Raw genomic sequence first — 72,089 nt, 5'->3', positions numbered from 1 at the left:
CTATTAAAGCTCCATCAATCCATGAGGGAGACTATGTTAATAGGAAGTCTGTGCATAGCATCAATGTGCAGGTAATAGCTATATTTTGGCTCCTTAATATTGGTGTTACAAATAATAAACTTATTGTTCTTCACAGGTAATATGTGATGCAACTCACCTCATCACTAATGTTGAGGCAAAATGGCCAACATGATGCCAGAATATTTAGAGAGTCATCTCTGTGCAACAAATTTCAACAGGGTACGTTTTGTTAGACAAATGCTTTTAGTCTTTATTACATTTACAAAGCACCTCAAACATTACAGGACACTTCTATGGTTATTTGCTGGGAGACAGAGGATACCCTTGCCTCCCCTATATGATGACACCCTACCCTGATCCTGAGCCCGGACCACAGACACGCTTCAACCGGTCTCACAGCAGAACACGGGCCAAGGTGGAGATGACAATAGGCATTCTGAAGGCAAGGTTTCAGTGTCTGCGTGGGCTCAGGGTCACTCCAAATAGGGCATGTGACATCACAGTTGCTTGTGTGGTACTTCACAACATTGCCACAATAAGAGGAGAGAGGCATCCCCCCTGTCCTGATGAAGATGACCTAGAACAACACCCATTGAATCTAGCAGACCACAGAGATGGCAGAATGCTTAGAGACATGATTTGTCAAAATCACTTTATTTAATGTGTTCTATTTCTTTATATCCTGAAATAAAAGAGACATGACAGATTTGTATTTATTACTTTATACACACACACAAAAAATAACAGATTAATGTTCACATATGATTCTCACCTTAAGGCGATGCTCCAGTAGTTCTATTTCAAGGTTGGCCTTTTTTTATGGCCAGCCTTTTCTCCTCTAGCTGAAGCTGCATAAGATCCATGTCCATGTCCGTTTTTTTTAATTGGCCTTAATAGATGGACCTTATACAGCTCCTTTGCAGACAACTAGGAAGGCAAAGTAATTAAGATGGTTGAAGGAGAAAATCTGCCACATAGTAACATTATGTAAATAAGGACAACCAGGGACAAGTTCTTACACTGCTAAGATTATGTGTAGAGGTAGATGGACCCTCATCTGCATGTACATCCCCAGCTAGATTCTGTCACATGACAAATTACACATTTGTCACTCCATCTAAAAAGCTATGCATTGTCCAGTATATGCATCATACCTCTGTGGGTCTCCTAGCACTTTCTAATTCCGTCACAGCAGATATGGTTTCTTCATCATCATCCTAGAGTGGAAATATGCAAGGTTACTTTGTCTGGCAGACAAACTGAACGATATAAAAGCAACTGGTTCTTAAAATGCATCACTAACAATTGTGACAGACTGTGTGGTTTCAGGAGGATCCAATAATACAATGCGTCCATCAGCAACTGCAAGAAAAAAATATACCCAATGTGTAAATTACTAAAGTATGACAGACACTGAATAAAGGCATTAGGAACATGCAAGAATAAAAAATACAGATTACTGTATACATCATTTAGCCTTCTTCCTAATGACAAGAGGTAATGATCATTTTGTCCAAACGTATGACTAAATAATCATAAGTACTAATATGGTATACCTACATTGTACCAAGTCACTTGAGTTGTTGTGGGAGGTAGCAAAGTCTGACGAAGTGCCCTCTGGAATCCCATCGACAACAGGGCGACCTTTATTAATCGAAAGAGCCAACTCCTCAGATGGGGTGAGAGGAGGTGGAGGTGGACCCCCGCCAGTTAGACGGGCCTCAGCCTTCTTTCTATTAGCTATATAGGAAGAATACTGTAAAAGTAACTTAAGACATTGATCTTACAACAGTTAAAATAAAATATTACCTTTTTGGAGAATGTTTTTGTGTTTCATTTTGACTTGGGAAAGAGTTCTTTTGGCTCCAGAAGGATTACACCTTATAAAACAAGAGGCCTAAATATTTCTTGTCAATATACATTGCACTGTATTCTTAAGAAACTGATGTAGAGAAAAGTAAATGCTTGTCGAGTCATGCCACATGCTCAAAAAGACAATTGTTCAACTTTGCAAATTAACAAAATGCAAGCATATTTACAATGTTATAAAAACAATCTTACGCATTGACTCTGTCAGTTATTTTTTGCCAAGCCAATTGTCTCTCCCTCGCATATGCAGCTGTATTACTTTTTTTCATTATAATGGGCTTGAACTCCTCATAAGCAAACATTAAAACTTCTAACTCCGCTTCGGAGAAGTACGCGGCATGTAACTTTTCACCCTTAGTTTCCATGGTGACTGCTGAATTCGGCATTCCATTGAAAATGCCTTGATATGTTCTCCGTGCGCGCGCATTAACTCAAGGTTATTAGCAGTAGGTTGATTAAACTAACTCGACACAGGTGTTTTGGAACCGACATACCCAGAGTAGGCAGGTTTTGGGTTAATCAACCCACAGTTCAGGGTTAATCTGATGGTAAATTAACCCAGCTTTCTGGAATACACCCCTGGAAAGGCGCTATATAAATAAAACGTATTATTATTATTATTATTAATGTTTCTGTTGGTTAGATTCATATGTAATCCATATTCATGAGCTTTAGCTCTTAGCAATAAAACCTGATAGCACATACATCTGGGAAACCTCTATTTGTGTGCATTTAACTCTGCAAGATGTATTTTTTGATTGCTTGCACATTTGCAATACTGAGATGTCTAAGATGTCTGTAAGATTTTAATGATTTAGGATGTATATAAAACTGCCTTTTCTCAGACGTTTCTCAGATCTTTTTACATCGCAGATGTTTTCAAGATCTTAATATTTTTTGCAGACATCTTATAAACGTACCAGTGCTATCTGCAGTGGCATCAGTTTCACCACATCAGTTCACCACATGGAACGATTAGAACATAGAAGTGTAACAGAGTGTGTGGAAGTATGCATGTACAAATGTAAAGTCTTGTTTGAGATTGCAATTTTTCCCTACCATGGCAATGGATACGACACCGGATCGATTCAGACTGGTTACATTAACAATAATATACCAGTAATATCACCAGGGTCCCGTTTCAATAAGGAGGTGCAACAAACTGTAGTTAAACCTTGAACTCAGAGTTGATTTACTTAGAAATTAAACTTTGAGTTTGTGGTTTGAGTTAGTTCAATTTACTCTGGGTAGGCTTACCCTGGGTTAAGCGTGGCACCACGACTTTAAAAAGCCATCATCAATGGAGCTCCGATATCACGATTCACCATGGCAACGGCACCAAAAAAGGTCAACACCTGGGATCGTAAAACGTCAATGGCCCAAGTTATCACCTTTTTGGATTGACCAGGGAACATTCCGATACCCTCCCCTGAGCTTCAAAGGCATTCTTGGGGGTGGGTACTGAATGTGTCCTAAGGTGACAAAAGCCATGTTACGCCACCCAGATAGCAAAAAATATCCGCAAGACTTCTTTTTGCCGCCAGCCCTAAGCTGTCGGCTATAGGTGCGTCTCACTGGCGGGGATGAAACGTTTGCCGCCGAATACGCCACTCCCATTTCTAACGAGATGCCGCCAGCATGCAGCCGGCGGCCCGACTGCTTCATTTTCTCCGGTGGTTGCCTCCGTATAATGGACTGCGGCAGGCTGGCGTCAAGCCGCTTTAAAATTTTGTCAAAATCGGCCGTGCAGGAGTTGTGTAATTACAGCATTTTAACTACTTTCCCATTTGAAGCGGTTATAAAATCATAATAGCCTAGATGTGAGTGAATTATATCAAATAGGCTATTGTTTTACTCCAAAGCGGGTAGGGTTTATAACAGATTCTTGATTCCATTAAAGGTTTAGAAAATGACATGTAAATTACTTTGAAACTCCGAACCGATCATACAGTATTATATGTAAAATATATCAAATTATTTTATGCACATAAGTGAACATTTTTACATTTCTTTGATTTATGCACTTGACTGGAAATGTCGTTTATGTGTTTCATTTTTTTCCAACCTCGATTTCGAATTTATTTGACCTTTTACAGGTGTAAGGGATCAATTTGCAATTGCGACCTGTACAAATTAATGTTTAAGAAAGTGTTAAAGCACAAACAATGAAGTACCTCCACCTGTCGACAGGGGCAGCAGGGGGAAGAAAAAATTGTAAACCGGAAGTTACCGGTTACATTTCTCTGTCTGTGTTGTTTTTATTAACAATGTAGAACATTGACAAAAAAGGCATTCATAATTTAAAATTCACAAACAACCTTAGCTTACATACATATATTACCACACAATATTCATATCATTCCTATCAGTAAGTACAATGAAGACAGTGTAAAAAAATAACGGAACAAACTTCCGTTGCCAACATGCGCGCGCACGCAAGCATCAGCTCCTGGAAGATCACTCGTCACATGTTGTTTCAAGAGGATCAAGATTGATATTTCAGATAAAAGTCATCGACTACGATCGTTTAAGTAAGTACATGTTTCATTTTGTTGTAACGCAATATGTTTACTTTTTTACATTGTTTTTGTTTATCGTTTTAAAATCTCTAGTCATTGAAGGATTTTTATTGTGATTTTTATTGTGGTTTAAACGTGCTTTTACATTTAATATGCTATATGATTTCATTATTGATCACTAACTGTGCATAATATGTAAAAAATATAACCGATGTGTGAGTTGAGTTAAGGGCTAATTTGGAGTGAACTTTCTGTACCAGAATAATATGTGTGTGTGTAAAAATCAGATTACGCAGAGCTCGTCGGAATTTGGTGAAGTGTGAGGTTTCGTGTGATGTTCCATAGATGGTCGGGAAAAGCAGTGTGAGCTGGTTGGCTGATGCACCACAAAGAGAGAGCGGATTGGACGTGTGCCCAGGCTTCCCCAACCCCCAGCTAATAAAAGACACCAGAAGGATTATAAATACCATGTAAAATTGTTCTTCTGGGTCGGTCCTTTGTAAGATATCAGTTCTCTTGTAAGACTGAGTCTAAAAGGCAACCCACCCAGCTGTATTTTGAATCTTCTGATCAATAAACTCCTCTCTCCAATTCTGAACGCGCAGAACATTGAAGAAATGTTCATCATCATCTTTGTTCAGTCGAGCTAAATTAGCCTTGTTTACAAAGTTGCCACTATTACTATTAACTTCTGAAATAGCTATTTAGTTTCTTCCAGGTGTTGAGTTTTTTTCTGTTTATATGAGTATGTTTTCAGTTAGTTTCCTTTTTTTACACCCTGAGTTCAAGCATGTCCTACATGTAGCCAAAGCTTTACATCCAGAAAGAAGTTTGGTGTTTTCTTACAAAAGTAATGACGTATATAGGTTGTTTAAATTATTTAGTTTTTCTAAACAAGTATGCTTCTAGTCCGCTAAAGTTGCTAGCAAGTGTTCGCTAACACATGCTGTTTTGCCTTTGTTACAGTACACACTGTATAGGTTGTTTAAATTATTTTGTTTGCCTAAACAAGTATGCTTCTAATCCGCTAAAGTTGCTAGCAAGTGTTAGCTAACACATGCTGTTTTGCCTTTGTTACAGCACACACTGAGGTTAAGCAATATTGTTAGTAGGACTACGTTTGCTGTATGCTGCTAATCCTGCAGCTAAAGTGGCATTAACAATGTGGTTTTGTTCACGTTTTCGTACAGATAACTTGACCAGAGCATAACTTGTTATCTTCACCCAAGAGACCTACTGTTGGACAATAGTTTTGGTTTTAAAGGTAAATGCATGTTTAGTTGATGTCTAGTTACTGGGCCAAAAGGAGAAGAATATTGAAAGGAGCTGAGAGGGACAAACAGGAAATTGCATCTGCAAACGGTGCTTTACTTGCTGTAATTCTCGACTTTGACCAAGTAAATCCACCTGTTAATGAGCATCAACATGCAATGGCTACAACAAGCCACAGACAAATGGTTACCCCTGAAGCACAGGAAATAACTGTTGATGAGGCATTCGAACCTGGTGAAACACTTTGAGGCAGGATAAAGAGCTCCAGGAGGTAAGTATGCCAATTTCTCCGTAGGGTAATCTAAAAAGTAAAATTAAGAGTGTACACTGCATATACAGTCTCAATCCGCGACCTGTCACATATTTATATATGACTTCAGAGAAATGTACTTTGTAACACTTTTTGAATTGTCAGCTTCGGTTTTTGGCAATCAAATGTGGGAGGGACCTTAAGACAACCGTGTGGCGAATGCTTCAGAGTATCTTCTCTAATCACCTATCCATTACTACAACCTGGACCGGTGTAGGGAATAAAGTATGTTTTACAGACCTGTTGCTGAAGACCATTGTTCAAAGTAAGTTGGATTTTTTTTTTATTTAAATAGATGTGTATTGCCTTATGCTATTCAAATGGAATGACAAATTTGTATTTTCTACAGGAGCCATCCGGAAGAACCCGGCATGCCACTGATGAGGCTGTCCAGGTTAATGTTACGCGTTACCTGAAAGGAGCATCTGACCGTGAAGGTGGTAAAAGGCGGCGCACAGCTGAGAGGGACCCACAGCCGACCCCTTAAACCTAGGCTGACTTCTGACACCCCAGCATTACTGACTACTGGAACCCTTTCTTTATCCTGCACTCAACATCAAGACCCTTGAGGAGGCAGAAGTGTCACACTACACTCACCCAATCCACACTTCACTGTTGAAATTACTTATCTTTTTTTATTCCCTGTGACCCTGCCTTGAGGGCAGCTCCTTGGATAGATCTACTTTTATTCTGTCAGTGTGCTTATATTGTCCATATTTATTGTTGGTCACTAGACTTTAACCTCGCACTGTTGGACTTATTTGTACTACCACCATGACATGTACCTACTATCCTTTTGTTAGAAATCACTTGTAAATGTGATGTTATACCTCAAATTATTTGGTATCCTGCACATTCTTTGGTACCAAATATCCTCATTACTTGATACAATGTTTACTGGTAGCCTAATTCTTTTCACCCCAGAGCTGACCTCTTTAAATTATTAACAGTTATTGTAAGTGTTCTAATTTGCCTGTAATGTAATGGGCTATCCGCGGAACTAAGGCGGTAGAACGCCGGCTGCTGCTTTCAAATAGCGGCTGCCGCCGGCTGGGCGCCGTCAGACGCGTTTGCGATTACGCCTTTCTGACGCTTCTTGTGCCGCCGGAGCACCGCTGGTGGTCCGCCAACTCATTGCTATCTGGGCAGGAACAGCTAAGATTCAAATTCTACCAAAGAATGGCTCTTTTTCCCCTCTCGCCACCTGAGAAAGGCTTAAAGTGTAAAAAAAATTATTTCTACCGTGTATGTTTGTTCCCATGGTATGCTACCCTAACCATAATAATAGTTGTTTCGCCGTAGCTAGGCTCATAACTGTGTTTTCTACAAACTAACCCTATCATGTTGTGGTGTAAGGAGTGTGGGGAAACTCCGGGTTTGTTATGCATGTCCATTCTAAGAGAGTAACTCTTTGTTCGGTTTTGGTTGGCCAACCCCTTGTGGTTGGCAGGCCAGTTTTTGTTCAGTTAAAGAAGTTAGACAGTTCGCTGATGTCTGATCTTTATTGTGTTAAATAGTACAAACACAACAATTGGCGACGAGGATTTAAGGATTTACAGATATGTTGTCGACACGATGGCTGGATAGATTGGGATAATTGAGTCTTTTGACAGTGCCACAGTGTAGCGACAATGAGTCTTGGGGAAAGATCAACTCAAATGGATTGAATATTCATTGATTTATGAATATAATTTGCTTGTCGTTCATAATAAATCTAAATTTTCCCTATAAGGAAAAATGTTTAATTAAGTACAAGTAACCTCTATAGAATTGCTTTAAGTTATCTGACTACTTCGTTTGTCCTGTAAACTATAGTTATAGACTTCCCACTCAATTCTCAATACGAACGTCTAAGTAGCCTTAATTTTCTGATCAGGACAAATTAATTCTTCCTAGGTTCGTACAGTTTATATTACTGAAATAGTAATATAATAAAGCGTAGGTAACGTTAATATCTTATTTTAATTGACTTCGAGTATGTGGTGCAAATAACAGATTCAGTTCAAATGTACTTTTTGGGATTTAATGAACACAACTAGAGGGTATAACACTACGATTTCACACAGAGTAAATATGCATCTAGAGATAGTCGGGATCACCTCTACGCATTGGGCTCTGGAACCACACTCCTCGAGAGAGGATGGACACTTCATCACTCTGGAGTTGCCCATGGTGAGAGGCGGCGGGCTGGTGTGGGTCTGCTTATAGCCCCCCAGCTCTCCCGCCATGTGTTGGAGTTTACCCCGGTGAACGAGAGGGTCGTTTCCCTGCGCCTACGGGTCGGGGTTAGGTCTCTCACTGTTGTTTGTGCCTACGGGCCGAATGGCAGTGCAGAGTACCCGACCTTCTTGGAGTCTCTGGGAGGGGTGCTGGAATGTGCTCCGACTGGGGACTCCGTCGTCCTACTGGGGGACTTCAACGCCCATGTCGGCAACGACAGTGACACCTGGAGGGGCGTGATTGGGAGGAACGGCCCCCCTGATCTGAACCCGAGCGTTGTTCAGTTATTGGACTTCTGTGCTAGTCACAGTTTGTCTATAACGAACACCATGTTCAAGCATAAGGGTGTCCATCAGTGCACGTGGCACCAGGACACCCTAGGCCGCAGGTCGATGATCGACTTTGTGGTCGTTTCATCTGACCTGCGACCATATGTTTTGGACACTCGGGTTAAGAGAGGGGCGGAGCTGTCAACTGATCACCACCTGGTGGTGAGTTGGATCCGATGGCAAGAGAGGAAGCTGGACAGACTCGGCAGACCCAAACGTACTGTAAGGGTCTGCTGGGAACGCCTGGCCGAGTCTCCTGTCAGAGAGATCTTTAACTCCCACCTCCGGCAGAGCTTCAACCAGATCCAGAGGGAGGCTGGAGACATTGAGTCCGAGTGGACCATGTTCTCCGCCTCCATTGTCGAAGCGGCCACTCGGAGCTGTGGCCGTAAGGTCTCCGGTGCCTGTCGAGGCGGGAATCCCCGAACCCGGTGGTGGACACCGGAAGTAAGGGAAACCGTCAAGCTGAAGAAGGAGTCTTTTCGGGCCTGGTTGGCTTGTGGGACTCCTTAGGCAGCTGACAGGTACCGGCAGGCCAAGCGGACAGCTGCCCGGGTGGTTGTGGAGGCAAAAACTCGGGCCTGGGAGGGGTTTGGTGACGCCATGGAGAAGGACTATCGACTGGCCTCGAAGAGATTCTGGCAAACCGTCCGGCGCCTCAGGAGAGGGAAACAGTGCCCTACCAACGCTGTTTACAGTCGAGGTGGGAGGCTGTTGACCTCAACTGAGGATGTCGGTGGAAGGAGTACTTCGAGGATCTCCTCAATCCAACCGTCACGTCCTCCATTGAGGAAGCAGAGGCTGAGGGCTCAGAGGTGGACTCGTCCATCAACCAAGCCGAAGTCACTGAGGTAGTCAAGAAACTCCTCAGTGGCAAGGCACTGGGGGTGGATGAGATTCGCCCTGAGTACCTCAAGTCTCTGGATGTTGTGGGGCTGTCTTGGCTGGAGGTCGGGGACAGTGCCTCTGGGATGGCAGACCGGGGTGGTGGTCCCTCTTTTTAAGAAGGGGGACCGGAGGGTGTGTTCCAACTACAGGGGGATCACACTTCTCAGCCTTCCCGGGAAAGTCTATGCCAGGGTACTGGAGAGAAGAATACGGCCGATAGTAGAACCTCGGATTCAGGAGGAACAGTGTGGTTTTCGTCCAGGCCGTGGAACGCTGGACCAGCTCTACACCCTCTACAGGGTGCTGGAGGGTTCATGGGAGTTTGCTCAACCAATCCACATGTGTTTTGTGGTGGCACGCTGGTGGGACTATGTCTCCCGGCTGGCCTGGGAACGCCTCGGTGTCCCCCCGGATGAGCTAGAGGAAGTGTCTAGGGTGAGGGATGTCTGGGCATCTCTGCTTAGACTGCTGCCCCCGCGACCCGGCCCCGGATAAGCGGTAGAAAATGGATGGATGGACAAAAAAAACATACCTGCGGTCATAAACAATATGGCAATGAGTGCTGCGTGACATCAGGTTACCATCTAAAAAAATAGCATCACGTCAATACAATGTTAATGGCCTGCCGAACAGCTAGCTCACCGTGTGCGGTAGCAGCTATCGAACTGCATTTAACATATATAAAAAACAATATCACAGCTCGTAGTTCATTAAGACTCCTGCAAGATTCACTCATCATCATAGACACTCTTACACGGTCATATGTCAACAAATAAGTGATTAAAACAACTTGTATATCCGTTTTATTATCGGAGAAACCTGACGTGAACTCACCTCAGTCAAATCCAGCATTGCTCTGACTGAGGTTAGCCTTATGCGGCGCAAGTTCCGGTCTGATGACGTCACACGCGCTGCGCTAACCCAAAACGAAACTCCCAGTAGTACAAAAAGAAATATTTTTTGGTGGAATTCATAAGTATACAAATAAACCTGCTACATTCACCCCCCCTGAATTCCACCAAAATAACACCCCTGAATTCTTTAATAGCACCAATGATGCATTAATGTAAACACACTCGTACCCGGACCAAATAACAATGAGATCTAATCCCAGTTCAGTAAAAACTATCCGTAAATCAGATCAAGAGAAAAAAAAAAGGTTGATAAGGCCCTCATCCTCTCAGGAACATAAAGGTGTAGCCTACACCCCTAAACATCTGGTCCCTTGGCTCGAAAAACCCCACAGTACGGTTTCACATTCAAGGATGGGAAAAAAAATAAAACCCAGTTGAAAAGAAAAAAAAACGTAATGATGTGCACTCTAAATCAAACTTTCTGAGGCAAAGAGAGGCCCCATATAACAGGTCTCTGAACCATACTCTCAATAAGCCTATTGACAGACCTAACCACCCTCCCGGTTCTAGTTACAACCCTGCCTTGAACTCTGTTATTAACTACAGCAGTCTGAGTCACAGTAGAGTCAGCAGGTGAGCAGGCTTGAGTGGGGGTAGAGTCAGCCGGACTCGTATCAACGTCGGTAGGTTCATTTGACTGAACAGGGTCTGGGTCAGACAGGGTCGTGTGATGGAAATTTTCATGACGTGGGTTTCTTCATGCTAATCTCTGTAAAAATTGATTCAAGACTGTCTATCTTGTTGTTCTTAAATTCCTGAGAAAAATGTTTTGCTACGTGGCAGACCACTCAGCTCCTTTGCCCTTGAGCAAAGACCAAGAGGTTCTGGTGAAGATAAGAGATGGCGACACATTTTCGTTACCAAAGATACGTTCTTGCTCAAGGGAGGGGAGAAAAGGGGTGTCATGTTTGGATCGTATAAAAGCCCTGTAAGTGAGAAGGAGGGCGCCTTCTCTCTGCACCATGCTTGTGATGCAGACTGAATGTCAATAAAATATAAAATACCTTGCAAGGTAACTCATGCTCTCTGTGTGTTGCATTTGTCTAAAGTGTTTAAAAACTCACTTTGATTAAGGAATAAGAAAATTCCACAACAGTCGCTTCAGGTTGACTGACCATGTCTTCATGAGCATGAGGTTCGTCCTCAAGTTCTGAAATAGAAGCTTCCTTGGCTGCTGAAGCCTCAGCAGCTCGATCAGTGTCTGACAGAACCCATGAGGATGTCCGTGCCAAGGAAGACTCTTGCTCCAGATTGCTCAGGTTATCCGCATCTCCACAGACACTTGAGCCTTCAACTTCCAACGATCTGACCAGTGACCGATCCTCCAGGGTGTCTTGGATAGGAAGGAAGCTCACGTCAAGCAAAAGGTTCCTGTGCACAACCTTGCTCTGGCCAGAGGTATCGCTGATCATGTAGATGTGAGTCTTGGGGTTCCGCTCCACTACCGTATACACTGCAGGTTCCCACTTGTCGGCTAACTTCTTTTTACCTCTCTCTTTCTTGTTCGCGATTAGCACTCGGGCTCCAACGTGTAAGGAAACCCCTCTGACCTTTTTATTGTACTGATGAGCCTGCTGTTCCTGCTCTTTAGTGGCATGCTGCTGGGCGATGTTGGCTGCCTCAGACAGGTAAGATAGCAGGGTCCTTGAGTAGCTGCTGAAGTCTGTTACAGTGAGGTCGTGTAGAACAGACTAAAAGACAACATCAACTGGGAACCTTGGAACGCGGCCAAACATCAAGTGGAAAGGTGCATAGCCGGTTGTTTCATGAGCAGTCGCGTTTTATGCAAATGTTAGCGTCTGGATCTGCTGTGGCCATTCTCGCTTGGCTCTCAGAGGAAGACTCCGTATCATGTTGCCCAGTGTGCGGTTAAAGCGCTCTGTGCCCCCGTTGCCCATTGGGTGATAAGGCGTTGTATGAGACTTTGCCACCCCCGACAGCTGCAGCAACTCAGACACCAGCTCACTCTCAAAATTAGGGCCCAGGTCAGAGTGGATGCGCTCAGGGAACCCGTAGACACAAAAGACACAATCCCATAACTTTTTGGCCACTTGCTTGGCAGTCTGGTTCCTGCAAGGAAAGGCAAAAGCCATTTTCGTAAAGTGGTCAGTGGCCACCAGCACATCAACAGAGTTCTTGTTCTTATCCTCTGCTGACCAAAAATCAATACAGACCAGTTCCATGGCAGCGGAAGTTTTAATACTTTTCAAGGGGGCTCGTGCTGAGGGCTCCGGAGATTTTGCAAGTACACACCTCTCACAGCATCGCACATGCTCTCTCGTGTCTCTCTCCATACTGGGCCAGAAAAAGCGCTGACTCGCCAGATGGAGCGTCCTCGCCTGTCCTTGATGTCCTGCCAAGTCATGAACTCCCTTCAAGGCCTCACCCCTCAAACTGGCTGGCAGTAGCAACTGTAATCTTCTCATCCTACTCACAGGGTCCTTCGTTTCTCGGTACAAGACACCATTCCGAATGACTAGCCTCTCCCAGTGTTTCAGTAATGCCAACGAACTGGGGCCCATAATGTGCCTTTCTCGTCTAGATGGGCGACGTCTGCGGGCCAAAACGGGAGTACCGAAGATACTGTGTGATCCTGAAGCTGCTTATCTTCCAATTCGTGCAGAGTAAGTGAGGGCAGGGTACACTGGCCTGCAGGTTGCAGCTGTTGGACATGTTGGCCAAGACAAAGAGCCCTGTTCTCCACACCACTCCTCCAAGAGCTGTGAGAGGCTAGAGCAGCTTTGACTGCAGCTGCACTGTAGGAGCCTGCAGTGTAATGTGGCGGCTCGGACTGTTGAACCGCTTGAAGGTGTTGGACACTCAGTCTGAATGTCTGTTGCACCTCCTCAGCCTCCGCACCTTCAGCCTCCTGCACTAGGCTACCATATGGCTCTTGGATCAGACGCCTGCTAACTAAAGTGGTAAAGGGATCTCGACTGAGTGCGTCTGCTACAACATTTTTTGGGCCTGGGATGTATTTCAGGTCGAAGTTGTATGAAGACAGTTTGGCTACCCACCTCTGTTCGTATGCATCGAGTTTGGCTTGGTCATGATGTGGGTCAGCGGGTTGTTGTCTGTCCACACAGTAAAGTCATGCCCTTTCAGCCAGTGACTGAACTTCTCAGAGACGCTCCACTTCAGTGCCATAAACTCAAGACGATGAGCGGGATATCGCTGCTGTGACTTGCTGAGGGTCTTACTGGCAAAAGCAATGGGGCGAGCCTTGTCCTCCCCAGCTGGCAATTGTGACAACACAGCTCCAAGCCCGTCCAGGGATGCATCAACAGACAGGATGAATGGTCTTGAGAAATCAGGATGGGCCAATACAGCACAGTTGAGCAGATCTGTCTTGAGTTTCCGGAAAGCATTCTCGCATTCAGTAGTCCAATCCGCTGCAGTCAGTTTCCTGTACATACCCGCACCTCCACCATTCCGACCAATCCGGCCTCTCCTCATCTGGCCTGCCGTCAAAGCAAACAGGGGCTTGGCAATGGCTGAGCAGCCAGGAATGAAAGACTGGTAGAAGAACACCATGCCAAGAAATGACTTCAGCCTCTTTACAGATGGGGTGCGACCATCCTCCTCCATCAGAGCCTCCTTTTGCATCTTGCAGATGACATCAACTTTGTTGGGATCCACCGCAACCCCACTTTGGTCAATGACGTGACCAAGGAACCTCACGGACCTCATCATAAGGTGGCATTTCTTGGGGCTCAGCTTGAGGTTGTTGTCTCTGAGCTTACCGAAGACCACTTGGAGCCTGTTTAGTGCTTCCTCTTCAGTGGGCGCAAAGACAAGTAGGTCATCTAAGTAGCAGAGCAGTCTGGAGAAGTTAAGGCTGCCGAAGATGCTTAGCATCATACGCATAAACGATGCTGGGCTGTTACAAAGTCCTTGCGGCATCCTCTTGTACTCATACAAACCAACAGGTGTCGTGAAGGCTGTATACTTCTTGTGGTCTTCACACATCGGAACATTATAAAAGCCAGAGGTCAGATCCATTGTACTGAAAACAGCATTACCTCCCAGTGCTGCTAGACAGTCGGCCTGATGAGGCAGTGGGTGAGCATCTTTCAAAGTCCGTGCAATCAGCCACCTGAAGTCCGTGCAGATTCTGAGCCCACCGTCTCTCTTCCACACCATGACGAGAGGGGATGCATACTCACTGATGGACTTGCGGATGATCCCCCTCTCCTCCATGTCTGAGAGCACGCGTCGTAGCTGGTGGTAATGTGCAGGAGGGACTCTCCTATATGGCATGCGAAATGGGCGATCGTCTGTCAGGCGAATGCTGTGCACAAACTCTCTCGCCTCGCCACAATCAAGTGAGTGTCTGGAGAAGATGTCTTCATACTCTTGAACTAGTTCGACAAGACGTTTCTTCGCCCAAAAGCTGGCTTGGCATGAATCAATGTCCAAATCGCTCAACCACAGGTTGGACAGGCGTTCTGTGAGGTCAGCATCCGTGACAGCAGAAGCAATAACACTCTCTGGCTTCAGGCCCTTCATTTCACACAGACCTTGTTGAACGTTGAAGTCCTCCACAGCATGACACGGAAACACATCACCGATGATGACATTACGTCTCGATGTGACTGGCTTTGGCGAAAGATTCGTCATCTTCAAGGGCACCCACCTGTCAGCCCACATCGCAGTGATGACACGACCCACAAGGACATCCCGTGGACCTGACCTGAAACCACACGGCTCCACAATGACTTTGCTGCCTGGAGACATCGGCACCTTGCTGGACAGCCTACCCCACACTAGGTGTTCGTGTTACGGTTCCAGTGTGACAGCTTCAAAGGGCCGATCTTGTCTGGGACATCCTCGCTCTTCCATCTTGTGGTGCAGGACAGCATATCAAGGAACAGGTCACAGTCTGACGGTACTTTCTTGCCTCCAGCTGATAGGAGTCTCCAGTAGTTTTCATCGCTCTTCATGGTACGTGTGAGGTGCTTGAGGACGTTTGAACCGATGATGAGCTCATCACGCTGGCCCGGCACAAGCAGAACAGAACAGGTACTCAAGAGATTTCCGCACACTGCAGGTCAATCCTCACTCCGACTGAGCCTCGGACAAAACATACACAAGGAAAAAAAACCTGACCTGCATAACAGGTCAAAAGCACAATAAATCAATTTCTTAGCTCTTAATATCACATATAAAATGTTCCATAGTCTCTGTGTCATTAAGTTACTGTTACGGTGTTCTTTCACTCCACAATGGCGGCGGAGCGATCTGTTCTACTACTCCGTTTCACATAACAGCACATTTTCCATTTACAAAGCATATGTTCACTTTTATAACATTCACAGTTCTCATAAACCCAAAATCTGAACTGATAAACAACTTTTTACAAAACATTTTCTTGTAAACGGCTACGTTTTAACATTAGCTCTCTGCTAAAGAAAAAAAATACGTGCAACAACAAAGTGCAAAATAGACAACTCAAACTCACCAAAACCGGTGTATCTTATTTCTCATAAAATCCCCGTCAATCCCTGATCAGGTAAATTATGTCTTTTCAACTTTAAAATCAACCTTTTCACTCTTTTATCTAGTTATTTAACAGTTCGTTCTCTCCGATCTCTCTTCTGATCTCTCCCTCAGGGTTTCTCGCAGCAGCCTCGCTGACGCACTGCTTTAGCGTCACTAGCCCCTTAAAGGGGCAGTGACATTAATTTTCTATTGACACATTTTTAATCTCAAACTTTAAATTATTGTATTAACATTTTTAACTCTGACGAATAAACTTACATTAAATGAATCACTTAACTTTCAAACTTATTTATACAGCTTTTAACTATTTATTCTTATTGATGTCATTTTTAACATGGTTACATCCTCCCCTCTTTACCTAATGCACGTCCCTGTGCATTCTGAATTTATACTGTCATAACTCTAGGGTTTTTTGGAAAGCTAGGCTCTTTAAGGGAATCTGTAAGCACATCACTCAAGGTTTGAAACAAGGACTGAACTACAGTAACCAACGGGTTCCCTAGCGCAGGGTAAGTCAGTCTTTTAACTGCTTTTCTATCTCTGACAGGTCTTCTAGAACAGTCACTTTCTGTCTGGATGCCAGTTTGGTCCATAACACTTGTGTTCTCCTCGCTCTCCTGAGCAGGTTGAATAGAAGGATGGACATTATCCAGGTCTTCCTCAGGTAGGTTTCCAATTTCTTGTCCAGCGGTTGAGCTGTTCTCTTCAGGATCAGGTAAGTCATTGGTTTTAGGGTTACAGGTCTCTTTTAGGGAATCTTCAAGAGCTTTGGCTACATTTGAAAGACCTTGCTTAACAGCGATCAACTCCTTGGAAGGTTCTGGTTCGACCCTTTCTGGTAAGTATTCTAAAGGTTCAGGGGTCGGGTCAAACTCTAGTGTTTCCACTCGTAGGTTCCTGTGTTCATTACAGTGATATTCCTCAGAGTCAGATTGAGATTCATCACCATCAGTTCCTTCTGAACTGTCATTCTAAGGGTGCAATTGAGTTCTTGGTCGTCTTACTGCTTTTTCAGGATTAGCTTCACTTTCGACTGAGGTTGCAGGAAGGAAACCGCATGGCAGCAAGAGATCACGATGAAGAGTTCTTTGTGGGCCATCTCTTGTCTCAGGCCTCACAACATACACTGGGACATATCCAGACATGCGAACATATTGTGAGTGTGAACCTGGTTGGTGATTGACTGGTAGGCCAAAGGCTAGGTCGACTGGCAACCTTGGCTGACGCCCGAACATCAGCTCGTAAGGGGTAAAACCAGTTGTCTCGTTTTTAGTACAATTATAAGCATGCACTAATGGTTTGACATAATCCCGCCAGTGACTCTTTTTCTGATTCTCGAGGGTTCCCAACATGTTGAGCAGGGTCCTGTTGAAGCGTTCTACAGGGTTCCCTCTCGGGTGGTAAGGGGTGGTTCTTATCTTTTGAGTGCCAATGAGCTCACACAGTTCCTTTATTGTTCGGGACTCAAAGTCGGACCTTGGTCACTGTGGAGTCTTTCAGGGATGCCATAATGGACAAGAAAGTGGTCCCACAGGCTCTTGGCCACTGTCCTGGCTTTCTGATTCGGGGTGGGGACAGCCACTGCATATTTCGTAAAATGGTCAGTAATGACCAGAATATCCTTGGTGTTACTGGAGTCTGGTTCTACACTGAGAAAGTCCATGCACACAAGTTCGAGTGGCCTTGTAGCGATGATGTTGACGAGTGGTGCGGCTTTCTCAGGCATAGCCTTACGTCGTATGCAGCGATTGCAAGTCTTGACTTTAGTTCCCACCTCGGCTGACATTTTAGGCCAATAGAAACGCTTCCGGACGAGATCTAGAGTACGCTCTATGCCCATGTGGCCCATATCGTCATGGAGACTTTTGAGAACTAAGGGTCTCAGGACTTCGGGGAGTACAAGTTGGTATTGAGTTTGAGCACCCTCTTGTCGCTTGCGATACAAGACACCATTTAAGACAGTAAGTTTGATCCACTCTATTAATAAGAGACCAAGCTCAGGAAGTTCCTTCCTCAAGGACGGTGGGGGTTTCTCTCCTAACTCCACTTGCCTGAGTAATTCACGGATGCAGGGATCAGCGTTTTGCTCGTCTCTTAATTCAGCTGGTGCTAATGAGGGGATGACAGGTAAACCACCTAACTGATCCTCTTCTTCAAAGCTTTGTGGGAGAGCCTTTGGATGACAGGCAAGTGACACAACCAAGGTGGTGCTGGGTGATGTTTCCCCAGAGTGATTGTTGATTACTTGGCGAACGAAGTGCTTCTCACAAATAGCTTTGATGGTGGTTTCATCCAGGTGTGCATAATCAGCTTCTGACAAGTGTCTTTTGGTGAATTGTTGTATCCTCTCAAAATCTTTTTGTGATGATATGTCATCAGGTAATTTGCCATGGGGGCGCCTAGACAGCCCGTCTGCGTCTTGGTTTTGTTTACCGGCTCTGTATTGTAGCTGGAAATCAAATGTCGACAAGGCGGCTAACCACCTGTAGCTTGTGGCATCGAGCTTAGCAGAGGTAAGAATATATGTTAATGGCTTGCTATCGGTGACAGCAAGGAACGTATTCCCATATAGGTAGTCCTGGAATTTCTCTGTCACTGCCCATTTAAGGGCAAGGAATTCTAATTTGTGCGCAGGATACCTGGACTCACATTTCGACAGACCTCGACTCGCATAAGCAATGGTTTGACATAATCCCGCCAGTGACTCTTTTTCTGATTCTCGAGGGTTCCTAACATGTTGAGCAGGGTCCTGTTGAAGCGTTCTACAGGGTTCCCTCTCGGGTGGTAAGGGGTGGTTCTTATCTTTTGAGTGCCAATGAGCTCACACAGTTCCTTTATTGTTCGGGACTCAAAGTCGGGACCTTGGTCACTGTGGAGTCTTTCAGGGATGCCATAATGGACAAGAAAGTGGTCCCACAGGCTCTTGGCCACTGTCCTGGCTTTCTGATTCGGGGTGGGGACAGCCACTGCATATTTCGTAAAATGGTCAGTAATGACCAGAATATCCTTGGTGTTACTGGAGTCTGGTTCTACACTGAGAAAGTCCATGCACACAAATTCGAGTGGCCTTGTAGCGATGATGTTGACGAGTGGTGCGGCTTTCTCAGGCATAGCCTTACGTCGTATGCAGCGATTGCAAGTCCTCTCAAAATCTTTTTGTGATGATATGTCATCAGGTAATTTGCCGTGGGGGCGCCTAGACAGCCCGTCTGCGTCTTGGTTTTGTTTACCGGCTCTGTATTGTAGCTAGAAATCAAATGTCGACAAGGCGGCTAACCACCTGTAGCTTGTGGCATCGAGCTTAGCAGAGGTAAGAATATATGTTAATGGCTTGCTATCGGTGACAGCAAGGAACGTATTCCGATATAGGTAGTGCTGGAATTTCTCTGTCACTGCCCATTTAAGGGCAAGGAATTCTAATTTGTGCGCAGGATACCTGGACTCACATTTCGACAGACCTCGACTCGCATAAGCAACCACTCGCTTCCGCCCTTGTTGTTCCTGGTAAAGGGCAGCACCGAGTCCCGAGGTGCTCGCATCTGTGTGTAAAATGTAGGGGAGCTTGGGGTCAGCGAACCCGAGGATAGGTGCTGTGGTTAGTTTCTCAATTATGGTGTCGAACGCTGCCTGGCAAGCAGACGTCCATCTATCCTTTGGATTATGGTATTTATCAGGGTTCTCCGCGGTTTTAGTGTGCTTTCTCAGCGGAGGGTAGCCAGAAGTGAGCTCGTTGAGCGGCTTAACGATCTTTGAGTAGTCTTTTACAAACCGGCGGTAATAACCACAGAAACCCAGGAAGGTTCTTAGCTCTTTCAGGTTGTTGGGTTTTGGCCAGGTTTTTAATGCTGCTACTTTATCTGGATCGGTTTCGATGCCCTTCTCGGATACGATGTGGCCGAGGTACTTTACAGAGGTTTGAAAGAACTTGCATTTCCCTGGTGACAATTTCAAACCAAACTCTTTCAATTGATTGAGCACGCGCATCAGCCTTTCCTCGTGTTCCTCCAGCGTCGAGGAGAAAATTATGAGGTCATCAAGGAAAACTAGGACTTGCTTCAAATTCAACTCTCCCATACAGCGCTCCATAAGCCTTGGCGGTAGGCTTACCAAACTATCTGTCACTAGGATGCCTCCAGGCAGGGAAGATGATTTTGGTGACGTTACCATCACCCACTTTCCGACATCAACTGTCCTGCGGTTCACACATCCTTCAAAGACCTTTGTCTGTCCAGCCGCAATAGTCTCAAAGTCTCTACTATGAAGTCTCACCTCTCCTAAACTGGAATCAGCAGAATGTCTTTTCCTGATTTCAAGGGTCTTTAAGACAACTTTATAGCCGTAGGGAAGAGACTCATATTTCTGAGGAGCAATGTCAGCATACCTTTCATAGAGAACATCCAAAGTGTTTGTGCCTATAAGCACTGATGACAAGGTGGAGCGCATGTCAGGTACAACTAAAGCTAGCGTGGGCACCTCAATGTCTGCTCCAATTAAGCTCTTTGGGAATCTGATGGTGGTCTCAACATAGCCAAGGTAAGGGACACTTTGGCCGTTGGCTCCTTCCACTTCAAGCAAATTATTCAAGGAATTCATAGGTAAGTGAGACAAGTTCTTTAAATAGAAAGAGTTGGGTATTGTTGTTACTTGAGAGCCTGAATCTAACAAGCATTGGCAGACTTTGTTGTCTATGGTCAATTGTGCAGTGCACTTAGCTCCAATTAGCCCTTTTGGCAGGGTCGCCGTCTGTTTTGGTGTGTGACAGTACACACAAGCACGATGTAGTTTATTTTTGGGACACTTTGTCTGTGTTCCAGTTCCCGTTCGTCCCACAACCGGAACTGGGCCTAGTTTAAATCATCAGGCTTTGAAGCACCATTTTCAATATCCCATGTTAGCTGTTTTTCTCTCAGCTGCTTCCTCTTCTCAGCTACGAGAGATGGGTTCGGCTCACTTTCACACTGAGGCTTAATGTGTCCGTCCTCCCCACATCTAAAGCAATACCAGTGCTTTGGTCTGTTGCTTGTATTATTGTTTGCATCTCGACTGTGGTGCGGTTTTTGAGGCGTTGGAGTGGTAACTATTTGGGGAGTTACTGGTCTGGAGGCTGATTTAGCCTTCCTACTGTCTTTCTGTGTGATACGTGTAAGCTGGGACTATAAATCAGCTATTTGTTCCTTTAGGTCTCGGATTTCGGATCTGTGACCAAGGGCTGGCTGAGGTGGGCTGCAGTCTTCTTCACTTTGCACGTGAATGCCTTGATAATAAGAAGACACTCTTGGTTTTGCAATATTGAGATGCTGTTTCATGCGGGATGCTTTAGAAGTACGTTTGTCTTCTGCTACACGGAGTGACAGGAGAAGTTCAGCGAAGGTAGGTGGGTTCTGTTTCTTTTGTTCTAGCTGGAGTTCGGCTATTAAAAAAAAAAGTTGTCCCAGCAGCCTCTGACAAACTGTCTTAAAAGATGCCGGTCAAGATCACTGGCAGTTACACCTCCCCTCCTGAGGGTGGTGTTCAGCATCGCCTGCAGCCGTTGTAGATAAGCTGAGGGTTTCTCACCGTTATCTTGCATTGTGTTAAGGTACTTTGCAAAAAGGTCATCTCCGTCCTCGACAGTGCCGAAAGCGGAGTCCAAGAAGTACTCGAGGAGGGGGGATTCAGGTGTCAGGTGTTTCACAATATCGATGGCAGGTGATAGGAGACTTTCAAGAAGCTTTCGTGACTTGTAAAGGTTGGACTGCGTTGTATCTTTAAGGAGAAGTTCCACATTGGAACGCCATGTCTCATAATCTACTTCATTACTGGGTCGGGGGAAACGCCCAGAGAAGGGTCTGAGTCTCAAAGAAGTGTGCACTTGTAAAGCAGAATCTTCATTCCTCACTATGTGCTCAACTATTACTTTTTGTATGTCAGGTGGGTTGATGTCAGAAAGTTTCAGAGCAGGCTGTGTCTTTTCTTTAGATGGTGGTGGAGGCCAATGGTGTTGAACATGCTGCCCCAGGGCTGTACTGGGCAGGGGGCTTACCTGTGCAGCATTTTCAGGGCTATATTGCTCTGGAGCATCAGGTGAGTTCTGCTCTATATCTTCATCTTGGGTTTCTGATTGGTCTAGATCGACACTCTCGCTGATGGCGGAGAGCTCTTCTCTGAGGACAGCTGCAAAGTCTTTGCCAGTCAGTTTTGCAATGTCCTTTAACTCTGAAAGGTAGGTCTGCGTGGCTGTTTTTCTAGCTACAGGTGTGTAAACACTGGCTAATGCTCTAATATGATAAGTGACGTTAGCCTGGGTCTTACTGTCAAGTCTGCGTGGCAATAACGGTAAGAAAGACTGCATAGCTGTACCATACTCATACTCTACTATGGCCTGTTTGTCTGATGCTGGATCAGCGGAATCTACTTGGATTACCCTTTGAACAGAACCGTATTGTTTCAGGAAATCATATAGCTCTTCGTCGGCTTATGTACCGGCTATACCGCTAACTATGACCGAGTTAGGGACTTCCACACTACTCGTCTGAATAACATCCATAATGAATGACTGATAGCAATACTATACGGTCTCTGGTTTCTAATTTTAAATGCTCTATGCCACTCCTGGCTGGCTCGCCAAATTATAACACCGGTATCGCACCGATCACTTTGCTACTGGACCAGTTCTAGGCTCTAAGGAGTGGGGGAGACAGAATTACTACGCCAGAGACCGTTACTTTAAGTACAAAAGGCCTGCTATTTACTGAGTGCAAAAACACATGAAATAACAGAACATGAAACAAAACAAAAGCAATAAAAAGAAATATATACACACAATCAAATCAAAATAAATGATAACACTTCACAATTCACAGTCAGATCAAAATGAATCGTAATTATTTCAGTTCACAGTCAAACATATAAACTCAATATGAAAATAAAATAAATCGTTCAACTCAGCTCGAGTCCAATGGGGGTTTAGTTATTCAGTTCAATGAAGTGACTCAATTCGGTTCAATCAAACGATAGTTCAATCCAGTTCTAAACGACAGTTCAATCGTAGTTCGATTCAGTCGAAATCAATTTAAAATACTCCTACCGCTCTGGCAGCGAGTCACCGTACTCAAGAGATTTCCTCACTGATGCGATGGAGAAGGTGCATTGCAATTCTGGGTCTGGCTCGCCATCTTGAATCCTGTCTGCACGTGTGCTATCCCACACACTGCAGGTCAATCCTCACTCCGACTGAGCCTCGGACAAAACATACACAAGGAAAAAAAACCTGACCTGCATAACAGGTCAAAAGCACAATAAATAAATTTCTTGGCTCTTCATATCACATATAAAATGTTCCATAGTCTCTGTGTCATTAAGTTACTGTTACGGTGTTCTTTCACTCCACAATGGCGGCGGAGCGATCTGTTCTACTGCTCCGTTTCACATAACAGCACATTTTCCATTTACAAAGCATATGTTCACTTTTATAACATTCACAGTTCTCATAAACCCAAAATCTGAACTGATAGACAACTTATTACAAAACATTTTCTTGTAAACGGCTACGTTTTAACATTAGCTCTCTGCTAAAGAAAAAAAATACGTGCAACAACAAAGTGCAAAATAGACAACTCAAACTCACCAAAACCGGTGTAGCTTATTTCTCATAAAATCCCCGTCAATCCCTGATCAGGTAAATTATGTCTTTTCAACTTTAAAATCAACCTTTTCACTCTTTTATCTAGTTATTTAACAGTTCGTTCTCTCCGATCTCTCTTCTGATCTCTCCCTCAGGGTTTCTCGCAGCAGCCTCGCTGATGCACTGCTTTAGCGTCACTAGCCCCTTAATGGGGCAGTGACATTAATTTTCTATTGACACATTTTTAATCTCAAACGTTAAATTATTGTATTAACATTTTTAACTCTGACGAATAAACTTACATTAAAAGAATCACTTAACTTTCAAACTTATTTATACAGCTTTTAACTATTTATTCTTATTGATGTAATTTTTAACATGGTTACACGTACATTATATGTGGAAAATTTAACCAGTGTGTGAGTTGAATTTAGGGCTGATACTGAGGGTATTTTCCACAGGAAATACTATGTATGTGTGTAGAGATTAGATTACACACGGAGCCCCATGGAATGTGATTGTGGGGGCCTCCGTGTAATGTTTTACAGATGGTTGGAAAAACAATGCAGTGAGCTGGTTGGCTGAGACAGGACAAAGGAGAGAAAGCTGATTGGACCCCAGCTGAAGAAGAGACACGTCGTGAAATATTATAAAAGGCTTTAAAAATTGTTTTTCTGGGTCGGTTGTTCCTCTGTGTGAGACGTTATGTCTGAGGCAACCCACCCAGCAGCCTTTCAACAAAACCTGCATGCATATCATATCAGAATGCACGCCGCGGGAACTGTGCTACTCTGCTGATGGTCGGTTTGGACGTACCTCAGTTCTGTTCACCAAGGGTTGCATAGCCAAGCGTGATTGTTTCAAACCTAAGAGTTATAATATCCGTGGAAACAATGTCACATTCACATTCTCGTGCTGTGACTTTCATTACTGTAACTCCAGTCATTGTGTCACGAACAGCCACATACTCGTAATAGCTGCAATTATTTTGAGTATTTCTGTGGTGTGTAGGAGTTGACTTGTTTGTTGATGAAAGAAGCAATGACAGACAACCTCGCTTTTGGCTGCAAGTCACAAGAAAAACAAAAAAACCTCCTGGTCTTCTGCTACTTTAATTTTAAGTTGTGATGTATGCATTTGTAATTATTGGACAGACTTTAGACTAATTAAATGTTTCTTTATGATAAGTGAGCTCAAATCCGTTGTTTGAGGGTGTAATTTTTGTAATGTTTCTATTTATAATGAAGAAACTGTTTGCAGCAGATGTCTTTTACAGCTCGCATGTTTACAGTCAGCTCTTAACTTACTCGAACAACCAACTGCGGTCCGTCAACCTCTACTGACCTCTAGTGGTAAGTGGTAGGAACCTACATACATTATATATCATGACAATTTTCTGCTATGAACTAAAGTCATTCTATCTTTTAAAACGGGGCTTATTTTTATTTTAAAGTGTAAATTAACAATTTATAAAAATACTTTTGAATTTATTTTCTAAACCAGAACTTCAGTAAGTCTGCTTTTTGGAAACTGATAACTATAAATTGCCTGTAAAATACTCCAAATGGGTAGGTTGGTAGCACTGGCTTTTCTTGGCTGTTACGAAGTAATTCTATATATAGAACATGTGTTCTTTAAAACGTTATATATATATATATATATATATATATATATATTTACGTGGCCAACCTGAACATATAATTTTTGACATTTGTCACGATGACCACGATGAGTAATTTTGATCACACCAAACTTTATATAGTGATAATGATCCATATATCAACAGTAGTGTGGTACTTTGTGAGGTACTTTAGTTGACTTAAGTGGTTAAATTGTGATATCTAGTGGTGAACATGTTACGTGGGTCTACTGCTGAATAAAACTGAACTTGCGTCTCTGAAGACACATTTGTGTTCTGGTGTTCGGTTTTCAGGTGTTCATTCCTTGAAGCATGGATATGGATGTAAGATTTTTGTGTTGAAACGGGTGCAGTGCTATTATGTGACTGTTTTCTTAATGTCCAATGTTATGCATTTAACGTATTGTGGTGTTGTAAAATAAAAGGAATGCAGTCCTTTATGCAGGTATGTGTCAATGCATCCAAATGAAGTTTAAATAGACATTGTAAATCACTTTGTGCTTTATGTATTTAAGTGTTTCTTTCCCTGTCGTCCTCAGTGGTTTTGTTCAGCTCCTTCCCTTCTGTCTTGGACACAACCTCCTTGCTCTCTCATAGTCTCGTGCTGCCTTCACATGCTCTCAAAAATTTGATAATTCCTACTTTAACCCGGAAAGTATTTATGGCCCAGCAGTGAAACCCTTTTTAGTTCCTTAACTTTTTCGTCTTGTCTCGTTTGTTTGGTTAATCGGTCATGCCCACCACCACCTGAATAATGTTTCAGTCTTGTTTTAGTACAGCACTACTGTTGTGTCTAAATGTATGGATAAATGTATTGATGTCTGAATTCTCCCTTAAACCAACTTGGCCATTAATGCTCTCTGTAAGTATACAATTGACCCCAACCTCCATAGCATTATTTTGCAAAACATGTGAGAATTTTAATGTAACTAAAAAATAAAAGTGTTCTACTTTGTCCATTTACTATTATTATCTTGACATGCTGGTACAGAAAAGGCCAACCTATAGCTGTAGATTTTCCCTGCTGTTAAACAAATAACCTCGCTGACTTGTGATGGAAAAAAACACTGCTTGCGCTCCTCCCATTAGGACTAGCAGATGTCCAATAGTGTGTCAAGAATATACAGCCAAAAGAGCCTTTGCATGACGGAATCTACTACACGGAGATATATCATGAAACAATCAACGCAATCCAACTACATGAGAAGAACCAAATATACTCGTCACTGTTTTTATTACTTATTTTAAGGGCTTATACCATGCTGGCACAGGTAAGTAATATGCAACATATTCCCATAAATAACAAAACATATTACAGATACATATATTTTTATAGGAAACTAATTTAGATTTGAGTGACAATTGCAGCATTGAAGGCATTGACATCTATTTTGAAGGCATTGAAATCTTATTGACTTTTAATTCTTTATAATACAGTCATTCACTGCAAGTGTTTTAGTTAAGGTTTTGAATACAAAAATCTAATTGTATCATTACGTTTTTATATCAGTATACAATTTAAATGAATTTAAAACATCTAAATATTAATCCTAAAAAAGTGTGTGTGGATTATACATTTGGCTAATCTGGCCAGAAACTCATTCGCGCCATTCCCAGACATCAAAGATCAATGTCTGTAGCACCAATAATGTATATTGACAAATAAAACCAACATGCAGAAACATAAAAAAAAGAACTACTGGAACACATTGAGTGAATGAAGAAGTTTCTCTACACTTCTAAACCACACCTACTGTATGGTTTGCTCACTGAAAGACACATTTGTGTTTGTATACATCGCAAAAAAATGACTTTCTTTCTTAGTCTTTTTTTTCTTGTTTCCCAGTAAAAAAGTCTTGAAAGAAAAAGGTAAACCCTAATTCAAGATAATTTGTTTTAAAACAAGCAAATAAATCTGCCAATGGGGTAAAACTAATTATCTTGAATTAGGGTTTACCTTTTTCTTAGTCACTTAATACAAGATAATTTTTCTTACTCCATTGGCAGATATATTTGTTTGTTTTAAGCACAAATTCACTGAAATTTCATATTTTTGGATAAAAACAAGATTTATTTTCTTAGGTCAGTTTGCTCATCAAGAAAATACTTCTTATTTCAAGAATTTTTTGACATTTTTACTGGGAATGACCACATGGCTTGCTACAGCCAGAAGAAACTGCTTTACACCCCCAGGACCCTCTCTCCTTGATCCGTCCTGCTCTGCACATACTGCACTGCTTTGAGATTTATATGTCCAGTAAATTGTGGTTGCTGTTATACAATAAACTTGACACCATTTGGTAAAACAGGTAAAAAAATGGTTACACTGGAAAAATGTAGGGCGTGGATTAAAATCTTAATCATGTCAAATGTAGAGCCTTCAGTAAGTAAGTAAGTTAATCAAACCAACTGCTGACACCATTTTCAAAATGTATTTGATCTAGGCTACATTTCATGGGGTGGCAATACAAGTAAAAAAGGCAAATATTTGTCTTAGAAATCTTAGAAAATGTATTATATTGTATTAAAGTTGTTGTGTCATTTTGAACCTTGCGAAAAGGGTCATAATTCACTCCCATTGTACCTGTAAATTCAAAACAGCACTTTTAAAAATATCAGTGCTTTGGGAAAGGAAAGAAAAGCCATCAAGCATTTAAATGACACAAGGGAGAGTTAAAAAATAGCCAACAACAATTTTACTTGCTGTTATTTATTCACAGTATACAAGTTCTTGATTTTGGCATTTTAATATTTAGTCGTACAAATATTAATTCTTGCTATCCACAATGGAATTATCACTGTTTTTATTTAGTAATTGCATATTCACTAAAAAAGGTTCTTCAACATCAAATTCATATAAAAATGTTCACCCAAAAAATTTTACTTCTCATAACTTACCGTCATGCCCTCCCAAATAAGGCATTATTTCTTTATATAATGAAAACTATTTTCTACTTAATATTCCATCACTTTGTGTCTTTGACAGAACTATACATGTCATTTTGAAAGATTACTTTGCATTAATTAAGAAGCCTACAAATATAATGGTGTTCAGTTTCCTTGCCTTAAGCTGATTCATAACGGTAATTTTCCAACAAAACATAAAGTAAAGGAACAAGTTTTGTGACATAGTGCTCTGAAATTTAAAAGGTGGAATTATTTTGTAAGTATTAATTTCTTTTTTGGCCAGCTATCGAACATTAAATGGACTCTAAGGTGTTGAGGAGCCAGTTTTGTGACATAGTGCTCTGAAATGTAAATCTCCACCGTGAAAATTATAAATATTTTTTTAGCAGTATTAAAACACATAAGCATTACATTTTTTGTCCTGTATTACCGAATTTATTAGAATAAAAATATTGGATTACTACACAAACACACAAGTAACTAAATTACAGTCACCTGGTTTCCAGATGATTAATTCAACTAATTAGGGACCGATCGTGTTGGCAGTTTGTCATAACTGCTTAAGATCCATGGGACTAGATTATTTATAGTGGATGTATAATGTCACTACATTGTGCAATGATCAGCAGGTGAGTGTTGCTATTAGCTTTTCCGTGCTGAATTATTAGCAGCATTTTATCAAACTGCAACCATACTATAATATATAATTTTTTCTACATTCCTGCATGCTCTACTGTAATGTATGTTTAAAAAAGAACGTCTTGATGTCTTGCCAAATACAACTCATCGTATGACAATTCGATCTCTCTGCATTTCCTCCTGTTAGTGTGCTCCTGCTGCTTGCTGCTCTTTTATCCAGTGATGGGCTGTTATGTAACTACTGCCCTCTGCAGGTCAGACACAAGAACTGCTCCAACATCACCACCACCACTTGCAGGCCCCAGGAACGTTGTTTCTCCAGCAAAGGGCATTACGGAAGGGTCCACATGCTTTCTGGCCAGGGCTGTGTGGCACAGGAGCTCTGTGGCTTTCATCAAACACTTATGTACATGGGTGTGGGCTACAATGTTACTTATACGTGTTGCTGTCATAACCTCTGCAATAGTCCCCCTGCAGTGGATAACCTCCTTAAACAGCTGCTTGGGGTTACTGTTAGTCCAGCTAACAATATGACTGACATTAATCCTTTAAATAACTGTCTACAAAATTAATACTTAGTGTGTGTATGTTTACATGATAGAAGGGTTTTGCATGTGACATGACAAAATGTTGCATGATGCCTGGTATTAATAACTTAGACATTTTATTAATACCAGAGTGGCTGGTGCGCTTGTTATAATTATAAGCTTGTTTTTAGTTTGGAAACTGATAAGCTTTTAATAAAAAACGTTTTTTAATCAGTTAACTGTTGCATGGTCAAATTAACCTCACCAACACAATACATAACTCCACCATTATGTGTTTTTCAATAATTACAATTCCCAAGCAGCAGTGTATTATTTCGTAAGCAACATAGCGCAAATGTTTTATTATATGGCAAGTTTTTCAAATTATTTTTTTGTTGTGATTTTGATAATTTTGCATTGTTGCAAAGCCTATAAAATATGTTTCAGAAATCAAACAGAAGCATAAGAAATAATCAACTATACACGTGCATTATGTAATACATTACATTCATTTTATTTCAACCATTAATTTTACTCTGATTTCTATCTTTGACATGGCCTTACTTAGTCAATATTAATTAATTAACAGAATACTCTTTACATTAATTAGGATGATATTTTGTAGTAAGCAGTCAATCACAAAATAAATAACCTGTTTTTCCGCAGGTTCCCAATTGTATGTAGACACAATTGTCCACAGGGTCACAATTTTAATCAGGTATATTTATACCAATTGAAAGTGTGTCATTTTCTGTATGTTAGTAAAAATGTAAAAATATTTGTCTTTGGCTGCCAGAATTTATATACTGTAGTATGGTGATCAGTAGTATTAGTGTATTATAGTATTTCACAATTGTTAAAACACTAAACCCCATTGTCTGAAACCAATGCTCGATGTTCTAAACACATTTGTCGAATCAGTCACTTTGTAGGCAAAACCTTAAACAAGTTCAGATATTAAGACACTGTTTGCAAATCTCATCCACTCTTTTTGATAAACTCTAAACACATTCTTACTCACTAAAACACATTTTGCACTGTGGCAAAAGTTAAACACAACTACAACACAGCTGTCATCGTTTACACACAACAACTCAAAATTGTTCACACTTCTTTCTAATGATGTGATCAAATCAGTTGTCTAGAATATAAGCCAGTACAGGTGGCCCAGGTACGTTGAGTGTTGATACCACAATGGATGGAAACAATGTGAGAGGAAGAGGAGGAAGAGTTTGTGTAAGTGGTGGTGGACGAGGAGGAAGAGTACAATGTTAACGAAGAGCAACACCAAGCATAGTAATTTCAGATCAAATTCGGGCAACTGTGATAGACCATGTTCTTGTTCATGGAATGACAATGAGGGAAGCAGGACAAAGAGTACAACCCAATTTGTCCAGATTCTCTGTGGCCACCATCAAGACATTCAGAGAAGAGAACAGGTAAATGTGTTGTTTTTCTAATTTGTGCGACTGAAAGTTTACTGTATACATTTCATATAGTACATCAGTCAGTTTATCAATAGAAAGGGGAGTGGGGAAAAAAGAAAAATATATTTACAATACATTTTACATAGGAATGTGATGTCCATTACTATTGTTTCTGAATGTATACATTTGTATGCATTTTCCCTTTTGTAGAATTGCAAGACTACCAAATGAGGGTGGAAGGACTCCTTTGTTCTCCCAACAGCAAAAGGCTCTCATTGTTGATATGGTCCATCAAAACAAAGTCATCCGACTGTGTGAAATACAGCAAAGTCTTGTAGAAGACAATGTAAACTTTGAAGGTATCTACAGTGTGAGCCTTTCTACCATTTCCTTTGTCCTCCATCGCAACAGGGTAAGCATGAAGCAAGTGTACAGAGTACCCTTTGAGCGCAATTCAGAAAGGGTCAAAGATCTACGATATCAGTATGTGCAAGTAAGTGTACACTTTCAGCACTGATGCTTACAGTACAAGTTTGTAGCCTACAGTTATTGTCTTATACTGTTAGTGTAACTGCACTATATTGTAGTGTATGTAAATCAGGAGTGCATATACATATGTACATACACTTTTGCAGAAATATGTCTTTCTTTAACACTAACAAAACTATTTATTTATCTCTTTTATATATAGAGGGTGTTTGAAATGGATTCCATTGGAAGGCCCCATGAATATATTTTTGTAGATGAAGCAGGGTTCAATCTGGCGAAGAGGAGAAGGAGAGGCTGGAACATAATTGGCCATCGTGGTGGCAATGTCACCCTATGTGCAGCCATAAGCAATGGGGGGGTTCTCCACCGTCATTCAACCCTGGGGCCATATAACACTGACCATCTTCTTACATTTCTGGGTGGTCTTTGAGATGTTTTGTTTGAACGTGAGCAGGACCATCAGCAGGCAGTGCATCCTGTCTATGTTGTGGTTTGGGACAATGTCAGCTTTCACCGTGGTGTCTGAATATGTGAGTGGTTCAACATCAACCAGCGATTCGTGAATGTTCACCTTCCACCATACAGCCCTTTCCTCAACCCAATAGAAGAGTTTTTCTCTGCGTGGCGACGGAAGGTCTATGACCGTAACCCATATACAAGGGTAAATCTTTTACAGGCAATGGAATTGGCCTGTGATGACATAGATGTGGAGTGTTGTCAAGGCTGGATCCGGCACACGAGAGGGTTCTTCCCCCATTGCCTAGGAAGGGACAACATTGCATGTGATGTGGACGAAGTCCTCTGGCCGGACCCAGCAAGACGACGGGATGCTTAGGCAGAAGGAGTCTCTCATTGACTTTGATTTTGCAATTGCACAATACTTTTCATTTAGAGTTGTCTTTGTTCTTTGGGCTTACTTTATTTTTATGCTGAAAATACAGAAATCCAATACTGTATTACTTGCAGTACTTAGAGTATGCAATATATTTGCTGTACTGAGTTGTGAATTATTTGCATATAATTATGGCAAAATTATTTTCTATATGCAATAAGCATTTTCTCTCTGTAACTACATGGCCTGGACGCTGTGTTGTCAATTTTTTATGTAGTGTCTAATGAATGCTGATGAGTGTTTATATATTGACTGGCTGTGTTTATGTTTGAAAGCATTGTTTGATTATGAGCACAGATCAAATGGTTTTGAGGCAAGTGTTTGATTTTGCCAGAAGAGTCAGGGGTTTTGTGAATGTAGTTTAAAGACTGGGTTTTCTGTTTAAAGTTTTGGGAATATGGGTGAAGCTTTCAAGAAATGTGTTTCAGAAATTGTGAAATACTGCAAATAAGGTGGTAATCCATCTGTTCCTTATTACAACATTGAAATTTGGTGATAATTGAAGTAATCAAGGTGACAACCAACACCTGGTTTGTAAGTTTGTGGCATATTTAAGTCAGATGAATCGCCTCAGTTGGAAAAACTACTTAATGAAATCTAGCAGCAAGAGTGTGGTGTCGAAAATGGTTTCAATGGTGTCGAAAATGGTTTCAATGGTGTCGAAATGTGTGTTTCACAGACTCTTTGGTTTTGCGGTTTTACTGCTGTGTCTTCTACCTGGACTGTACTGTGAAAATCTTCAGTGTTACTTTTGTTCTCCAACGCCTTTCAACAAAACCTGCATGCATATCATATCAGAATGCACGCCGCGGGAACTGTGCTACTCAGCTGATGGTCGGTTTGGACGTACCTCCGTTCTGTTCACCAAGGGTTGCATAGCCAAGCGTGATTGTTTGAAACCTAAGAGTTATAATATCCGTGGAAACAATGTCACATTCACATTCTCGTGCTGTGACTTTCATTACTGTAACTCCAGTCATTGTGTCACGAACAGCCACATACTCGTAATAGCTGCAATTATTTTGAGTATTTCTGTGGTGTGTAGGAGTTGACTTGTTTGTTGATGAAAGAAGCAATGACAGACAACCTCGCTTTTGGCTGCAAGTCACAAGAAAAACAAAAAAACCTCCTGGTCTTCTGCTACTTTAATTTTAAGTTGTGATGTATGCATTTGTAATTATTGGACAGACTTTAAACTAATTAAATGTTTCTTTATGATAAATGAGCTCAAATCCGTTGTTTGAGGGTGTAATTTTTGTAATGTTTCTATTTATAATGAAGAAACTGTTTGCAGCAGATGTCTTTTACAGCTCCATTGTTTACAGTCAGCTCTTAACTTACTCGAACAACCAACTGCAGTCCGTCAACCTCTTCTGACCTCTAGTGGTAAGTAGTAGGAACCTACATGCATTTAGTTCATAGCAGAAAATTGTCATAACATATAAGGTAATTCTATCTTAACCACTGCTTATTTTTATTTAGAAATGTAAATTAACAATTAAAAAAAAATGCTTTAGAATTTATTTTCTAAACCCGAACTTCAGTTAGTCTACTTTTTGGAAACGGATAACTATAAATTGCCTGTAAAATACTCCAAATGGGTAGGTTGGTAACACTGGCTTTTCTTGGCTGTTACGAAGTAATTCTATATATAGAACATGTGTTCTTTAAAACATTAATATATAAAGAACATTTACTCGGCCAACCTCAACATATAATTTTTGACATTTGTCACGATGACTGAGGTATTTTTGACCCATATATCAACAGTAGTATAAAGGTCACAAGATTTTGTAAAGTGTGGTACTTTGGATGACTTGAGTGGATAAATCTAGACTTAAGCTTGATATATGTAGTGGTGAACATGTTACGTGGGTCTACTGCTGAATAAAACTGAACTAACGTCTCTGAAGACACATTTGTGTTCTGGTTTTCGGTTTTCAAGTGTTCATTCCTTGAAGCATGGATATGGATGTAAGATTTGTGTTGAAACGGGTGCAGTGCCATTATGTGAATGTTTTAATGTCCAATGTTCTGCATTTAACGTATTGTGGTTGTAAAATGTAACATACCTGCATAAAGGACTGAATTTCGTAAAGATTCTAAGTAAATACATCCAAATGAAATTTAAATTTCAACAATTGTAAATCACTTTGGGCTTTATATTTAAATGTTTCTTTCCCTGTTGTCAGCAGAAGGGAAAGAGCTGAACAAAACCACTTAGACACCACCTCATTGCTCTCATATTCTCATGCTGCCTTCACATGCTCTCCAAAAATTGGATAATTCCTACTTTAACACGGAAATTATTTATGGCCCAGCAGTGAAACCCTTTTTAGTCTTGTCTCTGTGGTGGGCTGGACTGAGTAACAAAACAAACAAGGCACTGCAGAAATGTTTAAGTCTTGTTTTAGTACAGCACTACTGTGTTGTGCCTAAATGTATGGATAAATAATGTAGAGATGTCAAAATTATCCCTTAAAATAGGTTTGCCAGTATACTTGGCTAAAAATCCTCTCTGTAAGTATACAGAGACCACAACCGCCATACAAGCTGCATTCTTTTGCAAAACGTGAGAATTTCTTTTAATGCAAATAAGTTAGAGAGAAAGTAGAACTGCTTTTTTTTATTTTGAAACACTGGTAAAGAAAAGCCCAACCTAGCTGTAGATTTTCTCTGCTGTTAAACAAATAACCTACTTGACCCGTGACGAAAAAAAACACTGCTTGCTCTCCTCCCATTAGGAGTAGCAGAGGTCTCATTCAGAGGGTGTCTAGTAGTGTGCCAAGAATATACAGGCAAAACTGCTACATGAATCCAATCCAACTACATGAAGATGAACCAAATATACTCTTCGCTGTTTTTATTACTTATTTTTAGGGCTTATACCATGCTGGCACAGGTAAGTGATTTGCATCATATTGCCATAAATAACTATTTTACAAATACATATATTTTTATGGGAAACTAATTTAGATTTGAGAATGAAAATTTCAGCATTGAACTAATTTAGATTTGAGAATTGCAGCATTGAAGGCGTTAACATCTATGCAAGGCTCTTATTGACTTATTTCTTTATAAGAAGTTTTCGTTAAGGTTTTGAATTCAAAAATGTAATTGTATCATTACGTTTTTATATCAGTATACAATTTAAATAAATGTAAATCATTTAAATAGTAATCCTAAAAAAAGTGTGTGTGGATTATAAATTTGCTAATCTGGACAGAAACTCAGCGTCATTACCAGACATCAAAGATCAATGACTGTAGTTTGCCCCAATAAACGTATATTGATAAATAAAACCATCATCCAGAAACATTAAGAAAAATCAACTACTTGAACACATCAAGTGCTCTTGCCCCTTATTTGGAGCCTATAGAGAGGCAAGATCATCTTACCTTTTGACAGTCATGAATGAAATAGTTTCAGAAAAATCTTTATAGACTTCTAAGCCACACCTATTGATGGATTGCTCACTGAAAGACACATGTGTTAGTAAGAAAGTACTTTCTGAATTTTTTTGCAGTGTAGACAGACTTTTTTACTGGGAAACAAGAAAAGACCTCAAGGGTGAAGTACAACGTGTAGTTTTAAACAGTTTTCTGATTGCTCTTTAAATCTCTGATCGTGAAAAAAAACGCAATATTTACTCTTATGTCAACTGTCAATACGTCACGTCAATATGGATAGGAACTTTGTCTACTATCATCTATGGATGCACAGCATGAGTACAAGTGTCTGCCCTTAACAGCTGACCAAGGATCAGCCAATAGACCAAATCCCCTAAATGATCCCAGAGTAGGGAGATAAAGGAGAAAAACAAAACAGCTTACACTCTCCTTAACAACCTTCTTGCAAACACTTCGTGAACTGCACTGATCTTCAAAAAAGACCTACTTGCTAAATTAAAAATGACAAGACAAATTATAATAAAGATTTACAGTTTCAAAAGATTTAGAACAATTGCAAATATAAAATGAGAATAATGTACAGAAAATGGGAATAATAACAAGAGAAACTGTACAGGGTTGTGTGTTGTTGAATTTACATATTTACAGATCAACTTCAGTTAGTCAACCATACACGAATGAGATATTTTGGCAGGTATGGGTATTTATTACAGGTAAGACAATAATATGTTTGCATTTTTTTTGTTGTTGCTGAGTCTGTGGGACAAATGCCAGCAATGTAGGTTTCTTTTTGGAAAAAATACAAAACACCCCGTTTAGAAGGACATGTCACCCCCTCACATTTAATTGTCAATATGTGGACTGTTCTCTAATCTTTAATTTATTGAATTTGCCACAAATTATTTGAATGATTTTTGCATCATATCCAATTCAATGAATGAACTGAGATTGAGAATTATGGAAAATGTATGTCACAAAATCACCAACATTTCTGTGCACCTTTCATGCAACACTCTAAGCGTTTTAAACAGACTGCTCATTCAACTAAGCAGTACAATCCTGCATTCATGGCCATAATTGAGCAGTGCCAAGTACACTCGAACACTTTATGTCATTGCTGTTTTTAGAAAGTTAAAGCTGGACATCAGCTTATCAGTTTTGCAACTCATTTTACCACCAAATTCATGTTTGCTCTTCATTTGAGCAAAAAATTAATTAATTTAAAGTTTTAAATTAAACTTTAAATTAATGCCAAGTTTTGTGCTGTGCTGCTGATCCTAAAAGAACGCAATTTTGTCTGAGAGTTTAATGTATTATGATGTCTAGAAAGATTTGTGAAAACAGGATACAAATTAAAACTTGATCTACAACAGAAATTGACACACACATACATCAAGAATCAGTATATGAATCCCAACAATGGTGAAAATTAGCTAAATAAAGCTGCATGCAGAGAGTCAAGAATTAGTTTTGAACTATGATGTTACCCATGGCTGCATGAAGCTTTATTTTATTCATTCACACCATTGTTGAGATTTATACACATATTTTGAGTGTCTTTTAGACTTTTTTGTCTTTTTGAGAACTGACTGTTCTTTTAAGACATCTCCAAATAGATGCAAGACTAAAAGACAGTTAACTACAATATGAAAGAAAAATTGGACTTCATTTAATCAAACTCCCACACAAATGGTTCCGCTTAACACAACAATTAGACATTCTTTGCTAAAACCACTAAGCTTCAAAGAGACATAGTCATAGATATTTCAAAGGTCAGGAAGAGACCCAACTCAAAGAAACAGTGATCACCATAATGGTGATATCCAAATGAATAAGCTCAATAAAAAAATATTAAGTGTTAACTCTTAATAGTACTGTATATAAAATAGTATTTAGTATTTTAAATAGATGTGTTTGAAATATTGCCCATCCCTGATAACACACTTTTTTTAGGACTGTCCCAGTGCACAGGACCTACAGAGCTCAATTCAACAGGCTAACAAACTGCTTTCAGCACAGGGAGCATCATACTTGCAGAATGTTCGTACTTTGAGGAAGAAACTGAATCTTTTGCATGATCGTTTTGTTCGCCTATCTGCTAAACCACAGAACTGTAAGTATCATGTAAGATTTGTTAGATCAAAAGTTTTGTGAAATGTCATTTTGTTTCCTTACTCTGTCCATACTTTTTAATATTCTCTAGTTACTTGCTCAAACCTGGAGTGTCCCATCAATGGCAGAATGTTGGGGAAAATGCAATTTCCTGGTCATGAAGTTCACTTCTTGTGTGATGCAGGCTTTGTGCTGGTGGGCTCAGAGACACGACAATGTGAAGACTCGCTCAGCTGGAGTAGTCAGCAACCGGTTTGCAAAGGTGTCAATGTCATTTACATTCATTTTTTGTCATCTACTTAAAGGATCTACTGAAATTGAATAAAATAAAATAAATATTATAGCCCGAAAAATCATAAAAAAGTTAAAGTACTGATACCAGAAAATCTATTTAATTATAATAATAAAGTATTTGTAGCTACTTCATTATTTCCCATCTGTGCTCACACAGCAGTCTTATCAACGTACACAAAATGTTTAAGGATGAGATCCAACAATGTTTTCATAAATATTTGCATTTAGATTCAACTATTTACCCTCATCACTTGCGTATGTTTGGTCACAACTAAACTTTGACATCTAGGTGTTCAGATATTTTAATTTACATAATAGTATTGCACAAAATTAAAGTACAAATATTGTTACAAGCAAAGTAGTCATTGCTAACCTTCTAATGTGAACTGTCCAGTTTAAGGCCAACAGGGGCCGCTGTCCACATAAATAGTCAGGATATTTGTACTTGTATTGTATTACCTTTCAAGTTGCATTAAAATAGCTGTAAGCTTTTATGTATGGAATAAAAACTGATATTAATAAAATGAAGTTATTTTTATGAAATTCTTTATCCAGGCTAGGTCTGGTGGACTTTCCTGGTGGACTGGAAGTTTCCCGTTATTTTTACATATAACCATCTGTTTGGTCTTACATCAGTTTTAATGTGTGACTCCTGCTCCTTTCTTAGAAATCAATGAGTGTCTTTCATCGCCTTGTGCCAACGGTGGAACTTGTACAGATGAGGTCATTGGATATAGCTGTGTCTGTGCAAAGGGCTGGACTGGATCTACCTGCAAGTCTCCGACTCCGACATGTTGGTTTGATTTTTTTTAATTTTACTAAGACAATACTATCAAAGTATAACATTCTTTTTCCCACTTCAAATGAACATGGCTAATAAATTCAGAATAAATTGGGTGAATTTATAGAGTAAACACACACACACCCCATATAAGCATTAGTTAACACTAACTTCCTCTGATTGCTCCAAATACTGCTGTAATGATACTCCAGCAACATATGCACCCTCCATAACTATCAACAAGCACCCAAATAAAGGGCGAACAGTGTACAGATAGAGCAGCCTTGTCCTATACCTTAACTCATGGGGATGGAACCAAAACTGAACAGCTCACAAAATTTCTGCTCATCCATTTCCTGTTCTTAAACATCAACTCATGGTGAATAAAACATTAACCAGTCAGATACTACTAAAGAGCTAGTTGTATCATGATGACTAAGAATTCATGTGTCAGGTAGGCGGGTGAGGATGGAAAGGTAATTATAAATATGCTGTGTTTGGGGGATATGTGATTATGGAAATATGTCACCGGGTGAAATGAAGAGGAATGGTCAACGACATTGACGAGCGCCAGCTGTGACCACTAATCAAGCCGGTATTGGCGAGCACATGTGGGGAGATGGATAAAAGGAGAAGCTGGAAGCCATAGGGGGGGTTCGTGTTTGGTGTGCTTGTTTTTGACCTCGGATTCCCTTTAGTGTTTTCTACCAGTAGACGCAACAGCAACAGCAAGTGTGAGGGTGTTTAAACACTGAAGATGGGTGAGTGACTGGCAAATGGGATTGAGGACAGAGTGATTAAGGATAGTACTAAGGATCTATGTTGTCACCAAAGAGGAAAGTTAAGTGCACTTTAATTGGCTTATGAGAAAAGTGATGTTATGAGGATTGGCCTAGAGCATGCTGAATACTGACCTGTGCTTGCTGTCAGGGTGTATTTCTCTCTCACCGTGAGCCTCAGAGATCAAGTAAAGAACCCGGGCCTTATGTGATCGATCTGGAAACCTGATACCCTATTACGAAAAGCCATCTGTGGATTGTCCGCCCCTGCCGAGATGGAGTGAAGGCCTGTTGTTCACTGTGAGGTAGTGTGGCATTGCAGTGTGTGAAGTGAACACGTGTGAGGAGTTCTAGTATTGATGTATGCACAAGTGTGGGAGATTTAACCATTACCATCACTCTGTAATCTTGGTCTGGGGAAGTCTAACCAGTGGGGTATCAAGCATTCAATCTGATCTACAAATCTGAAGAACTGTGTCCGGGTTCCTAGCCTGTTGTTGCTGTATCCGAGAGCGGAGAAGCTCGGCCTTGTGCGCTGGTGGGATGAGCCGCACTTGAGGCTGTGGGAGATTATTCTCTGATTATTGTTCTAGGAACCGAAGAAAGCCCAGTCACCCCCCTTGTGTTTCTCGATTCTCTCCTGGGAGACTGCCACCTCCCTGTCTGCTCAGGGAAAGAGAGAGCCGGTTAGTAACACTTGTACTGCCTACCCATTGTTGTTCTGTGACCACAGGAAGTTGCTGGATGCTTTGGCAACACCCTTCGACGAAAGTCTGGTCCACTGCTGCCCTGCAAGAGGCAAACCTCGAGTCTGTTGGCTGCTGCACCCGACCTGCTACGGAGGAGGAAGCCGGTTAGTAACGGTTGTACCGTCTACTTATTGTTGTTCTGTGAACACAGGAAGTTGCTGGATGCTTTGGCAACACCCTTCGACGAAAGTCTGGTCCAGTAAAGAGATCCCTTTGTGGGAGAGGAAGGGAGTCTACGGCTGCGCCGACGCCCCGACCTAGAGTCTATCTCGTGTTGCTTACCTTCCGCGACTGGTTGGCTCAGGCCCTTTTGACTCTCCGCTGGCCAGAGTTCCCTTCGTTCGAGCCATCTTTTAATTCTTGACTGGGCAATATGGTGATTCTACTTCGGTGGCGGTGCTACGGGCACAATTCTTCAACTGTAAACAGGGGCCAAGACAAACTTTGAGGGCGTTTTCCCTGCGTCTACTAGAGCACTATTCTAGATTGAAGGACCGAGAAAATCATGGCCTGGGAGAAGAGGAGACCCTGTTGAGAGATCAATTTTTGTTGTGATTACGAGAAGGCCATACACGACAGAGTTTACGATTACAGCTTCGGCGAGATGTGGCCTTGACCTTCGAAGATCTTCGCCGAGGGGCTCTAGCTCTGGAGCGGGATCATGCCGAAACAGTGGATTCCCCCATGTGTATGGCTGCGAGCGGTGCTAGCATTCCTGTACCTCCTGAACCGTCGGATTGGAAACAAGCCTTGCGTACTGAGTTAATGAAGGATGTCTGTGAAGAAATGGCAGAGTTATCCAAGACCCTTCTGGGGAGTTTCGCCGTGGACGGCCAGAGCCTCCGACTTTGCCTCGAGAGCGCTCCTACTCGGATGGAGGAAGGGATCCAGGAAGACGTGCTGGTCGGCCAATCGGTCCCAAGTTCCAGTGGGATGGACAGGGGCGCCCGATCTGTAATAACTGTGGAAGACCTGGACATAGCCGCCAATGCAGCTCTCGCCACAGTTCGCAAGGGGGTTTTTAGGACGACCGGCCACTGTAGGTCAAGTGGTCGGGACCCCCTGGATTGACCCCTCTGAAAATTCAGCCCCAAGAGACAGTCTGGTGGGACGTTGTCCACTGGTAGAGATCAAGGTGAATGGTGTAAATGTCCAGTGCCTGGTAGACACAGGATCCCAGGTCACCCTGTTTGCTGAAAGCTTGTCTAAAGAACTGTTTAATGTCCATCACTTACTGGAAGCCGAAGTCCCCTGGCTTACACTATGGGGAGCAAATGGTTTGAACATCCCATATATTGGGTACCGAGTGACCGCATTTGAGATCCACAGGACTTTGATACCACAGAAGGGAGTGGTAGTTGTTCGAGACTCTTGCCTGGGGGCGCATCGAGCCTTACTGGGGATGAATGTGATTATGGAGTGTTGGGAGGAATTGTTTCGAGCCGGGCCCCTCTGTATCACTTTGGCCGAGAAACAAGAATGGGAGCGTGTTGTTATGGATTGTCGAGTACAGGCCGCAAGTTCCCAACAGGATCGAGAAGACACTGGCTGAGTGGCGTGCCGATATGCTATCTACGTTCCGGCCCAAAGTGAAGCAGTGGTCTGGATTCGTCTCCCTGCTCGGACTTATGGCCCAGAAGATTGGGTCCTTGTGGAGCCCCATTGGGAGTGCCAGAGTGTAGAGGTGGCTCGAGGGTTAGCCGTGGCCTGTCGATGCCGTGTCTCAGTACGAGTGAGGAATGTGAGCGGGTATCCAGTTCATCTGTACCGTCACCAACGGTTGGCTCGTATTACGCCGATGAGTCCTCACCAGGTGAGAGAAGGGAAGGAGGTTCGCATCTGTCAAGTCAGCGCAACAGTGGTCGAAGTAAGCCTGACGCCGGAAGAACCTCAGTCTGGTCCCGCCGACAGAAGCATGCCGGCTCATCTTCAGGGTGAATCGCTGCAGGGCGAGGGCTTAGGAGAAGAACAAACGGACCAGCTTCAGCGGTTTCTGGCCAAGTGGCAGCATGTCTTCTCTACTCACGACGAGGATTATGGATGTACGGATGTCGTAAAGCACTCGATACCTACTGGGGATGCCACGCCTAGTCGAGAGCGGTACCGTCCGGTCCCTCCGACCTTGTACTCCGAGATCCGCACCTTATTGAAGGGGATGCTGGAAAAAGGAATTATCCGGGAGAGCAGTAGTCCGTGGGCAGCCCCGATTGTGCTGGTACGCAAGAAAACCGGCTCTTGGGGGTTCTGTGTAGACTATCGTAAGCTGAATCAGGTCACCAAGAAGGACGCTTTTCCCTTGCCGAGGATTGAAGACTCCCTTACGAGCCTAACGCACGCTGCCTGGTACTCTACTCTTGACCTTGCAAGCGGATACTGGGAGGTACAGGTGGAAGAAGGGGACCAAGAGAAGACTGCCTTTAGCACGCCCTTTGGGTTGTTCGAGTGGGATCGGATGCCCTTTGGACTCTGTAACACCCCCGCCACGTTCCAACGGTTGATGCAGCGATGCCTGGGAGGGCAGTTGATGGACTCCACCCTGGTCTATCTAGACGACGTGATTGTTTACTCACCCGACTTTGGCTCCCATCTGTTACATCTAGAGCAAGTATTTCAAGCCATGGAGAAGTATGGGTTGAAGCTCCAGCCAGGGAAATGCCAACTCCTTCGGAAAGAGGTCAAGTTCTTGGGCCATTGCGTGAGGGTTGCGGGAGTGGCTGTAGACCCAGATAAAGTGTCTGCGGTGCAAGGCTGGGACCCCCCTAAAACGGTGAAGAAAGTGTGGTCCTTCTTGGGATTCGTGGGATACTATCGGTGCTTTATCAAGGATTTTTCTAGGATCGCTAAGCCTTTAAGCCAACTGCTCGCTGGGTCAAGTCGTCCACGTGGTCGAGGTTCCCCTTTGATAGTCTGGAGCCCCGAGTGTGACGTGGCCTTTCAGAGGCTGAAACAGGAGCTGTTGCAGGCCCCTATTCTGGCTTACGCTGATTTCACCCAGCCATTTGTTTTATACACGGATGCCAGTAATACGGGGCTAGGGGCAGTACTGGCCCAGTGGCAGAACGGAGTGGAGAAGGTCATTGCCTATGCCAGCCGGAGTCTCCACCCAGCGGAGCGGAACGATGCTAACTATAGCTCTTTTAAGATTGAGTTGTTGGCCCTGAAGTGGGCCCTATGTGAGAAATTTAAGGACTACTTGTGGGGAGCTGAAGTACTGGTGGTCACTGACAACAGCCCGCTGGTTCACCTCCAGACGGCTAAACTGGGAGCGGTAGAGCAGAGGTGGGTGGCTCAACTCGCCAACTTTAACTACTAGCTGCAGTACCGGCCAGGTTGTGAGCACGTCAATGCCGATGTGTTGTCCTGATTACCGGCAGCAAGAGCTGGAGAACATCTAGAGGTGGACCTGGATGAAGGACTGATGGTAGGAGTGATTGAGGCGCCTGGAGCACAGGGGGAAGTTTTTTTAAGGGTGTGAGGAGGTTATTTGAAGGATCTGCACAGAACATTCAGGATGTTATCTGAACATATAGGGGACCCCCAGACAGCAAGCTAACATGTAAATGTAATGTTAATGATGCAATGGTTTATACATTTAGTCATTTAGCAGACGCTTTTATCCAAAGCGACTTACAGATGAGGAAACATTGGAAGCAATTATAACAACATAGGCAACAAAATACAATAAGTGCATCAAAACTAGTCCATTAAAGCCTAGCACAGTATACAAAGCTAAGAATAGTGAGGTTAGTCGATTTCTCAGTTTAACACAGCACTAAAACTCAACAAGACACGATTTAAATACACTTACACAGTTTTGTACGTTCAATGTTAAAAATTGTTGATTTGTCAATTGCTATACTATGCTGTACCCCTGTAGCCCACTTCCACAGTGAACACTTTCACTTTCACCCTGATCTTCAGCCTCCACTGCAAAGTTGGCATATTAATTATTATCAAATATTAGGAATTGTTTAAAGTTGAGCTTAGTACTTATTGGTTCTTGATTTGTCTATGCCTTTATAAACCATTGTTTTTGTGTATTACATGAATAATTACTTTTTCCCTGTAGTACAGTGATATCAGTTAATCCATTCAAACAAATTTGAAAACAGATTGAATCACATAATTTAATAGTCAAGTCTCTGCTCATGAAGGATGAAGTGTTGCACGCTTGGTTAAAGACAGATTGTGCACCTCTGTCTTTCATTCCAGCCACCATGGTGACAATTTTGTATCTTATACCCTATTAAGATCCACAACACTGATAAGAGGAATGGAAAAATTGTCCAAGTACGTTGTTAAGGAGATTATTCAATATTACAAAGCAAAGAATATGAACCAAAATCCAAAATAACTTGAACTATCAAGAATTGTATATATATATATATATATATATATATATATATATATATATATATATATACATTATATATAGGGTGACCAGATTTCTCAGAGTGGAATACGGGACAGACACAGAACCCAAAGACCCACAACACCAACTGCACACATACAAGTATTTACACTTAATAATATTGTTAGCTATGTAAAAAAAATAATGTAGACTTACATAAAATTGCAGATCAGTGGGAACAAGATGCTGCAACAGCATCATTCACTGTTGCCGTTTTGTATTTTTCACTGGAACCAATTTTTGCCAGTGTGCGCTTGTCTTTCAAGAGTTTATCATAAAATGCAGAGCAGTCCAGTCCGAAATTAATTCGCACGAAAAGCATTGCCTTCATTGTTGTTACACTCAGTCGAGATTTTTCATCAGTCCATGATGCATTCATTAACGAGAACACACGCTCCACAGGTGCAGATGTACCAGGCAGGCATAAAACAAACTCCACAGTCAAAGATAAGGCTCCAAAGTTGAGTGACTTGCTTCCCATCTCACTAAACACGTCTGTCCATCTATCAGACACAGCCACCTTGTTTTTGTTCCACTCAGTGAGGTGACAAGTGACAATGTTTTTGGCACAGGCCCACTCATCAAAGAGCATGGTTTCGTCAACCGATGTGAGAGCAGGTATTCTTGAGTAGAATTTACTGAGGCTGCTCTGAATGTCTCTCCATTCTGGAACACTTCTCAGTAGGACCCACTCTAGTTCTTTTGTATTCTCCAGTGAGCAGCTCCAATTATCAAGGTAATCCACTGATGCTGAGTAAAAGCTTCTCACTGCACAATAAAAATCATCAGCTTTTATGTCACCAGCATCAACAAGGGTGTCTAACTGTGTTTTGATGTCAGAGGGAATAAATGATTCCTCCAGCCTGGCCTGCAAGACATTTCTCAGATCATATATGTGCAAAGCCACTTCTGTGGCAGATATATTGTCTTGCTCTACTGTCTCCAGTGCACGATGGAAAGCTGCAGTTTCCAAAGCCAAAGTTTTGTGCAAGGGTTGCTGAAAGAGTCTCTTAAGAAACTTTGGGCACTTTTCCTGAGAAAGAAAGTATGCACGTAGACCATCAAAAAGGTGCAGAATTCGTTCAAGAGATGGACCAAGAGAGAGGAAACGTGTGCTACCATGCTGCAGTAATTTCTGGTAGTCCAGCTGTACAAAGTCACAAAACTCCTTGAGTTCCTTTACGCGCACTGTATAGATATGAAAGTATTTGTATACCTTCACAGCAAAACAGTCCAAATCAATCGGTAAGCAATCCACTGCTGTTTGCAGGGTATTGTGGATGATGTGTGCACTACAGCCAATGCCCAGAATATCCCTTCCTAGCTGCATTTGCAGCTTTCTCCAGATGTTGCCTTTACCAGCTCTTTTAACACCGCCAAAGTTTGTGTTAGTGTTATCAGCACAAAGTGCAACTATTTTCTGAGCAAGGCCATGTTTTTCAATGACATGGGAAATGTAGGCAGTTTGCAAATCTGATGTCTCACCTGGCAGAGATGAAAATTCGATTATCTTGACCTTTACACCCTCTAGTGGCTTGAAGTACCGCACAAGCACAGGGAACAATTTAATGTCTTTGTGGTTGGATGCATCCACAGTTAATGTGACAAATGAGCACTTGTCCAAATCATGCTGAACTTCTTCCTCTGACAAAGGACCAAGAACGTTACATATTATAGCCTCAGATTTAGTGCGAGCTGAAGAAAATTTCGGATCATACAATTTCTTTATCAATTTTGCAGTGCAGTCAGCTGACCGAAAACTATGGCCATGAATAACAGAATGGTATGCAAAAAGTCCTTCACTTGCATGTACTTTATCAGATTCGCAACTTTGCTTCACAAAAAAATCGCTGACACTTGGAGTAGCACACTTACTTTTAGCAGCATCCATGTGCTTTTTTGTGTGCATATGCTGCGTAATGCCGGCTCGGCCTCCGTGAGCAATAGAAAAGCGAGCCCCGCAAATGTCGCATCTTAATTTGCTTGCCTCTGATTGTGACTCTCTTTTGAGAAATTTAAACTCTTTCTGAAGATCGTCGTTGAGTGTACAGGAACGCTTCTTTGACATCTTTGAACTTGAGTGAGTCAATTAAGCTTATCCGTGGTCTCGTCTCGTATACATTACACTTGATGTCAGATTCGGCCTTCACTAACTAACTGCAAGTTGAGAATGATTGGGGGAATTGTGATTGGATGGAATTGAATTGTCCTTCTGCCTTCTCTTATTGGATGGAATTTTTTTTCTCGAAAATATACTATGAGGTGATTTGCTAGTTTTATTAGGCTATTCCGTATGAGAGGAGTAGGCTACTCACGCACGCTATCACTTAGAAAAAAAAAATATATATATTAACAATGAAATACGGGACAAATCATGCTTTTTTCATAATAAGTCGGGACACTAAAATTAGAGTTGAAATACGGGACTGTCCCGGGAAAAACGGGACGTCTGGTCACCCTAATTATATACAAACATATTGAATTAAAGACAACAAAAGTGAGGGGCAAGAGTGGTGCAAAAGGTAAGAAAATAATAAAACAAAACATGATAACTAGCTCCCAAAACTAAGTTTAACAATGAAAATAACATCAGATTCCTCTTCTACAATATTAGTGTCATGATTCCGCTATCATGTCATGTTTATTCTTGGTCTTACAGCGGAGTCATGGCATAGCCTTAGGTTTTGTGTGAGAAAGACATGGCTTTGTTTTGATTCTGACTTGCCATGTGCTTTCTCGTGTCTCGTCAGTGTTTCCCGCCCTTCTGTCTCGTTAACCTTCCCTGAGTGTTTCAGTACCCACACCTGCCCATGTACTTGTTACCCCGTCATGGTAGCCTTGTCAATTGTCCTTCGAGCATTGTCCTAAAGATACTTAAGTTTATTTATAGTCTTAATGTATATTCTGTTTAGTCCTGGTATTTTGTAGTTAGTGTTCCTGTCGAGTGTGTTTAGTTCTTATCAGTTTATCGTGTTCCCTGTTCTTGTTTTGTTACCCCATCGTGGGTGTTTGTTTTCTGTTTTGTGTATATATTGAAGTCTTTTTAACCCCTTCATCACCAACGCTGCCTGCAATTTGGTTCTTCCACCACGCCTCCCGTGACAATTAGTAGAATAAGACCTTTCCTGTCTGAGCATGCTATGCAAAGGTCTTGTCCTGACCTGTCCTATTGCAATGCTCTACTGGCTAGTGTCACGAAATGGTTTTGGACAGAACCCAGATGCAGGCAGACGAAGGTATAACAAAAAATGTTTATTAAATAAAACACCCGCAAGGGGGTAAACATGAACAAAAACACTAGAAAAAACAAACACCTCCAACGAGGGGGACAAAAGGAAACAAAGTCCTTAATAATAAAATAATAAGTCCACAAACTATTTGCCTGGAGTCGTGTAATCCCCAGTCACAGCTCAACATAGACATCCACATTAGACAACCAATATAAGACAAAGACAATGCACCAACACTGAACAGAGAGAAACTGAGACCATATAAAGGGAGACACTAACGAGGAGTGATTACATGGGGAGAGTGGTGACAGCTGATGGGAATGAAACCCTAACGAGGTGAATTACAAAACAGACGATGGGAATGAAACTACAGGAGATAGGAGGGTGGGGCTGAGACATAACAGGAAGACACGTGGCATTAAGTAACAACATAAAGCCACCTGTCTCCACACATAACACAACAGAAACCCGAAAGACGTGGCAATGTCATGACTCTGCCCAGGGAGCTAGAAAGCTCGAGACAGGAAGGACAGAGTCCTAACATTACCCCCGCCCCCAGAAACGCCCCATGGCGTCTCAAGGGAGAAACTTCAGCGGGCCAAAACACCAAAGCACAAAGACAAACACCACAAGCACAACACAGAACAAACTAAGGGGAACATAAGGGAGGCTATGAAGGGGTTCGGGTGGGTCAACAAAAACAACAAACATGGGAGGGGGGGTGGGGGAATGGGAGGCCAAACCTTGGGGACACCAGAAAAGGGTGGGACAGGTTGAGGAGACTTGAAACAACCGGACGAGACCGGCGGGGACTTGAAACAACCGGACGAGACCGGCGGGGACTTGAAACAACCGGACGAGACCGGCGGGGACTTGAAACAACCGGACGAGACCGGCGGGGACTTGAAACAACCGGACGAGACCGGCGGGGACTTGAAACAACCGGACGAGACCGGCGGGGACTTGAAACAACCGGACGAGACCGGCGGGGACTTGAAACAACCGGACGAGACCGGCGGGGACTTGAAAAGGCTAGGGAGAGGTGTGTGTCCAAGGGGGAAAAAAGTTTGAGGTGATGCCGGCCGGGGAACTGGCTGAGGCACCGGCTGGAAGTCCGGCTGAGGCACCGGCTGGAAGTCCGCCTGCGGAAGGACAGGCCTGGACGCCTGCGGATGGGCTGGTCTGGACGCCTGCTGATGGGCAGGTCTGGACGCCTGCTGATGGGCAGGTCCTGAAGCCTGCGGAAGGGCAGGTCCTGATGCCTGCGGAAAGGCAGGTCCTGATGCCTGCGGAAAGGCAGGTCCTGATGCCTGCGGAAAGGCAGGTCCTGATGCCTGCGGAAAGGCAGGTCCTGATGCCTGCGGAAAGGCAGGTCCTGATGCCTGCGGAAAGGCAGGTCCTGATGCCTGCGGAAAGGCAGGTCCTGATGCCTGCGGAAAGGCAGGTCCTGATGCCTGCGGAAAGGCAGGTCCTGAAGCCTGCGGAAAGGCAGGTCCTGATGCCTGCGGAAGGGCAGGTCTGGCCGCCTGCGGAGAGGCAGGTCCTGACGCCTGCGGAGAGGCAGGTCCTGACGCCTGCGGAGAGGCAGGTCCTGACGCCTGCGGAGAGGCAGGTCTGGACGCCTGCTGGATCGCTGGCTGTGAACCCGGCTGGAGAACCGACAGGAGCGCCGGCTGGGCTGGGTTACGTGCCCCCCTCCGTTGCCTCTTCCTCTTCTGCCGAGCCAATCTCCTGGTAGTCGGCTGGAGGAAGGAGGTGAAGGACGGGGCTGGCTCCGCATTGGAGGCCTCCGAAGAGGACCCCCAGGACTCTCTCCTTCCACGCTTGCCCTGAAGACTGGTAGGTGGTGAAGAGGTTGCAGGGTCCGAGGCTGATGGTGCGGTGGTGGTCACCACCCCAAGCTCCAGGGTGTGATCCTCGGGGATGGGGCCCAACGGAGAAGACAACCTCGGACAGACGGAGACACTGGGCTCCGGTCGGCTCATGGCGAACTGGAGCACACCCTCGAAGCCAAGCGGTCTCGGCCTCATCATCTCCGCAGGCGATAGGGGGACCCTCAGTCCGCTGTTGAATGCCGCCGTCACCTCTTCCTCCCCGAAGAGCTCCTCCACTGCGGCTTCCAGGAACCTGTCCAGGTACTCGTCCCGGTCCAAGTTCCCCTGGCGAATGCTGGAGAGGGGACCAGGCTGGCGAGGCCTTGCAGGGAAAATCGCCGCCTGCTGGGTTCTTATGGGTTGGTGCATTCTGTCACGAAATGGTTTTGGACAGAACCCAGATGCAGGCAGACGAAGGTATAACAAAAAATGTTTATTAAATAAAACACCCGCAAGGGGGTAAACATGAACAAAAACACTAGAAAAAACAAACACCTCCAACGAGGGGGACAAAAGGAAACAAAGTCCTTAATAATAAAATAATAAGTCCACAAACTATTTGCCTGGAGTCGTGTAATCCCCAGTCACAGCTCAACATAGACATCCACATTAGACAACCAATATAAGACAAAGACAATGCACCAACACTGAACAGAGAGAAACTGAGACCATATAAAGGGAGACACTAACGAGGAGTGATTACATGGGGAGAGTGGTGACAGCTGATGGGAATGAAACCCTAACGAGGTGAATTACAAAACAGACGATGGGAATGAAACTACAGGAGATAGGAGGGTGGGGCTGAGACATAACAGGAAGACACGTGGCATTAAGTAACAACATAAAGCCACCTGTCTCCACACATAACACAACAGAAACCCGAAAGACGTGGCAATGTCATGACTCTGCCCAGGGAGCTAGAAAGCTCGAGACAGGAAGGACAGAGTCCTAACAGCTAGTCTTCCAGCTTGTACAACCAGACCTCTTCAGATGATCCAGAATGAAGCAGCAAGAGTGGTCTTCAACGAGCCGAAGAGAGCACATGTCATTCCTCACCCCAATCCCTGCGCTCTGCAATCGAACAATGTCTTGTGGTGCCATCCCAAAAAGGGGAACATCATTCTCACATACTTTCTCTGGATCTGTTCCACAATTGTGGAATGATCTGCCTACTGCTCCAAGATCAGCAGATTATGTAGCCATCTTTAAGAATCTGCTAAAAATACATCTCTTCCGTCAACCCCTGACTCATTACTACAGACTTCTATTTGTATTTCTTCAATTTTTCTGTCCTTACAAAAAAGGGTAGGTAGCTTAGGCTAACTGAGAAATGTTTTGTTCACACAGTGTATTTAATAATTTTATATTCAGTAATACACGTTAGAATATACAGCATATATGTTATACTGAACATATATTTACTCATATATCCATATGTTTGTATATTCTGCATATTACTTATGCTTAACCATAATTTACAAAATACACATTTCATATTTTAAAATATAGTTAGGTTACAATAACATAAGCACACCTGCTCATATCAAAACACGTAATGAACAGTCACTGAAAAGTCCTAGTCATTTTTTTTTACTTAAAGTAAAATATACTCTTAATGGTGGATGGCCAATCATTATCCTATCCACAGGCTATCCTCTTCAAGACCATTGTAAATCCAAAATCCCAGAAAACCAAATTTTCTAAATAATACAACAGTAACCGCTAAAAGATATCCCCATATTAACTTGAGCAAAAACACACAAAATAAAACATTTTTTTTTTTCAAAATGTCAAAAGTGAAGCATGCTGGAGATTAGAACTAGAAATCAGAATCCGTGTGCTCTTACAAATCATCGTAGTTGATGTTGCCAGAAATTTGTTTACAATAAAAAAACGTATATCGTTGAGACAACTATAACTGTTGTTATAAGTGTTGTTTTTTAGCAGCAGGAGCATTCCAAGCCAATGAATGTGTAAGCATGTATGTGAATTGAGGCAGAAGTGACAGGGGGATAGCCTTTATGACATTAGAAGGGTTACAGTGAAGATAGGATGGGTAAAAAGGAGAGTTTTGGAAACATCAGTGGAGAGAAATGAGAGGAGAGACAGGGATGTGTGGACCAGAGAACTGACACTGAAAATGTAAATTAGAAAATAAATTTGTTAAAAATTTATTATAAAATGTGGTCTAACTGAATAATTTGTCTGTTTTAGTCAAAAGTCAAAATCTGCTTTATTGTAAATTCTGCCACATGTACAATACTACATATTGAGGACAGAAATTATGTTACTCTCAGACCCATTGTGCATACAAATATCAATACACAGAATAAATAAAAAATACAGATATATACAGATTATTGTATATATGTAAAATATAACTTTTAAAGCAGGGATATTTAAAGAAAGTAAAAGAAGATAGGTAATGGCAGGTAGTGCAAAGAGCTTCCCCGCACTGTCCGGGATCCAGATATACTCTGTCATTTTAAATCTAGACTAAAGATGCATCTTTTTAATTTTGCATACACTACACTATCATAATATATATATTCAGAAGGTTTAGGCTGCACTACTTGCACTACTACCTAACCGGAACCGGAAACAATTTCAATAACAACTGATGTATTTGTTGCTTTAAAGAGGGCAGAACAGTACTCTACTCTCAGCCAGTCTTGTCTCATTGTTCCAAGGTTACCAGAGTGGGTAGGACGCAGTCCATGCCTAGACCTGACAAAAGCTGTGATGATAGAGCTGGATAAAGGATGCGGCGACTCTATAAAATTTCAGACGCTAGATTATTAATGATAATCTTAAATCAAATATTTTTTATTTTACCTTGTGCAGATTCAAATGTTCGCCGGTTCCCGCCTCCTTCCTTCCCTTCTAACGAACTTTATTACACTAATGCCGAAACCCGGGAGGAAGGAGGGGCATGCTGTCGAAGAGCCCTCGCTGCCGAGGGGCATCACGGTGCGGAGGAGTTCGGGCTCCCGACGTCCAGCACTACCACATTGCACTGCGAGGAAGAGCCTCTCGGCTGGGCTGAGGACCGAGCGACAGTGTGTCAGGGAACCGGACAATTTTTTTTTCTCTTTTCCTCTCTCCCCTCTCTCGTCCCTGTCGCTCCGGGGGCTCCCATCTCCATACTTTCGTCTCGCCGGTGCATGCCCCCAGGCACCGCCGACTCCCCGGGGGGGGGGAGGGGATGGAGTAGGTACAGTCTCGGTGGTGCCCCCCGGCCTGTAAGGGGTGATGGGAATATGTGGTGAGGAAGGCGGGACGAGAGCCGTGACGCGGGGCCGGTGGCGTGAGTGATAATTGCAATTAACTGTGCCCGCACCGGTCCCGCATCTATCACGGAAGAGATTGGGAGCTTAAAAGGATGACCAACAGGACTGTTGAAGAGAGAGGACCGGGCCCGGACATTGTGTTAAGTTTGTGTGTATGTTTTATGGCCGGCAGTCTACCGTGAGGTGGCTGCCGGTTACTTCCGTGTTTATTGTTTATTTAATTAAAGTTTTATTGTTCAAATGTTCGCCGGTTCCCGCCTCCTTCCTTCACTTCTAACAAACTTTATTACAGTGAGTTACATAATAGTAATAATTAAAATAATAATGAGAGTTGCACTAATTGGATTATAAGTGGATAAATACAGTACTCAATGATCATTAATAACGTTGTTATTTGTTGATGATGAATCTAAATGTATCTCTTACTAATGTTTTGTAAGCATACTCAATAAATTTAACACAGTGTAATATCTATACAGTAATTGTTTATAGTGTAATGGTGTTGAGTTTACTTAAAATAAACAAGTTACTTCAACATGACTGGTTGAGGGGGATTTTCAGTTCCCAGCATGCTTTGCGTAAGACTGCATTTAGGCAGTAAATGTTGAAATTTAGTGTTATTTTAAGTATCTTTCATTAAAAAGACATGTTTGTACTGTCAATTCAACGGCAACGCCATAGAAACCAAATCAGATATTGCAAAATGGAGAGAGTGCCATGCGACGCACAAATCAGATCTTTACAGTTACTATAATCAATAATTAAAATTAGATAACAATCCGATATGCAAATACATCAGATTTTTGGTGACAGCACATGTTTGATTTCACCCATTAAATGGTCTCCAGAAAAATCCTTCAGATCATCCACAGTCCTTTCTTTTAACACCTTCAGCATATCTGGTCTTTGTTCACCAGTGAGATGACATGCAGGATAACAGGATAAGAGAATGGTAAACTTAAATTTTAGCTTTTGGCAGTCACTTTTGTCCAATCCAAATGTGGCATTTTTGTATTTCAACTCTGTTCTTATGCACCAGTTCAAAATCTAAATGAAAGTAAATGCATGAAAATTTGGCCTTGAACACTTACAACACCTGTACTTTGTTGTTAGCAGAGCTAGAATTGCGGTGAAAGATAAGAGTCCAGGGCATGAATTTATAGAGGGGATTATAGAGGGAACTTAAATCTTTCATCCACGTTATTGTCTCAGCACAACTTTATGTATGAGACTTGCATACTTTTCTATTTTCTGCATTTGGGATTTAAAATTATAAAATTGGCTTCCTATAGCGAACCCTAGTGAATCTCTGTCATTTTTAACACTGGTAATTAAGTAATAAGGCCCTGTCTTTTTATCTGCTCTTACAATTCATTCCATTTTCCCACCAGTTTTTGTCATGTCTGTCAGCACTGGAGCTGAGGCTACTGCCTCATTTCCCTTGACTCACACATCTGCTTTCATCCGTCAGTCCAAATGCAGCAATGTACAGGGAACCACCTACTGCACCTGTGAGCCAGGCTACACCATCTCTCGCCTAGACAATAGCATATGCACAGGTGAGTTTCCCTAAGAATCGTTATTAAAAAAAATACTCAAGGAATAATACATTTTTAAGTTTTTTACCAGCCATTGATTGACACTTGCTTCAGTTTTATTTTTGCTTGTTTAGATTTATGCATGTTTATTTTCAGACATCGATGAGTGTAAGCTGTTCCACAATGGACAGGCAGGCCGTCTGTGTTTGCACTCATGTGTTAACACTCCTGGAGGTTATCGATGCACTTGCCCCACTGGTTACAACGTGACCCGTGATGGTCTAAACTGCAAAGGTCATTTATTAATAAAATCAATTTGGGATGATTTACCATTTTTGGCCCTGACTGAAAATGCAAAATAGCATGTTATGTCAGTTTTTATGGAATTGTTTTTGTGCCAATAAGAATGAGTGCAAACTTTTAGGAAACTAACAAAAATATATAATGAAAACAATAAACTCAACTGCAAGAATTTAAAACAAAAGTACAAATACTAACTTGCATACACTACACTATCATAATAAATATATTCCGAAGGTTTAGGATACACCCGTTAGATCGACCGGAAACCAGGAACACTTCCAATAACAGCTGATGCATTTGCTGCATCAAAGAGTGCAGAACAGTACTCTACTCTGAGACGGTCTTGTCTCAATGTTCCAAGGTTACTAGACCTGACAAATGCTGTGATGATAGAGCTGGACAAAGGACAGAGGCTGCAATTGAGTTTTGGGTTCCTCGCCACCATTTGCATACTGTTTCGCACTGTTTGCCTGGCCGGGGGGGCTGCTAGAATTTTATAGTTTAATTTAAATAAGTTAGACAGTTGGGCTTGAGATCAGAAGGTTGCCGGTTTGAATCTCAGTGCCAGTAGGTCATGACTGAAGTGACCTTGAGCAAGGCACCTTACCCCTGATTGCTCTGCAGTAATGTGCCACTGTTAAAATACTACTTGTAAGTCGCTTTGGATAAAAGCGTCAGGCAACTGGAGTGAAAAAAATTGTTTACAATCTTGCATTTGAGTTTATTGTTTGCATTTGAGTGTTTTCTTCTTTCTCATTAAAATCATTATTTTTTTTCACAAAAACAATTCAATACACTCTAAAAAATTGTGCTATACAGCACTAAAAGTTGTTCTTGGCTCCGAAAACAGGAGTCAAAATGCTATAAATACCCAGTGAAATGGAAGAGAGAGAGAGAGAGAGCATGGCAGCGATTTCTGAACACCAATACAATCATGAACACCAATCTGAACACCGATTGGGGAGCTGGAAATGTTAAAATAGTTTCAGAATGCAGTCCTGCTGAAGTTCCGGGCCTCGTGATCGCGTGGCTCATCAAGGTGTGCGAGGCAGCAGAAGTCCTTTGTTCCTAATTTTCCACAATATATATAAACAATCAGGAATTGTAGAGACAAACATGTAGATATCAAATAGCATCAAGTCATGATTCATTCGGATGTACGAATACAAACCAGGCCTGATTTACATTTACATTTATGAATTTGGCAGACACTTTTATCCAAAGCGACCTACATACCATTATTCTATACATTTGTTGCTAAGTATGTGCAATCCCCTAGAATCAAACACACAACCTTGCTCCACGCTCTTACCATTGAGCTACAGGTATTTTAGTTTTTTCGTTAATTTACTGATTAATTTATGTGTACATTTATCGATTGGGTTATTTACATTTAGGAAATTTACATCACATTAGTAAATCGCTATATGCAGAGAGGAAAGTGTGCCTCGCTCTCAAGAGTTTTCTGCCGCCATGTCACTCTTTCTTTAGTGCCGTTGCCATGGTCAATTGTAATATCGGAGCGATATATAATAATATATTGTAATATATTGATCATAGCTTGTCGTAGTTGTGGTGCATGCACTTAACTCAAGGAAAGCCGACCCAGAGTTGATAGAACTAACTCAAATCAGCTAAAACCAAAAACTCAAAGTTTCGCATCTTGGTTAAAATCAACTCAGAGTTCACATTTTAATGGTTCTTGACCATTTTTAAAGTTTAGTTTTTTTATGCTTTAATTGTATGTCATCTGTTATTAAAAGAACATCCAAGAAAATCGTCAGTACACAAGGAGTTTTCTTCAGACTGTGTTAGTGTCTATGTATGTTTTTGTGTTCATTATACAAGGTGTCTGATGTGATGGCTTGAGAACCACGAATATTACAATAATCTGATAAAAGCAGAAAACAGTAATACAGTTCATCTGCATAATCTATTCATGCTGCAGTGCATGCTGGGAATCATGGATGAGCGTTGTATCATGATGGTACCCAGCATGCATTGCAGCATTAAGATTTTCAAACAATTGTCACCATTGTTGAGATTCATACACTCTTGATGACTTTGTGAGTGTCGAAATTATTGCAGTATTGTTTGGTCTCATGCTGTTGCACCATATACCAAATATAAGGACCACCAAATAATATATACACACCTAAACATAAATCAGTTTGATTGTTGTGTAATAAATAAATCATTATATGATGCTGCTCTTTCTTACGGTTCTTTTCCATAACAAATGCATTTTGTTTACACAATTCAAGCAGCTAGAAAAAGCTAATATTAAGTCAAGGCCCAACATAACCAAACACTTATCTCCATAATATATAAAAATATTTGAACAAAAATAAACTGTATATTAAGTTTACAGCAATCAAACTGCTGCCATAGTTACATTTAAATTAAGGTGTAAATCAAAAGAGTTACAAATTACAGAGAAATAAACTGTCAATTCAATTAACAGAAAGTTATTGGCAATTCTGTTGCTAGTATAGTGTTCTGTAAAATTTGCATCCAGCAATGTACTGTAAAACATTTTACTGTTTCATTCATGTGTTTTTTGTGGGTTGCCAGTGTGTTGAAGAATAGTTTTTGTGTTTAAGTCAGAGAAGGGCAAAGATTCATTGGTGTTATGCTGAATGTTGCTTAAATGCACTGTTTTAAAAAAACTGTGTAAAAAAACTGTGTAGTATTGTGAACTTTATTCAAATCAACAAACCTTCAACTCAAACTTCATACAGTTCATTGTTAATCAATAGCAACTAACTGTAAATTGCTTTACAGTATTATATAGCAAATTATGCACAATAATTAACGGGTGTTTTACTGGACGTTTGCTGGCTGTTTCTTGTAAATTCCTCAGGCAATTTTACAGGGCATAAGACAAATTAATATTGTATATGTAGTTGCACTGTTCTGACATTTTTCTGTTTTTTTATGTAAAGATATTGATGAATGTAGTAACCGACAGAATAACTGCACCAGGGATCAGCTCTGTATTAACACCTATGGAGGTTTTCAATGTGTTAAGGTCCAGTGTCCACGTGTACGGAATGCTACTTACGTCAAAACCTCCCCAGTGTAAGTAATAATATGCCAAACATCTACATTTTATATTTCTTCTTTTTTTAAAATAATAACAACACTTTGTGCAGGCGCTGTGAGAGGAACCCCTGCTTTGTGGAGAACAAAGTCTGCTCTAAAGCACCAAACTCTGTGTCTTACCACTACATGTCTGTAGTGTCCAATCTCTCAGCTCCGCAGGTCATGTTCCGTGTGTCTGCTGTCAGAATGATAGGAGACACACTTCGGTTTGCTATACTGGGAAGCCGTGGGCACCGATACTTCATCATACAGCGTTCTGACCGTCAGACGGGTGAACTATTGCTGGTTAGTCCTGTGCAGGGTCCCACCACACTGAAAGTTGAGATTCAGATGAATGAACTAGAGAGAGGAGAACTTTTGAGGAGTTACATCACCAAAATTAACATTTTTGTGTCACAGTTTGAGTTTTAGAGATGAAATATAAAAAATGTTAAAGAAGCCAAGTAACTGTTGTATTATATTATATCATATCAAATTAGTAAGCTCATTCTCATTATCACTAAATGATGCTTATGTATATTTATACTAGTGATATCCTCAATGCAAAGAAAAACCATTGAATTAAGCTTAAAAATGATTCATGCAACCTTATTATGATTACGTAACCATTTAGAATTCACCAACATCACCTGATCCCTTTGGATATTACAGTTTCCTTTACAAACACATACAGTATATATTTGAACACAAAACATATTTGGATGGCCAAAGAGTTAAGGGCCTAACTAAACTAAACACTGATCACAGTAATAGTTGTCCGTTGAAATAAAATCAACATTGCTTGTGCAAAACTAATATCAATTTAGTGTAATTAACATTGACAAATCAACAATATTTTACATTGATTCAATGGCTTTCAACTGCTTTTATGCAGCAGGGTAAGTACAGACATAGAACCTGCATATATCTATACTTTATCTGTTGTACAATTAGTGAAAGATTAGATTGTATTATTTTTAGCATAATTTGAAATACAACTCTTAAATATAAAAAATGGCAAGGATACGTATTAATATATTTACATTATAATGGGGTCTTTTTTGTATTTTAGTGTATATTTGACCAGATTGATAGCTGCAAACACATTAAAATGATTAAATTTGCCCTTGAAGATGAGGTTGGATGGAATTTTACTTTTTCAACTTTAGTTAGTGTAATCAGGGCTGGCCCAGGCTCTGTTGGTTCCCTGTCCTCCATACAGTAAAAAACATGTTTTCATTGTAGTATGAAATTATTTGTCCGTAAAATTAAAATAGGAAATAACACATATCAACCCTAAATTAAAATTGTTGCATTATAAAACAGTAAAGGAAAAAATCAATAGTATAATACTCTTAAATTACAAAGAAACCTACAGATGGTGCTCAGTGTCATACACATAAACACAAAACACAATAAGGGTCACATGTGTTATGTGCAAATGATATCATATAATGTTAAACAAAACACTGAAATGTAAGAATTACATAAAATAAATGAAGAAACAAAATGATAAAATTTGGAAAGTAATTTGAAAGTTTTTTAAGTATAAGTGAATTTTATTTACAGTTTAACTTTACAGATAAGTCACTGTAAAAATAGTGAAATCAATGGCAGCACAGGGTGCCAAACATTTACGATCAACAGAAATAACGGCTTAAACGTTTTCTGGCAACTTTTTTCTGGCAACCCACCATCAAACATCTCAATGAACAACATCTTCATTTATTTAAACACGAAGGAGTGGCTTCGTTAGAAGCATTTCAAGGTCCTGGAGTGGCCTAGCCAGTCTCCAGATCTCAACCCCATAGAAAATCTTTGGAGGGAGTTGAAAATCTATGTTACCCAGCGACAGCCCCAAAACATCACTGCTCTAGAGGAGATCTGCATGGAGGAATGGGCCAAACTGCCAGCAACAGTGTGTAAAAACCTTGTGGAGACTTACAGAAAATGTTTGACCTCTGTCATTGCCAACAAAGGGTATATAACAGAGTATTGAGATTTTTTTATTGTTATTGTTGTGTTAATGACCAAATACTTATCCAAGATAATTTGCAAATAAATTCTTTAAAAATCAGACAATGTGATTTTCTGGATTTTTTTTCTCATTCTCTCTTCATAGTTGAAGTGTACCTATGATGAAGGCCTCTCTCGTCTTTTTATGTGGGAGAACTTGCACAATTGGTGGCTGACTAAATACTTTTTTGCTCCACTGTATATGTTAGACGTTCCACAAAAAGAAATGGCATTCACAAATCGGTTTGTTGTATCACTGCACTTGTACTTTCTTTCATATTAGTGTATTTTATTCATAGCTGTCGAGTCACAGGACAGAACATAAGACACGAGCAATTTTTCCCTTTAAAGAACTCAAGGCCTGAAGAGGGCAGAAAATCCAAACTGGAACAAAAAATTGAGCCAGCGTTGCTTGAGGGACTAGTTTTACCTGCGCACCTGGCAGGGTATAAAATGTTTGGTGTTTGCTTTGACTTAATTCCTCTCCATCTAAAAAATAAGAAAACACAGCTCATGTTCAACTCTAAAGAAGCAACTGGTATGTTATGTTTCTAATGATTTATTATGTTGCATCTATGTTTAATTGTATTAGGAGGGGTGACACTTTTTATTGTGAATATTTCCCAATAATGTGTTAAAGTTATTGATGGAAATGTTAGCATGCTTTGTTGCTGTGTTTTGAGTGTGAAAAAAAGTAATGTATGTTTATTTTCTGTTTAAGGTTATCAACCTATTCCCTATCCCTTAGTCCTTAATCCTTTAAAAAACCATCTGGAAGGAAAATAAATAACTAAAAAGGAATTGAGTTGTCCCTTTGTATCCTTTATGTGTTGTGCAAGCCGTTTTCAAGTTTGGGCAGAGCTGAACTAATTATAACATCTGGAGAACTTGACAATAGCATACATTGTTACTTATCACTGCTGTTGCTAAACTTATCCTGATATCTCAATGACCATCTCCTGGTTATTTACTTGAAGATCTTAAACCAAAACACTCAGCGCCGTTAGCATAGCACAAGCATGCTAGCGGGCTTTCTGTTTACACTGCTAAATATCATCTCGCCTTCTAGTTTTCTTGTGTGCTAACGGTTTCTCGCTTAAGCGTATATACTAAGAATCACCGAGCAGCCTTGGTAAGTTGGAATTACTCTTCAAACCCGGTGAGTTATGGCTTCTTCTCTTATTATTGTCACTTGCAGCAATGTCAAATGTTTAGCTTAGCCTTCTCTGTCAGCGGCGAGGGCTTTAGGCCCTACATGCGATAAATGCAGGGAAATAGCTAGGCTGACAGAGAAGATCTCACAATTAGTCTCGCATCCAATCTTTATCTGAGGATAGTAAGAATGTAAGGAGCTTAGAAAACACTTTGGATGCGAGCAATATTAGCGCGCACAGTTCGGTTCCGGTTGAACAACCCCCGCAGCTGGGAAGCTTTGTGACTGTGAGACAGTGTAGTCGCAGGTCAAAACATCACTCAACCGTTCCGACTACAGTCTCGAACAGGTTTGCCCCGCTCAGTGACGAACCGACTGAGAAACCTGCTGAAAGTGCCCTAGTTATCGGTGATTCTATTGTTCGGAACATTAACATAGAGGCACCAGCCACCATAGTCAAATGTTTACCGGGGGCCAGAGCGCCTGACATCAAGTCAAATTTAAATGTGCTGGCTAAGGCTAATCGTAAATTTAGTAAGATTGTTATTCACGTCGGCACAAATGATGTTCGACTCCGTCAATCGGAGATCACAAAAGATAATATTAAAGAGGTGTGTGAGCTCGCAAGCACGATGTCAGACACTGTAATATTCTTTGGCCCCCTCCCCACTTATCGTGGTGATGAGATGCATAGCAGATTATCATATCTAAATGGCTGGTTGTCTAAGTGGTGCCTGCAGAATGATATAGTTTTATAAATAACTGGAAGAGTTTTGAGGGCAGACCTGACCTGTTGAAAAGTGATGGTCTCCACCCCTCCTGGGCTGGTGCCTTTCTCCTGTCTAGAAATATGGCACATAGTCTTAATGCTAAAACTTGACTCACTGGGGCCCAGGTCAGGGAGCAGACAGAATGGCTTAACCAACGGTCTGCTTGCCGTCTCACGTTGCAGAACACACTAAATACACAACATGCGATAATACTTTCTCCCAAACATCATAAAATAGAGACTGTGTCTGTCCCCCGGATTAGCAAACATAAAATAATGCGTAAACCTCTCAAAGGTAATTTAATTAACGTTAAACTAACTAAACATGAACATAATACAGATAATCAACTGTTTCGACTCGGATTGCGAAATATTAGATCTCTCTCTAATAAAGCACTTTTTATTAACGATATGATAACAGATCATAAAATAGACATGCTCTGTCTAACAGAAACATGGCTAAAGCCAGGGCCCGGTTTTTCAAAAGGTTTAATCCGGATAAAATTGATCCGGATTTAGTAATCCTTTTTTTGCGATCCGTGATCACGTGATCCATCTTACTTTTGGAGCCAGTTTTTTAAAGCAACATCGGATTGGATAAATCTGATCCGGATAGGAACTTTTCAGGATCACCAAATCTGAATAACCAGTGCTGGATAACCAGTGCTCAAACAGGATAGGAAATCACAATGAAGAACTATAGATATGTAAAGAGCAACAAGTGGAATAGCCAATGTGGGGTCAATATAAGTTTATTTTTATTTGACATGAAAACACACACATTTAAAAAAAAACTAAAAACAAGAAAAACCCCACCCCATCCTCTTCCTGCAGTCCGCTCATCTGAGACCTACAACACAAACACTGTACATTGAGGATATTTATAACAAGCATCAAGTATAGATATATTGAATTAAAAAAAGACTTAATGTCAAATACTCCACAAAAATTTCAGACTTCCTCATCTGATGTGGAGAGACCAGCTTGTCTGAGAGTAGCCTTTCGGAGGCGTATCTCAAGTCTGGCCTTGGTTTGCTGCAGTTTGGTCAGAGTCAGTTGTTCCTCTGCCAGAACGAGCAAACAGGACGTGCAACAAGGGACACAATAGTTAGACACTATTTCTGATTTGGTTTTGTATTGGATTTCAAAAATCAGTGATTGCCATTCTTTGCATTTTTTTGGTTATTCTGTAATCCTTGCATGCATCACTAATAAATATTCTAAAAACAAAAATATTTTAAATTGTGATGAATATATATATCAATTAGTGACAGAATAAAATGTATTGTTTTTGGTTTGGATAATTATTTTATGACCCCAAACTCTTTCTACTTTGCTTTAGGCCTATACTGAAAGGCCAAATACGTTTAATCACTGTAGCCTGATGGATGAACAAATACAATTAAAACCTTATGAATTAATAGGATATCTTGTAAGATACTGCATGATCCAAATATAGTATTATTTGATAAATTTTTTAAGTTTTCATTACATTTTGGGCATGAAATCCACGCTGAATCCACCCTTCTGATGGGATCAGTTTAATCCTGATATTTTGGATCAAAGTGATCCAAATCCTACAAAAAAGTTCAGAAAAACCCAAACTAAAGGTTTGATCCGGATCAAAACCAAGATTGGATTACGTGATCTAATCCGATTATGTGATCCGTTTTTTCTTTTGAAAAACATATTTTCAAGATTTGATCCAATCCGTTATCCAAAATCCTAGTGGATTACTTTTGAAAAACTGGGCCCAGGTGATTATATTGCTTTAAATGAGTCTGTCCCCCAAGATTATTATTATTATAAACACAAGCCTCGCCTAAAAGGCAGAGGGGGAGGTGTTGCTGCACTTTACCGTAACTCTTTTAGCATTTCTCAGAAGTCTAATCCTAAATACAATTCTTTTGAAGTCATGGTACTTGATGCATCAATACCTAATACTAAGGACAAAACATCTTTAAAATTTATTCTGGCTATCGTATATAGGCCTCCAGGGCACCACACAGATTTTATTAAATAATTTGGTGGGTTCTTATCAGAACTAGTACTGGCTGCAGACAGAGTCCTTGTTGTTGGTGACTTTAACATTCATGTAGATAATGATACAGATGCTTTAGGAATGGCTTTTAAAGACACTCTTAACTCCATGGGCGTTAGTCAACATGTGTCGGGACCTACTCACCTTCGTAGTCATACTTTAGATTTAATATTGTCTTGCGGTATAAACGTGGGCGACGTAAAAATCCTTCAGCAGGGCTCTAGAGTGCGACTAATTTGGTCGCACATGCGACCTAAATTCTCAGTGGTGCGACTTAAAAAAATCTGAGGTCGCACCGGTGTGACCAGCCGTTCGACGGAGAAAAAAAGTCTCCGCGACTCAAGTCTCCCTGTCACACAAGTCCCGTAACGTGGTCTAAACCAATTAGAGATAGTGTAGGGCGGACCCCCCTCTGATTGGCCGTGGTCCAGATATTCCTGTACGTGCGTTTACATTTGAAATCGCGTGTGGTGCAATCAGACAGAGATAGAGGTGAGTAGAAAAGATGAAAAGAACGATTGAAAACTTTTTCAATAAGACTGCAATAATCTTAAACATTGCTCTGACACGGAGCCATCAACCTCCCAGGTTATGTCAAGCATTGGTCCAAAGACGGCATTCGATAATGAGCCAGATACGATCGAGTCCGAGCCGACTGAAATGAAAAGAGCGAAAGTGTATAGATTTCGAAGAGAGTGGCTCGACAAGTTTCCCTGGCTAAGATACAAAGCTGATGAAATAATGCACTGCATTTACTGTAAAGAGTGTGGGAAGACCATGGCCGGCAAAAGTGCATTTGTGACGGGTTCTAATACAATGATGTCGCGCGGCCAAATTATAGGAGTCATCGCAGATACGTTGAAAAAAATACGTCTGTGCATGTTGCGAACAGTCCGTATGTCAGTACACGATCCGTTCCACCTGCACGATCCGTTCGCGCGTGCGCACAACGATGTTGTAGAAACCGCTCATGCGCAAATTATGATTTTGTTGTGGGATGATTTACGACACGGCACGATCTGTTCCACGCTTGCGCAGCTTTGTTTTACTTTGTTTATATTTTTACTGTTAAATTAAATACAATACTCATTTTACTTCGCTGCTGTCCACCTCGTATCATTTCACTATGCGTTCTGTCAAGTCAGTTTGAAATACTGTAATGTTTCCCCTGACTTTGTAGTTATTTCTTCATGTAAATTAATATAGTCTAGTTAGACATGTGTTATGTTCCTTATTGGCTTCTGTAAACGCCATTGAAGGGATTATTTTACTAGTTTAGATTAAATGGATAGCTATATTAGCCTATATAGTCCCATACTAATCAATTACTACATTTAAAGTTATCTAGTATTATCAGATTTTAATTAAAAAAACTGACACAAACCGTCTTTGACAATACTACTGACCGCAGATAGAAACACTGTAAGGTAAATAGACATGCCATACAGTAATGAATCGCAAAATAGAGTTTGGAGGAAACTGAAGATTTGCAGTCGATAAAAATACTTTATTCCACATGTAACCAAAATCATCCATGTTCATGTAACAACTCTATTATTTTGGATTGGCAACCACATAAAAACATCGTAATCATGGTAACGTAAGCAACATTTAAAAACAGACTCGCCGTGAACGGTTAAACTATGTAACGTTAGCCTACAAAACAAAAAATATGCTGCCAGTTGTGCCGCCTGGCCGTCAAATGTTTCATCACCTGCGTCACGGTACCAATAGTGTAGGAAAACAATGACGTTTTCTAATACGTAATTACGTGCATGCTCAGAATGGATCGTGCAGGTGGAACGGATCGTGTACTGACACCGTACATGGCATTCCTAATCGACGGAGACACAGATGTTGTAAATGTATCTAAACCAACTGAAATGTATTTCAGTTCAGTGAAGCATACTTTTTCAGTAAGTTACCTTTGTTTGGTAAAAAACTAAATTTTTACCAGATTGTTAGTTAATCATTAACAAGTCAATATCGCCTAAATGGGATCCGGTCGAAAATTTGGGTGCACCCAAATTTTATGCTGGTGCACCTAAGAAAAAAAATTAGGCGCACCAGTGCAACCAGTGCAAAAAGTTAGTCTAGAGCCCTGTTCAGCAGAGCGAAGACATTTCGGATCATTATCTGGTATCATGCTTGCTTCACTACCCAATGGTGGCAAATCAAACTCCAAGTTACAAATATTGTAGAACATTAACTTTGACTACAAAAGATGCGTTTCTTGATAATTTGCCTGAATTGTCTCAAATCTCTAGCATGAGTAATAACGTTGAAGATCTTGACTTTACCATTGAAAATATTAATGCCACCTTCTCGGAAACGCTAGACATAGTTGCTCCTCTGCGCTTAAAGAAGATTAAAAATGACAGACCGACACTGTGGAATAATGAACTCACTCAGGCTCTAAAGAAAGCGGCACGAAAAATGGAGCGCATCTTTAAGAAAACTAAATTAGAGGTATTTCGTACTGCCTGGAAGGATAGTATTAAAAAATACAGGAAAGCCCTAAAAACATAGAGATCTGCCTACCTTTCATCACTAATAGAAGAAAACCAGCATAACCCTAGGTTTTTATTTGATACAGTGGCTAAATTAACCAAAAATAAATCGAAAAACTATTTCACAAATAAAATCCAAGATATTAGAGAAAAAATTACTATGCAACCAGAAGTGAATCCCGCTGAACAAACGACTAACTACAGCGCCTCTTAGGAGAAATTACGTTTATTTTCTACTAAAGATCACGATGAACTCTCTAAAATCATTAGATCATCTAAATCAACTTCATGCATGTTAGACCCTATACCTACAAATCTACTGAAAGAGATGCTCCCAGAAATTATAGATCCTCTACTTAGCATTATTAACTCATCTCTGACATTAGGACATATGCCTAAAGCATATAAGGTGGCTGTTATAAGGCCCCTTGTCAAAAAACCCCATCTGGACCCTGGAGAACTAGTTAACTACAGACCTATTTCGAATCTACTTTTTCCTGAACTTTAGATAAGAAAGGTAGTCTCAATTCAAATATGCTCCTTCCTCCAAAGGAATGAGATAAATGAAGATTTCCAGTCTGGATTTAGAGCACATCACAGTACAGAGACTGCTCTGATTAGAGTTACAAATGATCTGCTTATGGCGTCCGACCGAGGTTGTATCTCCTTATTGGTGCTGCTAGATCTTAGTGCTGCACTCGACACCATTGACCACAGCATGCTCCTACATAGACTTGAAAATGATGTCGGTCTTAAGGAAATAGCTTTGAAATGGCTTAGATCTTATTTATGCGACCCTTTTCAATATGTAGCAATAAACAATGAGGTATCACGCAAATCGCAAGTCCAGTACGGTGTACCACAGGGCTCAGTCTTAGGGCCTATGCTCTTCGCATTATACATGCTACCTCTAGGAGATATAATAAAGCGACACGGAGTAAGCTTTCACTGTTATGCTGATGATACGCAACTTTATATTTCATCGAAGCCTCATGAAACACAGCAATTCCATCGAATAGTGGAATGCATAGTCGATATAAAAAAGTGGATGAGTAGCAATTTTTTATTACTGAACTCGGACAAAACTGAAGTGTTACTTATCGGACCGAAAACCGCCCTACGTAACAACCAAGAATACTGCTTAACTATTGATGGAGGTTCCATAAAACCCTCTTCTTTAACTAAGAATCTTGGCTTTATATTCGATAGTACTCTGTCATTTGAGAACCAGGTCGCCAACACCTGTAAAATTGCGTTTTTCCATCTTAAAAATATATCTAAACTACGTCATATGCTGTCACCATCAGATGCAGAGAAGCTTATACATGCCTTTATGACATCAAGACTAGATAACTGTAATGCACTATTAGGTGGTTGCCCTGCAGGCCTATTACAAAAACTCCAACTGGTCCAAAATGCGGCAGCTCGAGTTCTTACGCGTACAAAAAAGTATGAGCATATTGGCCCGGTTCTGTCAACCTTGCACTGGTTACCTGTAAAGCATCGCATAAACTTTAAAATCTTGCTTATTACCTATAAAGCCTTGCATGGTTAAGCTCCTCACTACTTGAGAGAACTTCTAACGTATTATAGTCCATCACGTGCACTACGCTCTCAGGTGTCAGGTCAGTTGGTAATACCTAGAATTTCAAAATCAAGTGCAGGCGGCAGATCCTTTTCCTATCTAGCGCCTAAACTTTGGAACAGTCTTCCCTGCAAACTTTGGAACAGTCTGCCCTGCACTGTCCGGGAGGCAGACACACTCTGTCAGTTTAAATCTAGACTAAAGACGCATCTTTTTAATCTTGCATACACTACACTATCATAATATATATATTTCAAAGATCTAGGCTGCACTAGTTAGATCAACCGGAACCAGGGACACTTCCAATAACAACTGATGCATTTGTTGCATCAAAGAGTGCAGAACAGTACTCTACTCTCAGCCAGTCTTGTCTCATTGTTCCAAGGTTACCAGAGCGGGCAGGACGCAGTCCAAGGTTACCGGAGCCGGCAGGGTGCAATCCATTCCCAGACCTGACAAATGCTGGACGAAGGACGTGGCGACTCTAATAATCTCATAGCGACTGAAGTTTTGTAATGATAATTTTAAATCTAACTTTGTTTTTTGTTTTGCCTTGTTGTGCAAGCACTGTCGAGCTTGTGCAGAGGCAGCAGTTTTTGCCAGAGGGGAACTGGAATCCCCTGGTTAGGCGTGGTCTCCCTCTGAGGTTTTTTTCTCCTCCAATGGAGTTTTGGGTTCCTCGCCACCGTTTGCATACTGTTTTGCACTGTTTGCCTGGCCGGGGGGGGGGCTGCTAGAATTTGATAGTCTTATTTAATTAACTCTGCATATAGGAATTCATTGTGTGTCTGATATTTGACCTGTGTTTTGACTTCCATAACCTTTTATGTTTTACTTATAGTCAATGTTTTCTTGTACAGCTGCTTTGTAACAGTGAAAATTGTAAAAAGCGCTATATAAATAAAGCTGACTTGACTTGACAAATAAATACAATCAGATTTGCAAAATAAAAATTATTTACACATTTATTTTAATGGCTAAGATCACTTTCTGCACATTTGTCGATCGCTTTCTGTGCACTTGTGAATCGCTGCATGCATTTGTGAATCGCTGCACGCATTTGTGGAAAGTTTATATTTTGCCTCATACTTTTTTCATAAAAGAGAGAAGTTTTGTTGCCTCCCTTGCTTTCTTATTTGCTTTCTTATTGCCCCGTTGTTTTTTATTTGCCAATAAATAAATTAAATAGAAAGTATTTAAAAGCTGTGGTGTGTCAATAAAAAGTCTGCAATATATGTAACATAATTATATCCCAACAATATTGATTTAATTAGCACGAGGACAAATGGAGACGTACATCGTATAAAACGCTATACTGAGAGCTCTGCTGTGGAGCCCTTATTATTAACTACAGTAAATTGATTAACTTGCAGTTGTATACCAATATTTACTATGGTGAGGTTCGAAAACACAAATTTTAGTAGGCCTACTACATCATTTACTTTTGGGGTTGCTGTGAGTCCACCTATTTGTGTATTGTGAGCATGCCTTAAGGCTAGAAATGTTTCAAAATCCACAAATGCACAGAGCCATCCACAAATGCATGCACTGATCCGCGGGATCCCTTGTCACTGTTGCACTGACTGGCGATTTAAACAGAATGCGTCGCTGCACTACTGTATCTTTTTTTTTCTATATTAACGTGAGCTAATGGGCTCGTTTGGATGTTGGCATGCGTCTCGCGCATGAGCGGTAACGTTACATATTCCGTTAAATGATGTTTAATTAACAAAGTTCGGGAGGAGCCGTAGCATATAATCAGTCGGCTGGTCCACAATCAGCAATCACCGCACATACACAATCAGCCATAGCGAGCTCGCTCATAAATAGAGAAACCATCTTACCTGCTCGATCTCCTAAGATTAAGCATCCCTCCTCCATCCCGGCTCCTCTCCCAAACTCATTTTCTTTCAAGAGCCCCGGGGGGTGTGCTCTGGGCTCAAACCGGTTCCGAGCTCGGCGCACTCACCCTGACCAAGGTGTAGTGTTTCGGGTTCGGATAGATCTGGCGAGCTCGGAGCCCGCTTCCCGGACAGCACGCCAAATACGCATAACCTTCATAACCAAGCTCTTGCTTTATTATCCCTATCAACATCACTGTTATCTGTGCAGGTGAACTCGTGAAAGTCTCAATAGGAGCGCGCACCGCACGGCTGAAAAGCAGATGACTGTTAACACATATAGCAATTGGAGGTTCGTTTTACGTTATATTAAATTCACTCACAAGCAAGGGGATTGTTTACAAGTTGTTTGCAAAATTTGCACAATTAAAATGTTCTGTATTTTGACTGTCATGCATTCTGATTCCTTCACTTCATCATGAGTGCAACCTCTTTATAAACAGCATCATTTTGTTGGACTTGCAAACCTATATAACACTGGTGTGGCAATATTCACTAACCATATGACAGTATAAAAGGGCATTTTAAGCCAATAATCTGCAGTATTTCCTTTCTCAATCAGTATAAAATGTTGTAAAACAATATCGTAATGTAGTGGAAACCAGTATAAATCTGGAAAATACAGTTTATATAAGTTTCTGGTTCCAAGCAAGAGAAGCAGAGACTGCTTTGATCAGAGTTACACATGATCTGCTTATGGCGTCTGACCGAGGTTGTTTCTCCTAGAATTTTATAGTCTTATTTAATTAACACTACATATAGGAATTTATAGTGTGTCTGATATTTGACCTATGTTTTGACTTGCATAACCTTTTTTGTTTTGCTTATAGTCAATGTTTTCTTGTACAGCTGCTTTGTAACAATGAAAATTGTAAAAAGAGCTATTTAATACAGCTGACTTGACTTGACTCCTTATTGGTGCTGCTAGATCCTAGTGCTTCATTCGACACTATTGTCCACAGCAAGCTCCTACATAGAGTCGAAAATGATGTCGGTATTAAGGGAATGGTTTTGAAATGGCTTAGATCTTATTTATCCGACCGTTTTCAATATGTAGCAATAAACAATGAGGTGTCACGCAAATCGCAAGTTCAGTACGGTGTACCACAGGGCTCAGTCTAAGGGCCTCTGCTCATCGCATTATACATGCTACCTCTAGGACAGGGGGGTCAAACTCATTTTGGTCTGGGGTCCGCATACAGCTTAATCTGATCTCAAGGGGGCCATGTAGTGTAACCAACGAGACACTAGAGGGCACTCCCGTGCAGTAAGGTATAGAAGGATGTATAGCGAGGAATTGGAATAAAGGATTGTTCATGTTACTGAGCTGTGTGCGTGTCTTGATGGTTCACCTCAGAGTTAAAGATATAACCATCTGTTACATGGTGTCAGAAGTGGTTTTCACAACCCGAAAAGACTGAAATAAGGAATCGAGGGAGAAAAGAATGCGATGTTGCACACGGACTGCAGAGAAAAAAAAATCGAAACCGTGCAAGAGTGCAAATGAGGACTGGCCTGTGAAAATAAAATAAAAGGAACAATTGGAGCAGCGCCCGAGATTAAGAGTGAGTGAACACAGTTAAAATATGGATCAGATATTTTCGCTGACACCTCCGGGAAGTTTCAATTTCGAAGAGCCCCATTCATGGCCACAGTGGATGCGCCGCTTTGAACGATTCAGAGTAGCATCGGGCCTTGCAGAAAAACCCTCCACCTACCAGGTAAACTCTCTTCTTTATATTATGGGGGAGAAAAGTGACGATATATTAAATACTTTACCCCTAAGTGAGGAAGAGAAAAAGAGTTATGAAGAAGTCAAGAAGGCTTTGAGTGAGCACTTTATCGGCAGACATAACGTCATTTTCAAGAGAGCAAAATTCAACAGCAGATTTCAACAGCCTGGCGAATCAGCAGAGAGTTTTATAACGGACGTGTATAAGCTCGCGGAACACTGCAGATATGGCAATCCCCATGAGGAAATGATCAGAGACCGTATTGTAGTGGGCATAAGAGATGCAAAGCTTTCCGAAAGACTGCAACTAGATCCAAATTTGACATTGGATAAAACGATACTTCAAGTCAGACAAAATGAGGAAATAAAACGTCAGCAGCCAATAATAAGACAAGAAAAGTCCGAAGTGAAAGAAGTGAACGTTGATGCAGTCGTGACAAAGAGAACATCTAAAGCAAGGATGACATCGCAGAAAGCAGAGGGGACAGCTCAGAGAACGCACAGTTTTTATGATGCAGCTCATAAAATAAGACAGATGGATTCATGCAAGAGATGCGGGA

The 72,089-nt window shown here is 41.3% G+C and overlaps 1 protein-coding gene across 1 annotated transcript; it reads left to right on the top strand.

Annotated features, from left to right (window-relative positions):
* Window positions 1-30,515: 30,515 nt before the first annotated feature.
* On the top strand, window positions 30,516-58,254 carry LOC306899228 (fibulin-7; the record flags this gene model as incomplete). The annotated part of the gene is made up of 9 exons (XM_079465343.1): window positions 30,516-30,598; window positions 30,998-31,079; window positions 37,331-37,490; window positions 37,581-37,751; window positions 38,451-38,576; window positions 54,289-54,456; window positions 54,592-54,729; window positions 57,684-57,819; window positions 57,894-58,254. The coding sequence occupies 9 exons, from the start codon at window positions 30,516-30,518 to the stop codon at window positions 58,252-58,254; spliced, it is 1,425 nt and encodes a 474-aa protein (XP_079321469.1).
* Window positions 58,255-72,089: the final 13,835 nt, after the last annotated feature.

This window comes from Barbatula barbatula, assembly GCF_947034865.1.
Source record: "Barbatula barbatula genome assembly, chromosome: 10".
NCBI lineage: Eukaryota > Metazoa > Chordata > Actinopteri > Cypriniformes > Nemacheilidae > Barbatula > Barbatula barbatula.
The sequence above is the reverse complement of the archived record's forward strand: the minus strand, read 5'-3'. Positions and strand labels throughout refer to the sequence as shown.